The sequence below is a fragment of the Lissotriton vulgaris genome, unplaced genomic scaffold, assembly GCF_964263255.1.
Source record: "Lissotriton vulgaris unplaced genomic scaffold, aLisVul1.2 SCAFFOLD_1464, whole genome shotgun sequence".
In the NCBI taxonomy this organism is placed as follows: domain Eukaryota; kingdom Metazoa; phylum Chordata; class Amphibia; order Caudata; family Salamandridae; genus Lissotriton; species Lissotriton vulgaris.
Window position 1 is genome coordinate 54965 of NW_028248507.1, and position 72089 is coordinate 127053.

At 44.9% G+C, this 72089-nt stretch overlaps 1 protein-coding gene, 1 long non-coding RNA gene and 1 pseudogene across 2 annotated transcripts; all 3 read left to right on the forward strand.

The window, feature by feature from the left end:
• Positions 1-15634: 15634 nt before the first annotated feature.
• LOC147664093 (uncharacterized) lies at positions 15635-31765 on the forward strand. The gene is made up of 4 exons (XR_015305191.1): positions 15635-15707; positions 16338-16391; positions 26544-26611; positions 31058-31765. It is a non-coding gene; the product is annotated as an uncharacterized LOC147664093 (long non-coding RNA).
• Positions 18041-19141, forward strand: LOC147664094 (uncharacterized). Its single transcript, XM_086949989.1, has one exon. It carries the CDS (start codon positions 18056-18058, stop codon positions 19139-19141), a length of 1086 nt encoding a protein of 361 aa, XP_086806115.1. The 5' UTR covers positions 18041-18055.
• A 317-nt stretch (positions 31766-32082) lies between the features above and the next one.
• Positions 32083-34551, forward strand: LOC147664095 (uncharacterized; annotated as a pseudogene).
• Positions 34552-72089: the final 37538 nt, after the last annotated feature.

The window sequence follows — 72089 nt, forward strand, 5'->3', positions numbered from 1 at the left end:
TTATTTTTGTCAGTGAATCTTTGTTGAGAGAGCAGGGTGGTTACTGGATAGAAAAAAACAAAGCCTGCAAAAGACCACTATCTTAATATTTTAGGAGACAGTTGTGCTCTGAAACCAGAAACTCAAAACCTAATTAGAACCTACAATTCAGTCTTGTTCAAGGATATAAAACCATATTAAATATAAGGAATAAGCCACAGGCACAGGAAAATTAGAAATAAGCTGTTCCTTCAATTGTCGCTTAGACACATGACCTATGCCTCATTATCACTGATCTGGTGTCTCCAACTCCATGGTATTTACCTCTGTTTACTTTGCTATCTAGGACGTTGTGGATTTGAAAAACTGCAAATAAATTATTTAAAAGAATAAATAAGCTGCCCAGCTTAATTGCAAAACTGACCCATATACCTATATATTAATTGAAATACAAATATATTAATTGAAATACAGATATATTATGATTTGAAATACAGACTGCCACTTCCAGTTGTCACCTTTCTGTAAATACTCTTAAGTCCCTTACATCAGTGTTTGGAAGATGCTCATCTGAAGTGAAGCTATAAATGCCTTTATACAGCAGCCAAGTGTGAGGCCCTGTAGTTGAACTGTCTGACCCTTAAAAACATTCCCGTCTGTGACATCTGAAATCCCAGGTCTTTACAGGCACCAATGCTTGTTTGTGTGAAATGTATTCACTTCTGGAGCCTGGAGGTGGCGGTTCTGTCAGCGGCCACCAGACGGCGCACTTCGCCTGCTGATAAAACCAACTGAGCTGTACTGTGGATGAAAGTGAGAAGGGTTTCCTCTTCTAGGTCAGCGGTGGCAGAGACAGCACCAGCAGCAAGTGCTGACATCACTTCCTCCCCGTGCTCTGTGTCCAGCCTGTTGCAGAGGAGGAAGGAGCCCTGTCTGTCCTCACAGACCCCCCCCCCCCAGACCCAGGAGGAGTAGAGAGCCCAGGAGGTGAGGCCTGTCCAGGGGTGCAGAGGAGGCGAGGCCTGTCCAGGGGTGCAGAGGAGGAGAGGCCTGTTCACGGGGTACAGAGGAGGAGAGGCCTGTCCAGGGTGCAGAGGAGGTGAGGCCTGTCCAGGGGTGCAGAGGAGGAGGGGCCTGTCCAGAGGGGCAGAGGACGAGAGGCCTGTCCAGGGGTGCAGAGGAGGCGAGGCCTGTCCAGGGGTGCAGAGGAGGAGAGGCCTGTCCACGGGGTACAGAGGAGGAGAGGCCTGTCCAGGGTGCAGAGGAGGTGAGGCCTGTCCAGGGGTGCAGAGGAGGTGAGGCCTGTACGGAGGGTGCAGAGGAGGAGAGGCCTGTCCAGGGGTGCAGAAGGCAGAAGAGGAGAGGCCTGTCCACGGGGTACAGAGGAGGAGAGGCCTGTCCAGGGTGCAGGGGAGGTGAGGCCTGTCCAGGGGGGCAGAGGAGGAGAGGCCTGTCCAGGGATTTAGAGGAGGAGAGGCCTTTCCAGGGGTGCAGAGGCGGAGAGGCCTGTCCAGGGGAGCAGAGGAGGTGAGGCCTGGGGTGCAGAGGAACCCTGGTCCCGGGCCGTCCTCTGCTCTCGGGTCTGCCGCCTCTAACCAGTGAGCCACACTACTTCACAGGGTGAGAGCCACTCCGCGCTCTCTATGGCCTGTATCAACCCGCTTTTCTTCAATCTGTCGAGTTCCGCTTGCACTGCCTCTCTGCATCGGAAAGAGATGTTTCGCACCTTGTGGATGACCGGTTTAGCTCCTTCCTTCAACCGTATCAGGTGCTTGTACTTAGCCAATTCTCTTATCTGTCCATTGAACACCTTCGGGTATTCTCTGTGCCAGGCCTCATCTTCGCGTCCTTCCTCTGTTTTCATCAGTAGCACCTTTTCTATTCCTCCTGGGTTAAGTTGGATTCCCAGCGCACCTTGATCCTTCCAGCTGAGCACAGATGGCCCCTTCTCTGCGATATACAGTTTGCAGTTGGCTTGACGCCCTTTGAATTTGAAAAGCAATGGGCAATAGCCCAGCATGGGTATTCTCTGGCCAATGTAAGTAACTGGTCTCACGTCCATGGGACGCAGTTCATCCTTTATTTTAGTCACAAACTTTTCTTCCCATACCTGCCTTTGAACAATGGTGATGGGGGCTCCTGAGTCTGCTAATATTTAAATCGGTACTCCTCCGATGTGCATGTTGAGTCTTGGTTTGTCTGACTCTTTACATCCCACGTCCAGGACTTGGGCATCAATGCAGAGGACTTCCTCGAGGTCCTCTTCCTCCACCTGTGTATTGTCTTCTTCCGTGTTTCCCTGGTCTATGTATCTGACGGCGGCGCTCTTGGGTTCCCGGCGGTACACCTTTTCATAATGGCCAAATACTCCGCAGAATGCACACTTCACCCTAAACGCCGGACACATCTTGTTGTTGCCCAGGTGCGATGTACTTCCACATCTGTAACAGCTTGGTCGTCCTCCCCTTCCTGTCTTTGGGGTTGCCCCCCTGTGTCTGTGGGCCCCTCTTGGTGTCTTGGCCCCTGGGTGGTTCCCTTTGTCTGGTCTTGTCACTCTTGTTGTGCGTCATGACTCTACAGACCGTTTGTGTTCCTCCTGTGTCTTTCCTGGCCACCTGGGCACATCGTTTGGACATCTCTGCCTTTTTCACTAAGTCCCATACCTCCTTCAGGGGAGCATCGCCGTTTACCCATAGTTTTTCCTGGATGTGTGTGCTCGACGTGTGCATTATGATCTGGTCCCTCACCAGCTCGTCGTGGAGGGTCCCGAATTTGCACGTCAGTGCCAACTTCTGTAGAGCCGCCACGTACTCATCGACCATCTCTCTGCTCTCTGGTTTCCTCTGGAAATAATTGTGTCTGTCTATGGCTACGCACACTACCGGTCTGTAGTGCGCATCCAAGTCCTCTATGGCATGTCTAAACACATCCGTGTCCGTTGCGTCCCTCGGACCTTTGACGATGGTGTCAAATACTCTCAAACCCTCTGGGCCCAGGTTGTGTAACAGTTTCTTCCTTCTCCTCGGGCTCGAGTAAGCCGCTTCACCTTCGTCTTCTAATGCCTCTAATTAATTTAGGAAGTACCGTTTCTAATCTTCCCAGGGCATCGTGGGTTCTCCTCTTCTTGGGAGGAATGGCACCATGTGGGGGAGGGAAGTAGACAGTGTAGCCTCCTTCTGTCGCCCCTCGGGCCTGCCTGTGCGGGAACTGTGCGGTTGGGCGGGCTGTCTGACGCTTGTCTTTCGTCTCCGTCTTCCTCACTGTTCTCCCTGCTGTCTGCACCTCCTGTTGCCCCCTCAGTTGTTGGGTTCGCTCGCGGTCTGCCCCTGTCCACTTCGCTTGACCCCTCACCTCGTCTCTGCTGTTCCGCCAGCTTGCTGTGGCCAGAGGGTGAGTGCGTGTCTGGCTGTGCTTCCTCTACGCCTCTGCGTGGTACTGGGCTCGCCGCGTTGATCTCGCGTAGCGCGTTGCGCACTCTCTTCCCGCGCTTTCCCTTATGGGCCGCCCACTGGTCGCTCTGTGCCCTTGTGCCTTGGCACGGCGCCTCCTTGTACCTCCCCTGCGTCGCTGAGCGTAGCAGGTACTTTCAATTCAGTCGGTCGTTGCGCTGTCATTCGCCCTCTGCCGCGCTCCGGGATTGGTGCCTGATGCTCCGTGCATGTGCATTTTTTTTGTTATGCCCAGAACTGGCTCGTGTCCCGCCTCGTCGCCATTGTGGGAACCCTTCTCGTAAAGGAAGCTCGGAGCCAGGCGTGTATTCGAGATGTACTTTATTTCCCGGAGCGCCGGGTTTGCGTGACTCTCATTGAGCCGGTCGGCGCCTCACAAGATGGCCGCCTTCCGGTTCCTGTTCAGGTGTTCCGGTTCCGGCGCTAGTTGGGAACAACTAGACCGTTACCACACCCAGGGCTGTTTTTACGCTCTTTTGAACTGAAGCAAAACACTAACAACACCCTCTGGGCGAGCTTCAGAAAGGTGTCTTAGAGCAGCTGGTAACCTCTGTCTCTCCTACCGGAACTCTTTCTCCGTATTCCACCTCTTATGCAGCGTCCTCCTGAAGCCGTCTCCAACATCCTTCATTTTTTGTGGTCGTCCTCTTCCTCCTACTCTCTCATTTTTGCACGTCCGGTTTTAAAGTGTGGAGGTGAAGAAGCAGGAGCCTTTCTATAGTGTTTGCGTGTGTTTGTTTACTTGGGTTTTTGCTGTCTTCGCTGCTAATTCTGTTCCTACAGGAAGCGTTGTGTCGTGAGAAGCCGTCTGGATCATGGATTTGTTAGCGTTTGTTTGAGGCTACCTCAGTCCTCATATCGTGACATTCTGCTGTGTACAGCTCCGCATTTCATCCTGCTAAGATCTCTAAAATGAATACCCTTTCATTCTTCCGAGACAGATTAAACAAATACCGCAGTGTGTGCATGAATGCCATTTACGGGTCGCAAAATGGTCGCATCTGTGACCCCTGATGTGTCTTTTGCGACCCCTGGCACTGTCCTTGCGACCCTTAGCATCTGCGGTTCATGTGGCCAAAATGAGAAAGAATGCCTGGGTATTCCTTTAGAAATATGGCCTTGCTGTGCAATTCAGTCACACCCTTCAATAATACATTGTATTTGCTGCAATAGTGTTAGAACAATAAAGAATGTAAAGCAAATGGGTTTAGTATTTTAAAACAAACAAAATCGGAAGTGTTTCTACTACTCCTTAATTCAAGGAAATGCAGCTGTGCCACGTACACTCAAAAACGCAAACAAATATTCAAGCTGCAGGGTAACAAAGCACCAGTAAAAATTCAAAGGACTACAGTGCAGTGGAGCATTTGCATATTGTCAGAGTAGGGATCCACATTAAAATACCACACTGAAGAATAAAGAATATCAAAGTTGCCAACATTGTATGCATTTATGCTCGGTAAAAATGTATGTAGAAACCCCAGTACAAACCAGCAATGGTCTTCCAAAACAGGTGCGCATTAGAGGGTTTTTTGATTACACGTTGTTGGTAACAGAGCGGAGTACATGAAGATCGGCTGATTTGACAAGGATTACACAATACTCATAAGTAAAGAGACCGACCACGCTTATAACACTGAGGTTTCCATATTCTATGTAGGGCAATGTATTCTTAGGGCAAGATCTTAGCGCTACCTTGCTCAAAAGGATGTCATTTCATACATTTATGTGTTTCCCTAGTCTTCCTTACTTGGTTTTCCGCACGAGAAAGTGTCACTCATGGTTCTTGAAATGTCACTCATAATTACTCTGAAGTTATGAAAATGTCACACAAGGCAATCTGAAACCTTGGCAGCTATGCGCACTCAGTAATCAATGGTGTATTGATGACAAGCGTACTGTGATATAAGAGCCTATGTGAAAGAGTAGAATATTTTCGAGTAATGAAATGCCCCTCCCCTGTTCTTCAGACCAGTAATACCCACTCATTTTTATGAAACCCATAGTCTGCTGCATTCCACTCAGTCGGGTTTCCGATCCAATCTTAGTACCGAGACAGCACTCCTGGAGGTCAATGAGGCCATAAAAGATGTGTTGGATGCAGGAGGAAGGGCTATGTTGGTTATATTGGACCTGTCGGCGGCCTTCGACACCGTCCCTCATGAGGCTCTTCTCGGCAGACTTTACGAGATCGGTCTGAGAGGGACGGTGTTGAGCTGGTTTCAATCTTATCTAGCAGGTCGCCGACAGGTGGTCTGGGCCCCCCCTTACTCAGCCGCAGTGCCGCCTCTGGAGGTCGGAGTCCCTCAGGGCTCGGTCCTGAGCCCGACTCTTTTTAATATCTTTATGACCCCTCTGGCGGTACTGGCTGAGTCTTTTGGTGCTCAGATCATATCCTACGCCGATGACACCCAGCTCCTTTTCACCTGTCATAAGGGAGCAGAGTTTGACGGTGAGAGCATTCGGAGCTGCCTCGGGCTGTGTTCGAATGGTTTCAACGAAATAGCCTTAAATGCAACCCTGACAAGTCAGAAGTGCTTTTTTCTGGATGTCACGCGGACCCGAACTGGCATGATTGGTGGCCTATCAACATGTGTCCTCCTGCATCCTCCTCGTTAGTTGCTAAGAATCTGGGGGTCAAAATTGACAATAGCCTTTCGTTTAAGTCCCAGATTCTGGGTCTGACTGGTACTTGCTATGGTTTGCTCAAAATGCTACGCAAGTTTCTTCCCTTGCTTCCAATAGTGCATAGGAAAACAACTGTCCAGTCTCTGATCTGTTCTAGGCTGGACTATTCCGATGTTCTCTATTTGGGCCTCCCTGACTATTTACTTCAAAAACTTCAGGTGGACCAAAAATCAGCGGCATGGGCGAATTTTTGCCTTCCCCGCCGAGCAAGTGCTTCGGCCCTGCTAAACTCCTTACATTGGTTGCCTCTTCGCAAGCGGATTGTTTTTAAAACATTGACACTGGCACATAAGGCACTGAATGCTATGGGAGCAGAGTACATTCAGAAACGTCTTGTTTTTTACAAGCCTACTAGATCCCTTAGGTCCGCTTCCCTTGGCCTTGCCGCTGTCCCCATTGTCAGGAAGGCTAGGATTGGGGGACGCTCCTTCAAACACCTGGCTCCCCAGTTATGGAACAGCCTTCCTCTGTCACTTCGATGTACTTCTAGTCTGCTGGTTTTCAGAAAGGACTTGAAGACATGGCTGTATGGACAGTAACCTGCCCCTTTTCCCTCTTCCTTTCTGCCATTCTTTTCTGTAGTCTGTTGTGGGTTGGAAAAAAGCGCCGGGACACTCCATGGAGTAGCCGAGCGCTATATAAGTCACCCATAACATTAACATTAACACAATGTAAACCGTGTGAGAAATTTCTTGTTCATGCTCGGTTGCCCTATCTTAGGAATTAATTGTTTCAAAGATATATTGCTTTATTTTTGTCAGTGAATCTTTGTTGAGAGAGGATGGTGGTTACTGGATACAAAAAAACCAAAGCCTGCAAGAGACCGCTATCCTAATATTTTAGGAGACCGTTGTGCTCTTAAACCAGAAAGTCAAAACCTAATTAGAACCTACAATTCAGTCTCTTTCAAGGATATAAAACAGTATTAAATATAAGGAATAAGCCACAGGCACAGGAAATAAGCTGTTCCTTCAATTGTCGCTTAGACACATGACCTATGCCTCATGGTCACTGATCTGGTGTCTTAAACTCCATGGTATTAACCTCTGTTTACTTTGCTAACTAGCACGTTGTGGATTTGAAAAACTGCAAATAATTTTTTTAAAAGAATAAATGAGCTGCCCAGCTTAATTGCAAAACTGACCCATATACCTATATATTAATTGAAATACAGATATATTATGATTTGAAATACAGACTGCCACTTCCAGTTGTCACCTTTCTGTAAATACTCTTAAGTCCGTTACATCAGTGTTTGGAAGATGCTCATCTGAAGTGAAGCTATAAATGCTTTTTTACAGCAGCCAAGTGTGAGGCCCTGTACTTGAACTGTCTGACCCTTAAAAACATTCCCGTCTGTGACATCTGAAATCCCAGGTCTTTACAGGCACCATTGCTTGTTTGTGTGAAATGTATTCACTCCTGGAGCCTGGAGGTGGCGGTTCTGTCAGCAGCCACCAGAGGGCGCACCTCGTCTGATGATGAAACCAACTGAGCTGTATATTGGATGAAAGTGAGAAGGGTTTCCTCTTCCGGGTCAGTGGTGGCAGAGACAGCACCAGCAGCAAGTGCTGACATCACTTCCTCCTTGTGCTCTGTGTCCAGCCTGTTGCAGAGGAGGAAGGAGCCCTGTCTGTCTGTGTTTGCAGTTACCTCCATCTTCAGACCCTCAAAGACCCCCCCCCCAGACCTCCCCCAAGACCCAGGAGGAAGAGAGAGCACAGGAGGCTTAGGCCTGTCCAGGGGTGCAGAGGAGGAGAGGCCTGTCCAGGGGTGCAGAGGAGGTGAGGCCTGTTCAGGGGTACAGAGGAGGAGAGGCCTGTCTAGGGGTGCAGAGGAGGTGAGGCCTGTCCAGGGGGTAAAGAGGAGGCGAGGCCTGTCCAGGGGTGCAGAGGAGGAGAGGCCTGTCCAGGGTGCAGAGGAGGTGAGGCCTGTCTGGAGGGTGCAGAGGAGGAGAGGCCTGTCCAGGGTGCAGAGGAGTTGAGGCCTGTCCAGGGGTGCAGAGAGGCCTGTCTGGAGGGTGCAGAGGAGGAGAGGCCTGTCCAGGGGTGCAGAGGAGGCGAGGCCTGTCCAGGGGTGCAGAGGAGGAGAGGCCTGTCCAGGTGTGCAGAGGCCTGTCCAGGGGGTAAAGAGGAGGTGAGGCCTGTCCAGAGGCCCAGAGGAGACGAGGCCTGTCCAGGGGTGAAGAGGAGGTGAGGCCTGCCCAAGAATGCAGAGGAGGAGTGACCTGTCCAGGGTGCATAGGAGGCAAGGCCCGTCCAGCGGTGCAGAGAAGGAGAGGCCTGTCCAGAGGTGCATAGGAGGTGAGGCCTGTCCAGGGGGGCAGAGGAGGAGAGGCCTGTCCAGGGGTGCAGAGGAGGGGATGCCTGTCCAGGGGTGCAACGGAGGGGAGGCCTGTCCAGGGGTGCAGAGGAGGAGAGGCCTTTCCAGGGGTGCAGAGGCAGAGAGGCCTGTCCAGGGGAGCAGAGGAGGTGAGGCCTGGGGTGCAGAGGAGGTGAGGCGTGTCAAGGGGTGCAGAGGAGGTGAGGCCTGTCCAGGGGTGCAGAGGAGGAGAGGCCTGTCTAGGGGTGCAGAGGAGGAGAGGCCTATCCAGGTGTGCAGAGGAGGAGAGGCCTGTCCATGGGTGCAGAGGAGGTGAGGCCTTTCTAGCCGTGCAGAGGAGGAGAGGCCTGTCCAGGGGTGCAGAGGTGGAGAGGCCTGTCCAGGGGAGCAGAGGAGGTGAGGCCTGGGGTGCAGAGGAGGTAAGGCCTGTCAGGGGGTGCAGAGGAGGTGAGGCCTGTCCAGGGTGCGGAGGAGACGAGGTCTGTCTAGGGGTCAGAGGAGGTGAGGCTTGTCCAGGGGTGCACAGGAGGTGAGGCCCGTGTCCAGGGGTACAGAGGGGGAGAGGCCTGTCCAGGGGTGCAGATGAGGTGAGGCCTGTCCATGGGTGCAGAGAAGTTGAGGCCTGTCTAGCGGTGCAGAGAAGGTGAGGCCTGTCTAGCGGTGCAGAGGAGGAGAGGCCTGTCCAGGGGTGCAGAGGAGGTGAGGCCTGTCAAGGGGTGCCGAGGAGGTGAGGCCTGTCCAGGGGTGCAGAGGAGGTGAGGCTTGTCCATGGGTGCAGAAGAGGTGAGGCCTGTCCAGGGGGTGCAGAGGAGGTGCGGCCTGTCATGGGGTGCAGAGGAGGTGAGGCCTGTCCAGAGGTTGCAGAGGAGCAGAGGCCTGTCCAGGGGAGCAGAGGAGGTGAGGCCTGGGGTGCAGAGGAGGTGAGGCCTGTCAGGGGGTGCAGAGGAGGTGAGGCCTGTCCAGGGTGCGGAGGAGACGAGGCCTGTCCAGGGGTCAGAGGAGGTGAGGCTTGTCCAGGGGTGCACAGGAGGTGAGGCCTGTCAGGGGGTGCAGAGGAGGTGAGGCCTGTCCAGGGTGCGGAGGAGACGAGGCCTGTCCAGGGGTCAGAGGAGGTGAGGCTTGTCCATGGGTGCAGAAGAGGTGAGGCCCGTCCAGGGGGTGCAGAGGAGGTGCGGCCTGTCAAGGGGTGCAGAGGAGTCGAGGCCTGTCCAGAGGGTGCAGAGGCCTGTCCAGGGGAGCAGAGGAGGTGAGGCCTGGGGTGCAGAGGTGGTGAGGCTTGTCAGGGGGTGCAGAAGAGGTGAGGCCTATCCAGAGGGTGCAGAGGAGCAGAGGCCTGTCCAGGGGAGCAGAGGAGGTGAGGCCTGGGGTGCAGTGGAGGTGAGGCCTGTCAGGGGGAGCAGAGGAGGTGAGGCCTGTCCACGGTGCGGAGGAGACGAGGCCTGTTCAGGGGTCAGAGGAGGTGAGGCTTGTCCATGGGTGCAGAAGAGGTGAGGCCTGTCCAGGGGGTGCAGAGGAGGTGCGGCCTGTCATGGGGTGTAGAGGAGGTGAGGCCTGTCCAGAGGGTGCAGAGGAGCAGAGGCCTGTCCAGGGGTGCAGAGGAGGTGAGACCTGTCCAGGGGTGCAGAGGAGGTGAGGCCTGTCCAGGGGTGCAGAGGAGGAGAGGCCTGTCAAGGGGTGCAGAGGAGGTAAGGCCTGTCCAGGGATGCAGAGGAGGAGAGGCCTGTCCAGAGGTGCAGAGGAGGTGAGGCCTGTCCAGGGGTGCAAGGAGGTGAGGCCTGTCCAGGGGCGCAGAAGAGGTGAGGACTGTCCAGAGGTGCAGAAGAGGTGAGGCCTTTCCAGACGTAGGGAGGAGGTGAGGCCTGTCCAGGGGTGCAGAGGAGGAGAGGCCAGTCCATAGGTGCAGAGGAGGTGAGGCCTGTCCAGGGGTGCAAGGAGGTGAGGCCTGTCCAGGGGTGCAGAAGAGGTGAGGCCTGTCCAGAGGTGCAGAAGAGGTGAGGCCTGTCCAGAGGTAGAGAGGAGGTGAGGCCTGTCCAGGGGTGCAGAGGAGGCAAGGCCTGTCCAGGGGTGCAGAGGAGGAGAGGCCTGTCCAGGGGTGAAGAGGAGGTGAGCCTGTCCAGGAATGCAGAGGAGGAGTGGCCTGTCCAGGGGTGCAGAGGAGGAGAGGCCTGTCCAGGGGTGCAGAGGCAGAGAGGCCTGTCCAGGGGAGCAGAGGGGGTGAGGCCTGGGGTGCAGAGGGGGTGAGGCCTGTCAAGGGGTGCAGAGGAGGTGTGGCCTGTCCAGGGGTGCAGAGGAGGTGAGGTCTGCCCAGGGGTCAGAGGAGGTGAGGCCTGTCTAGGGGTGCACAGGAGATGAGGCCTGTTTCCAGGGGTACAGAGGGGTTGAGGCCTGTCCAGGGGTGCAGATGAGGTGAGGCCAAACCCCCTTCCCCAAGCGCCTTGAGACCCTCTGGGTGAGTAGTGCGCTATATAAATCCCTGAACTTGAACTTGAACTTGTCCAGGAGTGCAGAGGAGGTGGGGCCTGTCCATGGGTGCAGAGGAGGTGAGGCCTGTCCAGGTGGGCAGAGGAGGTGAGGCATGTCCAGGGGTGCAGAGGAGGTGTGGCCTGTCTAAAGGGGCAGAGCAGGAGGGGCCTGTCCAGGGATGCAGAGGCGGTGAGGCCTGTCCAGAGGTGCAGAGGAGGTGAGGCCTGTCCAGGTGGGCAGAGAAGGTGAGGCATGTCCAGGGGTGCAGAGGAGGTGTGGCCTGTCTAGCGGTGCAGAGGAGGTGAGGCCTTTCAAGGGGTGCAGAGGAGGTGAGGCCTGTCCAGGGGTGCAGAGGAGGTGAGGCCTGTCCAGGGGTGCAGAAGAGGTGAGGCCTGTCAAGGGGGTGCATAGGAGGTGAGGCCTGTCCAGGGGTACAGAGGAGGTGAGGCCTGTCCAGGGGTGCAGAGGAGGAGAGGCCTGTCCAGGGGTGCAGAGGAGATGAGGCCTGTCCAGGGGTGCAGAGGAGGTGAGGCACGTCCAGGGGTGCAGAGGAGAGGAGGTGAGGCCTGTCCAGGGGTGCAGAGGAGGAGAGGCCTGTCAAGGGGTGCAGAGGAGGTGAGGCCTGTCCAGGGGTGCAGAGGAGGAGAGGCCTGTCCAAAGGTGCAGAGGAGGTAAGGCCTGTCCAGGGGTGCAAGGAGGTGAGGCCTGTCCAGGGGTGCAGAAGAGCTGAGGCCTGTCCAGAGGTGTAGAAAAGGTAAGGCCTGTCCAGAGGTGGAGAGGAGGTGAGGCCTGTCCAGGGTTGCAGAGGAGGTGAGGCCTGTCCAGGGGTGCAGAGGAGGTGAGGCCTGTCCAGGAATGCAGAGGAAGAGTGGCCTGTCCAGGGTGCATAGGAGGTGAGGCCCGTCCAGGGGTGCTGAGGAGGAGAGGTCTAACCAGGGGTGCAGAGGAGGTGAGGCCTGTCCAGGGGGGCAGAGGAGGAGAGGCCTGTCTAGGGGTACAGAGGAGGAGAGGCCTGTCCAGGGGTGCAGATGAGTTGATGCCTTTCTAGCCATGCAGAGGAGGAGAGACCTGTCCAGGGGTGCAGAGGCGGAAAGGCCTGTCCAGGGGAGCAGAGGAGGTGAGGCCTGGGGTGCAGGGGAGGTGAGGCCTGTCAAGGGGTGCAGAGGAGGTGAGGCCTGTCCAGGGGTGCAGAGGAGGTTAGGCCTACCCAGGTGTCAGAGGAGGTGAGGCCTGTCCAGGGGTACACAGGAGGTGTGGCCTGTCTAGCAGTGCAGAAGAGGAGAGGCCTGGTCAGGGGTGCAGAGGAGGTGAGGCCTGTCAAGGGGTGCAGAGGAGGTGAGGCCTGTCCAGGGATGCAGAGGAGTTGAGGCCTGTCCATGGGTACAGAGGAGGTGAGGCCTGTCCAGGTGGGCAGAGGAGGTGGGGCATGTCTAGTAGTGCAGAGGAGGAGAGGCCTGTCCAGGGGTGCAGAGGAGGTGGGGCCTGTCAAGGGGTGCAGAGGAGGTGAGGCCTGTCCACGGGTCAGAGGATGTGAGGCCTGTCCAGGGGTGCAGAGGAGGTGAGGCCTGTCTAGGGGTGCAGAGGGGGAGAGGCCTGTCCAGGGGTGCAGATGAGGTGAGGCCTGTCCTGTGTTTGGGTGGTTCATAGAAGGTGGGGCCTGTCCAGGAGGGATGCAGTGGAGATGAGACCTGTTCGTCCATGCGGGGTGGTCGAGAGCTGAGTTTAAGTTTGTTCATTGTTGTCCCAAGAGATTTGTGGAATGAGTGTAAGTTGCTTGTAAACTGGCCAATTGAAGAGCCACAGAGTGAAGCGCCTCAAAATATTTTATTATGTATTACAAGAGAATAATGCAGATTTACAGACAATATTGCAAAGTCGAAGACCGGTTGAAAGAGTACGCATCATTTAGCGTTGCATCCAGAGGTTAGTGCACATGTCCAGCAAAATGTGAGGGGCTGCAGACCAACATTCTGGATGAGACTTTGTTGTAACCAAAGTACTGTAGTGACAATTGTATTACTAAGCAGAAGAAGATCAAAATAATAATAATGAGTGCTCAGACATAATTTTTCGAGACGGGTGACGAAAGTGGTTCTCACGGATTGTATTCTCGTTTTGATTCTGGGTTTGTTGCTGGTATGAATTTGGATATGCACGGCGTTGGTGTACAGAGTAATGATGTTCAGTATGTGGAAGGAGGAAATGTTGTTCCTCTGGGTCAGGGCCGTACTGGGAACCCAAACCAGGCCTGACAATTTTGACGGACCAGCTCCCTGCCTCTTTTGTTGCTGCGGGGGGCGATATAGCAGCACCACAGCAAAACCAGCCCCGAGTGACCAATATGTTTCCCGGCACTGAAGAATCGGCCCCCACTTATAGCTTCCTGGGGAAAAACCGGAAGCCCATTAAGGCCAGTCCGGCCTTGCTTAGGGTATAGGGTTTACTAACAGTGGCAATTTAAATACCTCAAACACTAATAATGTGCAGAATAAGACATGATCTGTGCGATGTTTGCAGGAACCTGGGAAACTGGAACATGAATCAGATGGCACCGAAAGGGATGTCTCAGTCAATTGTCCCAGCCCAACTGGCCTTTGTTACGAGCATGCAGAAACAAAGGCAGATATATTGGAACATACCTTCAGTCCAGATAGTCCCACAGCCCAATTCAGAATAGAACACCAAATTCTCAACAAATTCAGGATTTCAACAAAATCCTTTAGTGATTAATAAGGATTTTCCACGACTTGCATCTACACAAGAGTTTCTACTGGACTGAATCAGACACAATGACGGTGCCTGAGACGGGAGAAGGATTGCGTGCTTGGTGCAGTCCTAGAGGTCACCCAGAGTGGCCCTTTTGTGGAAGAAGTAAATGGGAATCCAGCATCACTTTTAATCAATAAATGTGCCTCCCGTTCCAACCCACCCCTCTTGGGAAAGGAGTCCAGGTTGTAGGCATTTCTAATGAACAAGTAATAAGCTGACAGCAAATGTTCCCGTACAAATTGGGTCATACATGAATGGCCAGAAACTTAAACTGTGATTAAGATACAGTTATTATGTTAGGGAATCACCTTGTAAAATGACTTGTGGCTTTTTGGGGAAGAGTCACAATTAATTATTCATTTTGTAGGTGTGGTTTATTAAATTACATTTTGTTGTGCCATGCTTTCATGAACATTCATTGATTGCTGTAATTTTTACCACATCATGAACCATGTCAATAATGTGTTCTCTCTGTCTAAAAACTTAAGAACTTTTCCTTGATTTCCAAATAAGCAGGTTATATGTCAGTTTGCTATTTGATATTATAAAAAAATGTTTTCTTATTTCGTAGCACACATTTGTTGTGGTGGTCTGTCTATTGACTTTACAGATAGAGTTAGTTCTGATTCTGGCTTTTGATATACTTTGGAGGTTACCAAAATGTGATCCTCCTGCAAATATTATGATAATTATTTCTCTGACTGAGTAACCATGTTCAGTAATTATTTGAAACCTTTAATATAGCTTTGATGCTTGTTGTAGCTCCAAAGGCAAGGGCCTTTACCAAGGGAGCGGTGCTTTAATGGACAGTATTTCCTGCTATTGCTGACTATAAGGTCATTACACTGTATTCCCCATGAGGGCAGAATATGTCAATTAATAATGCAACAGTGTCCCAGGGACCGAGGGGTTGAAACACCTCCGGTACTCCGGAACGTTTGTTTCACAGATTTTGCTGTGAATGTTCAACAGTCAACAGCCGCATGCGGGACCACAGTGGTTAATTGTTGAACATTCACAGCAATAGCTGTGAAAGGAGGCTGAAGTCAGTCCCTGGCTCTCCCTGGGCTCGTCTAAACTTATTTTCATCATTCAGATGAGCCAAAACAGATGCAGGAGATGAGCAGGCCCCCCCCGCTTCCCTTTGAGACGCCATTGACACTGCGACCTACGGGAGGAGGAATGGGGGAGGCTCCTGTGTGCCCTGCTGCAGGCTCTTTACTTTGCTTTCTCCTGCCCACTCCATGTATTTCAGAGAGGCAGAGGCTGTGTATAAGGACATTGTAATGTTGAGAGCAGCGGGCCTAAATCAGGTTGTATAGGCTGCTGCTGCTCCGTTGTCTCCAATGGAGGTCTCAACATTTCAGTGTTCCAAGCTTTGTCTGGTGAAGGATTTATTCCAATGTTCTAGTACTTTGGTCGCTGTCCTATAGGGCTCAAAAGACACTGACCCTCCACGTCATCCCTTCAGATAATTTATCAATAAAAAGCGCCAACACATTGATGCCTTGTTGCTTACATTGCTCAGCATTCGAACTCTGCATCAACTTGAACTTGAACTGAGAGAGCATGGTTTCTATAAATCTAAGAGTGTGGTAGATTTATGAAGTGTGGGCAGAATTATGTACAAGGACATTAACATACCTTTGCTAACCAGATTTTTTTGATTTGCAAGTTTCATGATCTGTAAATGTAAAGATGGGGGTTATGAAGACGTGGACTGGGTTGTTAGGGTTTGTTCTTTGAGACTGTGGGTGCACTCTATATTCACAGAGACCTCTTCCAGCAAGGGATCATGGTTCTTGGTGAACCAAAAAAGTACTTATTCATTAACCATAGTTGCTTCACAATGGCCTCCAGAGAACAAGAAATTCTTTTGTTTTGTAAGTTCAGGACGGTTATTTGGAAGATGGGATGAAGTGTATTTGCTGTCTGACACAAAACTATTTCTTTCCTTCCTTTCAAGGTATTCTGGAATGACCAGGCAGTGCATTGTGCTGCCACCCTTGGAGGAACACAAAATAAAATAACTGCCAGGTAAGGATTCCGATAACTCTAAGTTTCCTTTTCCCCTGTTTCTTCTTTCTCTATTCCCTTTCTTGATCTCTGTTTTGTTTTTGTCTCTTCACTTCAATATTTGACTCCCTGTGTGCACTATTCTTGTTGTTATCAAACTTATGGTAATGACCATGTTGGGTTGTAGTGCAAAGTCAGTTCCGTTTAAGTCAGTTTTGCCCAGCAGTTCCTTAACTATTGGCACATTTGTCTCCTCCTCAACACCACGTTATACTATCCTCTCTTTGTCCGTTCTTTCGGCATATTTTCTCTCTGGATCTGTCTTCCATCTCTTTACGCACTCCCATCCTGCCCTTTTCTGTCTTGTCTATTACAAGCAAAAGACACAGTACAAATGTGTGGACACACATGCACACAGTGCTTGCTTTAGGGTGGTGCAACCGGTGGAGCCGCCCCTGGTGCGGCCCTTGGGGGCACAGTGTTTAGATGTAACTTATGGGTTCACAAGCATCTGCTGCACAGTTTCCTGTGCTGGAACATGTGGTCAAAGTGGAATATAGCTTTTTTTTCTCTTTCCTCTATTTTGTGTTTCTCTTTTCTTGACCCTTTTTAGTTTCCTTTACTGTTGTGCTGTTTTTTTCTCTTTTTCAGGTGTTGCATTGCCCGGGTCCTGTCGGAGGAGTGTAATGAGTTCTGAGCCACCAAGTAAGTCCATATCATCCGCACAATTTGAAATAGTGAATTCCACTGAGCTAAAGGGACACAGCGTCAGCCTACAGTGCCATTTAAAGAACTGAGTGCAACAAGGCCAATTTCTTTGGTCAATAAAATGTCCCTTCCTAGATCATTGGAAAAGGAATAGATGAATAATTTAAGTGAGTAGGGGAGTAAGTAACATCTAATAATTCATTAAAAGAATTACAAATATCTCACTATCATACCAGCCTGATTCACAGAGAGTGTAAATTGAAAGTGTTGGCTGCTTCTGAGAATCTGTGGCGCAATATATGTGCAACTTGAGTTTCTTTCTTAAATATGCACTATGCTTGCTCCCCCATCCTTGATTTCCAGTGATCCCAAGCTCCCGATCTGCATTGTTACACCACTATCAGAAATGCAGCTCAAACTGATTTCCTATCTTGTTTTTGTCAATACTTTCTTTGTGCAAAGTATAAGATCATAAATATTTTTCTTTGTGTTCATTTACAATCTCTGACTCCGTTTCTACAGGTGACTGAAGCATGAACAGAAAAAAGTTTTAAATTTAGTGAAACACAACGAAAAGGATTATTTCAAGTAAAGTTAAAACATTCTGGAGCTCTAGAGAAGAAACACTTTCTATGTACCAGGAATGGTGAGGAACTTGGAGCGGAAGAAACTGGTGAATGTGAAAGTTGTCAAAATCCCTAAAGGAAACTGACCATAAATGTTTACTGAGTGTCAGTAACTGAGATTGAGGAGAACATTGGGCACAATTGATGCCCATGCAGTGCGCATGGGAATACTCAGTGGTGTAAATTCTGTTTGATGGTTTATGAGAAAAGCTTTATAGGCCCAAACCCTCCACAACAGATCAGTATCCGTAGATGTGATGTGACAGAACTGTCAAGAAGACTAATATCCTTGGTTTACAAGCGCAAGCTTTTGTTTCCATCTTCTGTGATTCAGAGGAGAGAAAACATTGTTTAAAAGAAAGTCATTGTAAATGCCCTTTCTCAGATGTTGTTACAGCAAAGACGCTGGATTATCATTTCCAATATAGGAAGATTTTTCCCCACCAAATCTGTCTCTTGGGTTGATCCGAGTGGTTTCCAAGTTTCCCAGACCTTCAAAGTCAATCATGTACATGCCTTAGCCTTAGCCGGTAGGTGTAAAAAGCATGTACTGGCACAGAAAGCTTAAAAGGGGCCAATTTTGCGTGATTGATAATACATAAAACCACCCTGGCATGCCCTAATCATCAGTCATTACTTGTGTGAACAAATACACTTAACAGGCAAACACTACACCTCAAAGACCTCGTCAGTGCTTTTAAAACTCCTAAATCAAATGTGATAAACTGGAGTCACAAAATCACCAGGCATAACTTGGAGAAAATGAATCCACGAGGAGCATCTTAATAAACACAAGGGGCTCCTCAGTGAAAGTGTATAAGAGAAGTTAGATAGGTGTCTTTAAAGGTAGGAACATGATCTCCAGGTAAAAACTATAATTAGTTAAATACAAATGTTATGAAGATCATCTGCAGTGCATTTTATAAGTTAATGTTGAGTGTAACATAAACAAGTACAGACTCTGGAATCAGATTTAGTCTTAAGATGGCATGTATCCAGGAACAGACCCAAATTGGAGAAACAAACAACTAGAGTATGAGCAAAGAATGTGAAAGCAGCTTTAGTTTTCAATCCCCCCTCACTAAACACAAGAGAAATCACACTGGACAAAATCCCTACCAGTGCCCTGAATGCCAGAAAAGCTTCAGTCACAAATCTTCTCTCATGCAACATGTGAAAACCCACACTGGTCAAAAACCATTTCAGTGCTCCACGTGCCAAAAAAGCTTCAGTTATTGGCGTAGTCTGATTCGACATCAGGGAACTCATACTGGACAAAAAACCTATCAGTGCTCTGAATGCTTGAAAAGCTTCAGTCGGAAATCCAACCTTACTGTGCATGAAAGAACCCACACTGGGCATAAACCCTATCAGTGTTCTGAATGCCCAAAAAGGTTCCATCAGAAATTCAGTTTAACTGTACATGAGAGAGTCCATACTGGGCTCAAACTGTATCGGTGCTCTGAATGCCAGAAAAGCTTCAGTCGGAAAATAACTCTCACGAACCATGAGAGCACTCACACTGGGCAAAAACCTTATCAATGCATAGAATGCCATAAACAATTCGGTCTGAAATCCAGTTTAATGTATCATGAGAAAACCCACACTAGGCAAAAACCTTATCAGTGCTCTGAATGCTGGAAAAGTTTTATTCAGAAATCTGAGCTCTCTCGACATGAGAATACTCACACTGGACTAAAACCTTATCAGTGCTCTGAATGCTGGAAAAGCTTTATTCAGAAATCTGAGCTCTCTCGACATGAGAGAACTCACACTGGGCAGAAACCGTATCAGTGCTCTGAATGCCAGAAAAGCTTCAGTCAGAAATCCAACCTCACTGTACATGAAAGAACCCACACTGGGCAAAAACCTTATCAATGCAAAGAATGCCATAAACAATTTAGTCTGAAATCCATTTTAATTCATCACGAGAGAACCCACACTGGGGAAAAACCTTATCAGTGCTCTGAATGCTGGAAAAGCTTTATTCAGAAATCTGAGCTCACTCGACATGAGAAAACTCACACTGGGTATAAACTGTATCAGTGTTCAGAATGCCAGAAAAGCTTCAGTCAGAAAATAAATCTCACTAGACATGAGAGAACTCACACTGGGCACTAACCTTCTTAGCTCTCTGAATACTGCAAAAGTTTCAGCCAGAAATCTGGTCTCACTCAACCTGCAAGAACTTACCGAGAAAAACCTTGTAATTTTTCTAAATGCCAGGGAAGTGTCTGCTGGAGATTCAATTTGATTCAACATGAAAATCAACAGCGGGAAAGAAAATTGTCAGTGCCCTCAATGTGACAAAAACTTTAGTTGTAAATGTAACCTTTCTACATAAGAGATACAATGTGGGAGAATAAAATTTGCTCACTGTAAACCCTGGGGGGAAGTTTCAGAACCGCAAAACCTTCAGATGAAGCAGCCACAAAGAAATCAATCCATTGATTATCCTACAAACTCTACTGAGAAAAGCACACAGCGAGGCATGGAAATGCTTGTAATAACTTAATTCCTTAATAACTATTTGTGGCCTCATTCCGTTCAGTGTGTTTTGCTCCCTGAGTGTTTATAAGCTGTGGCTCGGACCCACAAAGTCCATTCGATCCTGAACTTTGAGGCCACGCTCCTAGGATCAAGAATCTAAGTAACCTCAAACTGTTTCCAGCCTTAATGAGCTTCAGCAGGAAGCTGCAGCAGGAGTCCCTTTGTCGTAGGTCTCTATGGGACCAACATCTGCTCATGTCTGTGCCACTTAGGGCCAATCATTGAGAAAAACTAAAGGTGATGGATGGACTGGTAGTTGATCTCAGTAACATCCCACCACATCATTCTCTAGTCTTTGTACCACTACAGACAGGGCCAACTCCATACAAACCATTCTTGGCCCCACCATAAATAGTCCTAATGACTTCTGTTCTGAGGGGACACGGCCTCGTATTACAAAGATCCACTTTATTGACCTCTTTCCATGTCCTTTTTGCTAGAAATGGAACCTGCTTCCTATCTGCTGAGGACAGTTTCACCAGCTTTACAATCACATCAGATACACCCAAGAGCCTAATCATAAACTACGATATGACTAAAATACAACAAAATGCTATTCACAAACTACGTGCGGTCATTCTACCTCTCCTATCTTTTTCTTTGTAGAGTTGTCTGCCTCGACTGCTTAGTTTCTGCACATGTATACTTTTGTGGAGCAAATGTGAGAGGGACAGAGGGGAGTGGATGTAAAATGTGTAATATTTATGAATAAAGGGGAGGGCTAAGGAAGGAGTAAGGAGGGATTTAGGGAATCAAAAGCACTCACCCACAAATGAGTAAACCCATTGCTATTTATAAACCACAGCTCTAAAGTCACTACAGGCCTAATGTACCTTAAACAGTTCTAAATGTACTCCAGCTCAGAGCCGGAGTAAGGGCAACAACACATACGGCCATCCACTGGAATTGCAATACACTCCCATAAATAATAATGGAGCTACGGACATGAATTAAAACCCCGCAGGAAATCATGGTAAATTAAATATTTTAAATTAGTTAAAAATCTAAATAAATTAAATTCAATGGCAAAAAATATCTAAAAAGAAAACAAAACTCATTATTTTATAATGTTTTAATAACATCTGTTTGATTGAAACACTAATATAACATTCATTTTTAGAAAAGTATAATTACATTTGTTATAATTAATGCTCCTCATCACATTTTTCACAAAATTATTAATACATAATATAAATGTTAATTTAGGTGGGACACCTTTAATTGAACTTTAAAAAGAATATAATCTTCTACATTTTCAACTTGGGTGGAGTTTTCCCTGTGTAAAAAATATAAAGAATGTTTCAATTGTTCATTACACTTGAAACAAATGTAATATTTTTAGGTTAAATACAAATGGAACTTGTATATACTTTAAATATAGAACAAAGTAAGAAATGCTACAGTAATATTTTGTATTTTAATTAGATATTTAATTCATTTTAAATGTAAAAAAAATTATTTAAAGATCTGTTTAAAAATCCAAACTAGGTAAGATCATCTTATTTTCCTATTATGTACTCAGAATTACTGAATTACCTTACTCACCTCTGTTCAGAGGGGACACATCCTTAAAAATGTATGTTTAGAATTAATTCTTTTTTTATAGTTGCAATATTTTTAAAATTAAAAGATTAAAATATGTTATCACAAACTAATGAATTTTAAAGTATATGTCATTTTACAGCATTCTTTTGAAGGTATATGTAGTTTTATAAGGCAAAACACATTATTTTATCTTTATTTTCTAACGGGTTCGATTTTTAGGTCTCGCCCTCCATTATTTTTTAAGGGACGGTGTTGCATTACCAGTGGTTGGCCATGTGTGGTGCTGCACTTTCTATTGCTCCACTTTGTATGTAGTAAGTTTCATTTGTAAATTTTACTCCACCTCTATTTAAGTGTGTGCAGACGTAGAAGTCCACACTTTTCAGTAACTTTATACTTGTAATGGTGAATAGCTAAAAGTAGCAAAGTTACTCTAAGAGCATCCTTGCATGTATAGATTACACACAGGTGTAAGATACATTTGTGAATAGCCTCGAGGCGTCCAACTCAACCTGAGAGTTTCATTTTTGTGGTAATGCTAAAGTGGACGCCGCACTTGGGCAGTTATTAAAGTGAATGGGATGATCCTGCGAAAACAACAGAGCACTCGTCTGATGTGTTTGTTTGGCTGAAGAGCAGCAACGAATATCTTGAAGTAATTTTCATGGACTTGCTACTTCACTCGGCCTCCTGATGGACTCTTGTAGCAGCTATTTGATACTGTAGTAGTAGGATAAGGTACTTTCTCCATTTTGTTAACCATGTTATCATGATTTGATTTGATATGTACCCTTCTCCTCCTCCTATTACCTGATGTTGTATTTACCGGCACATTGGTGCTGAAATCTCATCTGCTGTTAACTGGTTCTGAGGGGCTTGTATTCTTATACGATGAACAGTTATTACTCTTGCTGTACGGCTACAATGTAAGCAGCGAGAGCCCAAAATCTGAGATCCCTGCACCTTGAGCTGCCTTCATTGGTATTCTACCTTTACACGTGGATAACTGAAATATGGGTTTGAAGCGTTGATTGACCTTTGAACCTGTTGTGATGTAACTTGACGGTTACAAGTTTCATGTTTGAACCATCAGCGTGAGCTCCAGTACGCTGCTTGTTCGCACAACACAATCCGTACTTTCACTGGGATCATCAACCTTGAACCATCTCCATAACACGGAGCTCTGAAGACTTTCCAGCTGTTGTAACTGCCTGAAGTTTCACGCATTTTGATGGCCGTAAATTGTGGTTCAACTTGATGAACCAACTCTACTTTGTGTTCATTTTTAACTTCAAGCCACTTCTGTGCATCTCGTCAGCTTCGGGGACCGATTGAGTCCAAAACCTTGAATCAAATTCCAGTGATAATCATCACCAGAAACTGGACTTACTGGTGCCACCTTGAGCATGGCTAATGAGGACAAATACTATTGTGTATGTGGCTTCATCATTGAGTCAGTGGATCTGCTTTTTGTTCTTAATTGTCTTTTTTTGTGGTTTCGAAGACAGAACTTACTGTGCCCTTTATTTTCTTTGGGACAGCTGTTTTGCTAATCAATAATCCTTAAAACACTGACCTGGTTTTGATTTTACTCCAGAGTAATTATTAAATATTACTGTTTATCAAAACTTGTTTTGAATGTTGAATTTCTTTGTCTCTTTAGTTTTTACTACATTGTATTGAAATTTGTGACTTCCACTGTTTTGCTTTACTTTCGAGCATGGCCTTATTGCTCAACCCACATTACCAAAAGCGAGCTAAGGACACTTTAGTGAAAGACACATTTACCTTTTATGACCAAAGTATGGGAACAGGAAAGCCGGCTGATTCCAGGAAGCAGACCATTGAGCTGGAAAGGTTACTGTCTTAGGTGAAATCTGCACCGACTAGATGAAAAATGTAAAAACCATAAGGGGAGCTGTTTGCAGCTGTGTCCCCAGAATGTGAGAATGTCACCCTCTCTCAAACAGCTGATAGAACTAAAGATGCACCCTGCAGACATTCAGGTCTCAACAACTGAGACTGCCCACTCATATCATACAACAGTCACACTGTTACCTGAGTCACTTTACAGTGTACTGTGTACAAGCATTTTACAGAAATAAGTTGTGTTGTGCGTTGTGAACAGGGTGTCATCCCCCTCTGTATGTAAATGAGCTTCTGTGACCAGACACCAGAGGCTCCCATCTCTTCTAGTGCAGATGATAATGTGAGCACTGTAACGTAATCACAAACGAGGACTGTATCAAGAAATAATAGGCTTTCAAGTCACACAGCTGTGGTTATCTAGTTCGTTTTTGGTTTTCAATTTACGTTAAATTGCATCAATTTTCCAGTTACTTTTTTCTCAGTCCATCATTTTATATCACTCTTTGCGCTCCATCAATTAAACATACTACTAACATCATTCTCACACTCCTAATACTACTAACAGCATGCTACTCTTCTGATACTACTATCAGCACTCTCACACTACTGTAATACTACTGAAAGCACACCACTGTAGTATTAAGAGTGTGAGAGTGGTGTTAGTAGTATTAGAAGAGTGCTGTCTGTAGTATCAGAAGAGTGCTTTGCTGTCAGTAGTATTAAGAGTGTGAGAGTGATGTTAGAAGTATTAGAATGAGGAGTTCTGTCAGTAGTATTAGAAGAGTGGTGTGCTTTCAGTAGTATTACAGTAGTGTGAGAGTGCTGATAGTAGTATCAGAAGAGTAGCATTTAGTTAGTAGTATTACGAGTGTGAGGGTGATGTTAGTAGTATTAGAAGAGTGCTGTCAGAAGTGTTAGAAGAGTGGTGTGATTTCAGTAGTATTAAGAGGTGTGAGAGTCTTGTTAGTAGTATTGGAAGAGTGCTGTCTGTAGTAGCAAAATAGTGGTTTGCTGTCAGTAGTATTAAGAGTGTGAGAATGATGTTAGTAGTATTAGAAGAGTGCTGTCTATAGTATCAGAAGAGTGGTGTGCTGTCAGTAGTATTAAGAGTGTGAGAATGATGTTAGTAGTATTAGAAGAGTGCTGTCAGTAGTGTTAGAAGAGTGGTGTGCTTTCAGTAGTATTACAGGAGTGTGAGCGTGCTGGTAGTAGTTTCAGAAGAGTGGCATGCTGTTGGTATTAGGAGTGTGAGAGTGATGTTAGTAGTATTAGAAGAGTGCTGCCTGTAGTATCAGAAGAGTGCTTTGCTGTCAGTAGTATTAAGAGTGTGAGAGTGGTGTTAGTAGTATTAGAAGAGTGCTGTCTGTAGTATCAGAAGAGTGCTTTGCTGTCAGTAGTATTAAGAGTGTGAGGGTGATGTTAGTGGTATTAGAAGAGTGCTGTCAGTAGTGTTAGAAGAGTGTTGTGCTTTCAGTAGTATTACAGGAGTGTGAGAGTGCTGGTAGTGGGTATCAGAAGAGTGGCATGCTGTTAGTATTAGGAGTGTGAGAGTGATGTTAGTAGTATTAGAAGAGTGCTGTCTGTAGTATCAGAAGAGTGCTTTGCTGTCAGTAGTATTAAGAGTGTGAGGTGATGTTAGTAGTATAAGAAGAGTGCTGTCAGTAGTGTTAGAACAGTGCTGTGCTTTCAGTACTATTACAGGAGTGTGAGAGTGCCGGTAGTAGTTTCAGAAGAGTGGCATGCTGTCAGTAGTATTAAGAGTGTGAGAGTGATGTTAGTAGTATTAGAAGAGTGCTGCCTGTAGTACCAGAAGAGTGGTTTGCTGTCAGTAGTATTAAGAGTGTGAGGTGATGTTAGTAGTATAAGAAGAGTGCTGTCAGTAGTGTTAGAACAGTGCTGTGCTTTCAGTAGTATTACAGGAGTGTGAGAGTGCTGGTAGTAGTTTCAGAAGAGTGGCATGCTGTCAGTAGTATTAAGAGTGTGAGAGTGATGTTAGTAGTATTAGAAGAGTGCTGCCTGTAGTATCAGAAGAGTGGTTTGCCTTCAGTAGTATTAAGAGTGTGAGAGTGATCTTAGTAGTGTAGAAGAGTGTTGTTAGTAGTGTTAGAAGAGTGGTGTGCTTTCAGTAGTATTACAGGATTGTGAGAATGCTGGTAGTAGTATTAGAAGAGTGCTGTTTGTAGTATCAGAATAGTGGTTTGCTGTCAGCAGTATTAAGAGTGCAAGAGTGATGTTATTAGTATTAGAATGAGGAGTGCTGTCAGTAGTATTAGAAGAGTGGTGTGCTTTCAGTAGAATTACCCGAGTGTAAGAGTGCTGGTAGTAGTATCAGAAGAGTCGCATGCTGTTAGTAGTATTACAGGAGTAGAAGAAGTAAATGGGAATCCGGGATATTTTTTGATCAATAAATGTGCTACCCGTTCCACAGTCAGACTGATGGGAGCGCCCAACCAACCCCTCCTGGGAAAGGATTCCAAGTTGTAGGCATTTCTAATAAACAACTAATAAGCTGCCAGCAAATGTTCCCGTACAAATTAGGTCAATGATGAATGGCCAGAAACTTAAACTTAAGATCCAGTTATTATGTTAGGGAATAACCTTGCAAAATTACTTGTGGCTTTTAGAGGAAGAGTCACAATTCATTATTCATTTTGTAGGTGTGGTTTATGAAATTACATTTTGTTGCGCCATGTTTTCATGAATATTCATTGTTTGCTGTCATTTTTACCTCATCATGAAACATGTAAATAATGTGTTCTCTCTGTCTAAAAAAAAGTATAAAATTACTGTTTTGGGATACTTGCTGCAATTGTCTTATTTTACCCTTTTCCTAAAGGCAGACTACATGTCAGTCCTCTTACTGATTTTGTACTTAAGAACTTTTCCTTGATTTTTAACTAAGCAGATTCTATGTCAGTTTGCTATTTGATATTATAGAAAAACGTTTTCTTATTTCTAAGCACACATTTGTTGTGGTGCTCTGTCATTGACTTTACATCAAGAGTTATTTCTGATTCTGGCTTTTGATATACTTTAGAGGTTACCATTATGTGATTCTCCTGCAAATATTATGAAAATTATTTCTGTGACTGAGTAACCATGTTTATACCTTCAGTAATTATTTGAAACCTTTAATATAGCTTTGAAGCTTGTTGTAGCTCTAAAGGCAAGGGCCTTTACCAAGGGAGCAGTCCTTCAATGGGCAGTATTACCTGCTACGGCTGACTATAAGGTCTTGACACTGTTTGCCCCATGAGGGCAGAATGTGTTAATTAATAAAACAACGGTGTCCCAGAGACCGAGGGGGTTGAAACACCTCCAGTGCTCTGAAGCCTTTGTTTCAAAGCTGTTGCTGTGAATGTTAACAGTTAACAGCCGCATGCAGGACCATGGCGGTAAATTGTTGAACATTCACAGCAATAGCTGTTAAAGGAGGCTGAAGTCAGACTCTGGTTCTCCCTGTGCTCGGTTGTTTTGTAAATCCAGGACGGTTATTTGTAAAATGTGATGAAGTGTGATTGTCGTCTGATGCAAAATAATTTCTTTACTTCCTTTCAAGGTATTCTGGGATGACAGGAAGTGCAGCGTGGCTGCCACCCTTTCGGAAACAAAGAAAATAATTGTCAGGTAAGGATTCCTATAACTCTATTACTCTCTCCGTGCACTATTCTTGTTGTTATCAAACTTCTGATAATCACCTGATGGAGCCACATTCCTCCTGGAACATGTTGGGTGGTGCAGTGCAGGCCCAGTTCCCTTTAGGTCAGTTTTGCCTAGCAGTTCCTTAACTATTATCAAATTTGTCTCCTCCTCTACACCACGTGATGATGGTTCACCCTGATTAGAGGTGCCACGCTGTTGCGCAGCTACTGAGTTTAGCAAGTGACTGTGATTTAAAAATGTTATTGAATCATTGTGTGCGTTCTAATGGGGCAATATTTTAAAACTATTTTAGGCACTCTTCTGCTTTTTTTCTTCATCTCAGGGGGGTGGGGGGCTTGTGAGGGTCTTTTGCTCCTTTGCCGGTCCACCACGGCTCGCTAATTGTGTGGAAGGAAGTGAGTGTTTCACTGTTGCTTCTCTACTCCACTTCCTGTCCCAGATCGATGGGCAGTGCTCTAGTTGTTTCTGACTGGCCCAGCTATTTAATCTGAATGCCAGGCCGGACGCGCTGCAAACGCACGCAGCAGGCGCGCCAAAGACACGCCTGTCTGTGCCCGTCCGTGCCAAGTTTACGCCTTGTGCCAGGGACGCTGGCCTTTTTATTGTAGATCCTGATAAACCCCTTGTTTACGCAAGAAGACAGCTCTTGGAGCTTCAATGACAGAAGGATGTGCACTGCAGGTCGATGAACTGTGAGCATTGGGCTATATGAGTGTAAGACAGTCATTCCATTTGCGGTAGCTAAAAAACCCAAGGTGACGTGTCAGCCCTACCCTTACCCATGAAACAGCCCTTTTCAGGGAATCACCTGAGCGCCTGATCTCTGATTAAACATAGGGCAGAATTTAATGATTTTGTCTCCTTCCGTAGGCCTGATTGGGTATTTATTACTGAAACCTGGGCTAGAGATTGCTCAGGGCCTGACCTGGTGGAGGCCATCCCCTCAGGGTATGCTCTGTCAGGAAGGATAGGGGGGTTTGGGAGTACTTTATAAAGACACCTTCTCGTGCTTCACAGAGGCCTTCACCACTCCCTCAGATCCCTATCAGGCCCTATGTTTCTCCTTTAAGATCCTACCCACTGACAGTTTTGTGGGAGTGGTCACCTTCCGGCCTCCCGGGCCCAGAGGAATGTTTAATCAGGACTTCAGCAATCGGATTGTGCCTTATTTGGCTAGATGCAATGTCACTCTTTGGGTGATTTTAACTTCCATTTGGAGAAAACTCTGCTCTGAAATGCAGGTTTTCCTGGAAGCTATGGACTCCTCAGCTGGGGAGGAGCCCCTCTCATACGGCGGGACACATTCTGGACGGGATCTTCTCTAACAATCCGAGGATAGAGGTGAATGATCCTATCCCACTCCCTTGGTCTCATCATTATGCCATTCCATGTTTTCGGCGAATTGCAGAATCCCACCCAGATCCTAATTTTAAAAACAGGGTGGAGATGAGGAGAAACCGTAGCCGCATAAATAAGGAGGTTCTTCTAATTAAGCTTAGCAATTATTGCTGTCTCACCCACCTGGATGTTAACTCAATCTTTGATGATTTTTCCAACTGGCTCTTGGCGGCTCTGGACTCTTTTGCCTCTCTTAAGGAGCTTTATGTGGCCAGAAAAACGCCCTTCGGCACCCTGGTTCACCGAAAGATTGAGAAACCTTAGGCAGGTATGCCGACAGCAGGAAAAAAATATGGGGCTGTGAGCTTCTCCCAGCCAAAAGGGACCTGCATAAACTCAAATTGAAGGAATACAGGCTAGCTATTAATGAGGAAAAAGTAGCTATTCCAAGATGCCGGAATCCATCAAATCCCAGGGGGAACTCTTCACTGTGATTAATTCCCTCCTAGCCCCCTCGGCTTCTGCCAACACCGAGGTCTCCCAGGAACTATGTGATAAAAAGGCATGCTTTTGTATGACAAAATCAAGGACATATATTCCTCCCTGGAGATATCGAATGTCGGAGGGTCAAAGGCCGATAGTCCTTCAGATTCTCTGGTAGCTCCTCCAAAGGATTGATGATTGAGCGCCTATCACCCCATACTTCAAGAAGACATGGAGCGGATGTTAAGGGGAATTAGATCTGGCACCCCCACGGAGGCCTGTCCCCTGAAGATCCTGAAACTACGAATGGAGGCTATTGTTCCTACTTTGACCGTAGTTCTTAATGCCGTTATTACTTCTGGTACAAAAGGGGGTGGTGCTGGACGGAGCATCTGAACCAATCAAACACTCACACTCAGTCAACAGATCTGGGTTTGATCCATCACCGTTCTTTAGCCCACTCTGCCACCCCAGTTCAGACATGGCCATATGCAAATCTGTCTGACCCTGTGCCTCATGGGAACAGTCCAGCCCGAAGTTATTACTTCTGGCCAGTATCCCACTGCCTGCAAAACAGCCATGGTTAAACCTCTCTTAATAAAGCCCTCTCTAGATCCGGCGGAACTAAAGAGCTACCGGCCTATTTCTCTGTTGCCTGTCCCCGCTAAAATCTTGGAGAAACACCTGAACCTCCATCTTAGCACCTGTCTGGAGGATCATCAGTTGCTCGATGGCTCGCAACATGGGTTCAGAAGTGAGCACAGTACAGAGACGGCGTTAACCGTTGTTTTTAATAACATTCGACAACAGGTCGACACAAGTCACACCACCTTACTGACCCTTCTGGACCTAACGGCAGCCTTCTATACTATCTCTCCCCTTAGATTGGCTGGGAGGCTCCGGGAAATAGGGATTGAGTGTTCCGCCCTTATTTTGCTAACAACTTTCCTCACGGAACAGGCTCAAAGAGTTACAATGGGTGAATTCCTTTCTGCTCCGAAACGGCTGTTCTGCGGAGTTCCCCAGGGATCCTCATTGAGTCCAACCCTTTTAACCTTTATGTAGCCCCGCTTGCCAGGGTTGTAAGATCTTTTGGCCTAGAAGTGTTATCCTATGCTGATGACACTCAAATCATGATTAGCATCACTGAGAGTGTTGAAGCTTCAGCAGCAAATTTTAAAAGCTGCATGCAGGCGGTAGCTGCATGGATGGTAGAGAACTATCTAAGACTCAATGGGGATAAAACTGAGATTTTACTTTTCGGAGACAATCAGGAGATTTGGTCCAGGGCCTGGTGGCCAGATGCGCTTGGATCTTGCCCTGGCCCTGGCCTCAGTGCCAAAAATCAAGACATCAGAGTTGATACCTCCCTCTCCTTGGGCCCCCAAATAAATAGAACAGTCTCCTACACCGACTCCAACTTGTGCAGAATGCTGCTGGCAGGCTGGTGATGGGCCTTCCTAAATTCTACTCTGTTGCAGCTACCATCAAGAGCCTTCATTGGCTTCCTTTGTGTCGGAGAATTGAGTTTAAAGTCCTGTGTTTGGTGCACAAGGTCTTTTACAATATGTGATCAGAAGACATTAAAAAACTGTTTTGGTGATATGTCCCTGGTAAGCAGTTAAGATCTTCCAGCAAGAATTTGGTGACTGTGCCTAGATTCAGGAAATCTAGATGGGGGGAGGTCCTTTTCGCTGGCTGTTGAACTCTCTTCCTCTTTCAATTTCGATTCTGCAAACTTATTCCTCATTCCGTAACGCCTTGAATACCTGGCTCTTTACCAATAAGAATCTGTAATCCCTGTATCTATGGACACCCCTGATCATGATCCCTATCCGGAGCGCCTTGATGCCCCTGGGCTAAGTTCGCTCCCTCTGTTTGTTCTTTCGGCATCTTTCATCTCTGGATCTGACTTTCATCTCTTTGCGTCCTCCCATCCTACCCTTTTCTGACTTGTCTACTACAAGCAAAAGACACAGTACTTGTGGGCTTGCTTTAGGGTGGTGCGACCAGTGGAGCTGCTCCTGGTGCTGACCCTGGGGGCACTTTGTTTAGAAGTAACTTATGTGTGTACAAGCATCTGCCGCAGAGTTTCCTGTGCCGGACCCTTGTGGTGAAAGTGGAAGATAGCCTTTTTTCTCTTTCCTCTTTCCTCTGTTTTGTGTTTTTCTTTTCTTGACCCTTTTTGGTTTCCTTTACTGTTGTGCTGTTCAATAAAATGTCCCTTCCTAGATCACTGGAAAAAGGATTTGATTAACAATCTAGGTTGGCAGGGGAGTAAATAACATCTAATAATTCATTAAAAGTATTACAAATATCTCACTATGACGCCAGCCGTTGCCACAGAAGTTGCAATTTGATAGTGTTGTCTGCTTCTGAGAATCTGTGTTTCTTTCTTAAATATTCACTTCTTTTGCTCTCACATCCTTGATTTCCAGTGATCCCAAGGTCTCTGTTTCACCACTATCAGAAATGCAACTCAAACTGATTTCCTATCTTGTTTTTGTTAATACTTTCTTTGTGCAAAGTATAAGGTCACAAATATTTTTTCTTTGTGTTCATTTACAATTTTTGACCCCATTTCTACAGGTGACAGAAGCATGAAGACAAAAAAGAAGGTTTAAATTTAGTGAAATACAACGAAAAGGAATACTTCAAGGAAAGTAAAGACATTCTCGAGCTCTAGAGAAGAAACACATTCTATGTGCCAGGAATGGTGAGAACGTTGGAGCAGAAGAAACTGGTGAATGTGAAAGTTGTGAAATCCCTAAAGTAAAATGATCATAAATGTTTACCAAGTGTCAGTAACTGAGATTGAGGAGAACATTGGCCACAATTGATCCCCACCCAGTGCACTTGAGAAAACTCAGTGCTGTGAATTCTGTTTGATGGCTTATGAGAAATGCTTTGGAGACCTAAACCCTCCCCAACAGATCAGTATCCGTAGATGTGATGTGATGTGACAGAACCGTCAAAAAGACTAATATCCTCGGTTTACAAGCGCAAGCTTTTGTCTCTGTCTCCTGGAGACGAGAGGAGAAAAAAGATTGTTTAAAAGGAAGTCAATGTAAATACGCTTTCTCAGATGTTGTTACAGCAAAGATGCTGGATTATCATTTCCAATATACAAAGCTTTCCCCCACCAACTCTTGGGTTGATCCGAGTGGTTTCAGAGTGTCCTGTACCTCCAAAGTGGATCATGTACCTGTCTTAGCCACTTAGCAAAAAAGCATATACTGACAGAAAGTATAAAAGGGGCCAGTGTTACGCTGTTGATAATTCATAAACCACCCTGGCATGCCCGAATCATTACTTGTATGAACAAACATACCTAACAGGCAAACACTAAACCCCAAGGACCTTATTAGTGCTTTTAAAACTCCTAAATCAAATGTGATAAACTAGAATCACTAAATGAGACTAATTAAACTAGAGAGAATTTACCCGGACATAACTTGGAGAAAATGAATCCATGAGAGGCCTCTTAATCAATACAAGGGGCTCCTCAGTGAAAGTTAATAAGACAAGTTAGATTGGTGCCTTTAGAGGTAGGAAGTTAATGTTGAGTTGTAACATAAACAAGTACACGATCCGAAATCAGATTCAGTCTTAAGATGGCATGTATCCAGGAACAAACCCAACTCGGAGAAACAAACAACTCGAATAAGAGCAATGAATGTGAGAACAGCTTTAGTTATCAATCCAGCCTCACTAAACATGAGACAACTAGCTCTGGACGAAAACCCTATCAGTGTCCTGAATGGCAGAAAGGCTTCACTCGCAAATATAACCTTACGGTACATGAAAGAACCCACACTGAGCATAACCCCTATCAGTGTCCAGAATGCCAGAAAAGCTTCAGTCCTAAATCTAGTGTTGTTATGCACGTAAGAACCCACACTGGACAAAAACGATATCAGTGCTCCTCATGCCAAAAAAGCTTCAGTTTTAGTGGAAGTCTGATTAAACATCAGAGAACCCACACTGGACAAAAACCTTATCAGTGCTCTGAATGCTGTAAAAGCTTCAGTAGCAAACACAATCTCACTTTACATGAAAGAACCCACACTGGACAAAAACCTTATCAGTGTTCTGAATGCTGTAAAAGCTTCAGTAGCAAATCCATTCTAACTGTACATGAAAGAACCCACACTGGGCAAAAACCGTATCAGTGCTCTGAATGCTGTAAAAGCTTCAGTCAGAAAAGCAGCCTTACTGTACATGAAAGAACCCACACTGGGCTTAAACCGTATCAGTGCTCTGAATGCTGTAAAAGCTTCAATCAAAAAAGCCACCTTACTAAACATGAAAGGACCCACACTGGGCATAAACCGTACCAGTGTTCTGAAGCCAAAAAGGTTTCTATTACAAATTCGGTTTAACTCAACATCAGAGAATCCATACTGGGCTCAAACCGTATCAGTGCTCTGAATGCCAAAAACGTTTCTATCAGAAATCGGGTTTAAATGTACATCAGAGAATCCATACTAGGTTAAAACCGTATCAGGGTTCTGAATGTTAGAAAAGCTTCAGTCATAAAATAACTCTCACTCACCCTGAGAGAACTCATACTTGGGAAAAACCTTATCAGTGCTCTCAATGCCGGAAAGGATTCAGTCAGAAATCCAACCTTACTAAGCATGAAAGAACCCACACTGGGCTCAAACCGTGTCAGTGCTCTAAATGCCAAAAAAACTTCAGATTGAAAGAAAGTCTCACTAGACATGAGAGAACCCACACTGGACAAAAACTATATCGGTGCTCTGAATGCCGGAAAGGATTCAGTTGGAAATCCAACCTTACTGTGCATGAAGGAACCCACACGGGGCTCAAACCGTATCAGTGCTCTGAATGCCAAAAAAGCTTCAGATTGAAAGAAAGTCTCACTAGACATGAAAGAACTCACACTGGACAAAAACCTTATCAGTGCTCTGAATGCTCGAAAAGCTTCAGTCGGAAATCCAGCCTTACTGTACATGAAATAACCCACACTGGGCATAAACCGTATCAGTGTTCTGAATGCCAGAAAAGCTTCAGTCATAAAGCAACTCTCACTACACATGAGAGAACTCACAGTGGGGAAAAACTTTCTTAGCTCTCTGAATGCTGGAAAAGTTTCAGCCGGAAATCTGGTCTCACTCAACCTGCGAGAACTTACCTGGAAAACCTTGTCATTGTTCTAAATGCCTGGGAAGTGTCTGCTGGAGATTCAGGTTGATTCAACAATAGAGAGCCCACAATGTGAAAGAAAATGATCTGTGCTCTCAATGTGACAAAAACTTCAGTTGTAAATGTAACCTTACCACATAGGAGAGACAATGTGGTAGAATAAAAGGTGCTCACTGTAAACCCTGAGGAGGAGCTTTCAGCATTGCAAAACATTTACATGAAGCAGCCACAAAGACTCCACTCCATTGATTGTCCAAAAAACTGTCTACTCAGAAAAGAACACAGTGTGGGATGGAAATGCTTGAATTAACCTCATTCCTTTGTTACTATTTGTGGCCTCATTCCGTTCAGTGTGTTTTGTTCCCTGAGTGTTTATAAGCAATGACTGACCCACAAAGTCCATTGGACCCTGAACTTTGAGGCCACGCCCCCAAGGGTCTGGAATGCATGTAACCTCAAACTGTTTCCAGCCTTAATGAGCCTCACCAGGGGGCTGCAGCAGGAGTCCCTTTGTCGTAGGTCTCTAAGGGACCAACGTCTGCTCATGCCTGTGCCACGTAGGGGTGATCATTGAGAAAAACTAAAGGTGATGGATGGACTGGTAGTTAATCTCGGCACCATCCCACCACATCATTCTCTAGTCTTTGTGTAACTACAGACAAGGTCAGCCATATGCAAACCATTCTTGGCCCCATCCTAAATAGACTTCTGTTCCAAAAGGACACAGCCTCGTATTACAAAGATCCACACGAGTTGGCTCTTTCCATCTTCTTTTTTTTTCAAATGGAACCTGCTATCCCCTTAACCATGCCTCAGGCCTGCCACGTTCCATGCTTTGGCTCTTATAATCAACCTTGAACCATCTCCATAACTTGGAAGCGCCGAAGAATTTGCAGCTGTTGTAACTGCTTGAAGTTTCCCCCATTTTGATGGCAGTGGATTCAGGTTCAACTTGCTAGCCCAACTCTACTCTGTGGAAATTTTGCACTTCGAGCCACTTCTGTGCAGCTCGTCACCGTCTGAGACTGATTCAGCCAAAAACCTTGCTTCAAATTCCAGTGTTAACTATCACCAGAGACTAAACGTATCTTTGTCCTCTCGAGCATAGCTACCAAAGTCAGCTACAATTTTGTAGGTGACTTCCTGATTGATTCAGTGGATCTGCTTTTTTAAATTCATTTACCTTATTATTTGGTTTTGACAGTGGTTTTGCTAATTAGTAATCCTTAAATCACAGCCCATTTCTGAATAATTATTAAATATTCTTTTTGATCTAAACTTGGTTTGAATCTTAAAAATCCTTGTCTATTTTTAATAAACTATTGAAATTTGTGACTTCCACTGTTTTTCTTTACCTTTGAGCGTGCCATGGGCCATACTGCTCAAGCCACGTTACCAAAAGCGTGCTAAGAACACTTGGTAGAAGACACATTTACCTTTGCTGACCAAAGTTTGGTAAAATCAAAGCAGGCTGACTCCAGAAAGCACACTAAGGTTACTCTCTTAGGTGGCATCTGGACCAACTGTAGATGCAAAAAGTAAAGATTATGAGTTAAGCTGTTGGTATTTGTGCCCCAAGAATTTGAGACTGCCACCCTCTCAGACTCAAACAGTTGAAAGAGCTAAAGATGCACCCGTCACAGATTCATAGCTCAGCAACTAAGACTGCTCGCTGCTGCCATACAACACTCACACTGTTACCTATATCACAATCCCTGTGCAATGTACAAACCTTTACATAAACAAGTTGTGTTGTGCGTTGTGAACAGGCTTTCACCCCCCTTTGTATGTAAATGGGTTTCTGTGATCAGACACTCCAGGCTCCCATTTCTTCTAGTGCAGGTGAAAATGTGAGAACTGTAACGAGATCACAAACAAGGGCTGTATTGAGAAATAATCATCTTCCAAGTCACACAGTAGTTTGTAGTTCTTCAGTCTTTTAAATGTACATCCACCCAGCATGTTCCAAGGTAGAGTAAAGTTTGCGAAGCCCGACTCTCTTGTTGTCCGCTCCCCAGATTAAGTCCATAAGAACAGAAACAGAGTCCAATTTCCTGAAAAAGCCCCGGGGCAGGTAAACTAGATGGGCCGAGAAACAGTATAAATGTAATAACAGCATTTTTGCACCTTCGACTCTACCCATGGGTTGATAGTGGCAGGGAGCCCCAAAACGACAGGGAGATGCAAACATTGAACATCATCTAAATTGCCCTGTATAAGGTCTTCATCAGTGTGGTAAGTTCACCGCCTAATACCTGAAGATGTCAAGGTGCCAACCCAGTGCTAATTGGGGCAGCACTTCCTGTTCTAAGTTGTGAGTTTGCGCATGGGATATAAGCTAGATTTGGTCCAATTTAGCCTCAGTCCAGAATCCCTACCAAAATCATCTAGAACCTCCATCACCTGCAGTAGATACGCATACACGTACCTGAGGTACACAAATGCATCATCTGCATACAGTGAAATGACCTCCCAATTTGGCCCACTTGGTGTACCGACTGCTGGGTGCTGTGAAAGAAACAAGCCAGCGAACAGGTCCATGACTAGGGCGAAAGTAATCGACAGCAGGCATCTTTGCCACATGCTTCAAAAGAAACTGGGATCTCTGCCTGTCCGGATGCGGGCCAGCGTTTCATCCAGTGCAGTATTTCTGCACCTAGTTTCATGCACATCAGCACTTTCGTTAAATAAAACTACCCCAGGTGTCGAAGGCCTTCTCTATATCTAGTGAGAGTGCTGTTTATGGAGGCAAATTCTTGAAGATTCTTTTCCATCAGCTGCAGAGGCGTCATAGGTTTAGACACATTTTTCTCCCGGGTACGAAACCATTCTGGTCTTAGTGCCAATGTAGAGAGGCAGGGGAGCAACCTGTTTGCAAGGACATTCCTGCGAATCTAGTGGTCGGTGTACAGTGGCCAGTAGGAGCGTAGCTCCAGGGGGTCCCTGTTGAGCTTAGGCAGGACCAATATCATAGCCTCCCATAGGGATCCCGGCAATGTGCCCTCCTGCCGGGCCTGTTGGTACGTTTGGAGTAGGTTTGGAGTGAGGTTTGCGCTGTAGGTGAAGTAAAAGTCTACCGGGAACCCGTGCATCCCAGGAGTTTTGTTGCACGCGATCAAGTCAATCATGAAGCCAATTTCCTCAGTGGTCAGGGTTTCATCTGGTGTATGTCCCTGAAGGGGGTTAAGTCTGAGGATTGACAGTCTATTCAAATACTCATCTAATTGGGGCACTTGCACTCCCAACACAGCCTGGTATACAGACGTCTGGTACTACAGGAAAGCCTGGTTTATATCTGCTTGTACATTTCAAAAACTCAGTTATACATAAGGATAAACAGACAAAACAGACCAAAAAATATATGTTCACCAAGTAATTTAATGTACTAGTTTTTCTGGTGAATACTCAAGTAATATTCAAGAGACAGGTAATATTCAAGAATTACCGGTTCAGTAAAGGCTGCTCCAAAAGGGGGAAGGTGCTCATAGGATGAGGAGTGCTCAGTGTTAAGAAGGAAAGAAATCAGTGACATAGGAGAAAATAAGAGATGCGTATTATTTTCAAAAACACTATGATCGGTTGTCATTCATCGTCAGAAGCAGCCTAGCTCCACATGTATCTGTACACAATTTAAGTCATATGTAAAATTGCAGAATAAAATTCAAAAATTGCATGATAGAGGACACAAAAGGGTAAGTCTAGACCTATCCAAGAGCGTTGACATTTCGTTCCGACTTAGGGCACAAGGGAATTTCCCAAGCTCGGCCGTGCGGATCTTCGTCAGGACTGGGGTGGTGTGGGGCAACCTGGATGAAGGTGGATAAGTCACCTAATCGGAATAAAAGCTTGGGTCAGGTCCGTTGCTGTATGTAAAGGTGCGCATCAAGAAGCAGTGCGCGTGGTTGAAAAAGGTAAGGCTTACCCTCTGCATGTGGTGAGAAGCCAAGGGATGAGTTCATCGAGCCATGTCGTATTCACTAGTAAATTCCATTTGAAGTAACCATCAAGAAGATTAATTAACTAAGGAGGAAAAATGGGGAGAAAATGCCTTGACCGGCATCGAGGATAGCGTATACGTCGGTTACAGTGCTGATCAGACATACCTCAGTGTTATTCAGGAATGAAGCCTGGGCATAGTTGCAAAGGTAGGGGCACCGCCGTGGTCCGTGTATTAATCACGGTTCAAGGCGATAAGCGGTCTGTGAAGTAAATTTGCGAAAGCTTAGTCATGCTGGCACGGAAAGGCAGCGGGCTGTAAAGCATTACAATTAGCCGCGAGTTGCGTGGTTAATTACCTGAAGACAGGGGTCCTCACACTTCGGTGTCTCAGCAACAAACGAATTGCAAGTGCGGCCCCGCTCGGAGAGTAATTAAATATTGGAGGCCGCAGGAAAAGGTTACTGAGGACATGCGCTGTGGGCCAGAGTTGAAAGACTCACAAGGCAATGTGCCGATTACCGGTGAAGGAGAGGAAAGCTCCCGTCACATGTGACAGATGCCTGAGTTATGATAGTGCATTAACGCTGGCATAATAAACCTAAGACATCATTATTTCTGAGAAGTATATACATTGTGGTGAAACGCATAAAAAACATTGAAAGCTTATTAGTCCCGAAATACATGTGCTATATACAATGCGAAAGCGGGAAGAATTCAACATGTTTGAACATTCAGTATATGAGGGAAAAACATGTTTGGAGAGTACAAGAAAATACTTATAAAATGCGAGCATGAGTACTCAAATGGATGCACTATTAAAAGCACGATGTAAAGTTAACAGTTTCACATTGTATATAGCACATGCATTTCGTGACTAATTATGGATATGATTTTTCAGGAGAAAAGTAATTGACACACAGATACAAGTACATGGAAGGTACATAGATGCACAATGGAAGAAAGTACATGTAGACCAAAGATGATTTTTTACAATTTTTTATTAACAACATAATTATTCTACATGTTTATACAATGCAATACACAAAGATAGGTACAAATCTATAGAGAAATAAATGCTTATATACAGAGGGATATGCTGTAAATTTCTATTTGCGTATAGTGCTTCGGTGGGGAAGAGCAAATTCTTGAGTAGTTTTCTCAAGATAAGGTGGTTGTCAGTGGATCTTATGTTGGGGGGTAAAGAGTTCCATAGTTTGGCTGCTTGAACAGAGAAGGATGTGCCACCCATGTTTTTTTCTGATATCTTGGGATTTTGAGGCACGATGCCCCTTTAGAGCAGATGTTCCTTTGTTGAATGTGTTTGGTGATTTTATTCCAGATGAAGAGCGGTCCCATTCCATATAGTGCTTTGTGGGTGATACAAAGTAGCTTGAGCGTGGATCTTCTGGCAACCGGTAACCAATGCAGGGCTTTCAAGACAGGAGAGATGTGGTCTCCCGGTTTGATATGCAAGAGTAGTCTGGCAGACGAGTTCTGTATCTGTTGTAGTCTTTTGATGGTTGTTAAAGGTGATCCGTGGTAGAGTCTATTGGCGTAATCGAGTTTGGACAAAACAAGGGAGATGGTAGTTTGGACCTTGTGTGGAAATCCCAAATGAGGGAAAATTCGTTGCAGTGTTTTTATAGTGACAAAGCTTCATTTTGCTAGTTTGTCCACTTGGGTATTCATTGATAGCTTGAAGTCCATGGTCATTCCGAGGTTTCTACCTTCCTTCGATACTTTAGGCTGCGATGCCAGTTCATCTGGCCAGGAGGAAAGAGTGTCATAATGTTTCAAATCGTCACATGTGAGTATTTTCATTTTTGGAAGCATTTATTTTGAGATGCTCCAACCCATCCACTGATCCACAGCTTGTCCTTCCAAGTAGTATCAAAGTGCATTTAATAGCTAAAGCTGTCCTTCCAAGTATTATCGAAGTCCATTTAATAGCAAAGGCTGTCCTTCCAATTAATATCGAAGTGCATTTAATAGCTAAGGCTTCTTTCTCCACTGTAGCATCGTTCTTTTCTTGGGGAAATAGCATGCAGCCATATATAGGACGGGGTTTTTCCTCTCCTCATTCATCTTTTTGGGACAGTGCCGTACCTAAGGAATCTAGCCCCTCTGTTTCTCCCACTCTGTCTGTTTCTACTGTGGCACTCATTCTCTCTCTGTCGGTTCTCTACAAGTTTAGCCGGACACCTCACTGCTTTGCACCAGTCTCTGTTCTTTTTCACACGAGCCTCTTTCCTAATTCCACTGCTCATTTTCCTTATGTGCAACTCTTCCGAGCAGTGCTTTAAATGAGCCAGTGCTCACAGATACTGAGTACCTGCACTTCTTTAGTTTGAGCGGGAGAGAGTACTTGCTCTTCTCAGTGGGGGCTTTTAATGAGAGAGTACAGGCTTCCCAAGATCACACGTAAACTCCTGGGCAAAGAATACCGCTACGTCTACAATACCATTTCAACACTGCTTCTGAGTGCTTTTTTGATGGCATTACAGAACCTTCTTTTATTTCCATTGCAAAGAAGCTGCAAGGCTGCAGCAGAACCACTACAAGCAAAGTTCATCCCTCACGCCTCTTTTCTCCCACATCCCTTCCTCTGTCACTTTCAATGGCAAACTGTTTCCCTAGTTTTCCACACCAACTCTTGAAATCTCTGATTTTTTCCATCTCTTTATGTCCCTCTTTTCTTCTTCTATATTTCTCTTCTTCTGTGCCCTGTGCTGCCACTTTTGTATGGTGAAACAAAACTATAATACTGGACCCTCGACTAAATCCTAACGTCATTCTGCGTAAATCACTTTATGCTCCTGGGCCTCTGTTAGCAATGAAATGCTAAAATGTATGTAAAATAAAATACAACACCCTCTCTAGGGAAGAAGAACATAAAAGTAACTCATTTGACAATATGACGCTATCCATGTCGTCTCTGTCACTCTTTCATGTTGGCTGTTGTTTCAATTCCGCTCCTTATGTCCAGCTTGTTTCTATCTCCGAGCACACCTACCTGTCCTCTAGCAGTCTCACAACTATCGAAGAGATAAAGCAAATAGCAGTCATGCTGTGTGCTCCTGTGCAGTCGTTGCATGCATCCACGGTGACAGCCAGAAGTCAGTATTTAGCAGCAGCACTAAGGGACCACTCTCTGGCTTTGGCCCGCAGCACCTTTCCAGAGGTAAATGCCGTTTTATGATCTCGCCGAGGCAGCGCTTGCGCTGTATCTGCAGGACATGCTGTATTCAGGATATGGGCTTTAAAAACGCTGCCCATTTTCAAAGACTGTCCCCCTGTTACATGTATTGTCACTCAGAGCTTGTGAGCACTATTTCTTTCTTTAAGTTGGAGCATGAGACACCAGTGCTCCTGGTTTATAGAGCTCTGTTGTAAACAGAGCTGTAAATCTTGCTCTTATCTTGCCACATTTGCTGTGCATTCAAAGTCGGAGGTCTGTTTTGGCTGCAGCTGCCTCCTCCCCCTTCTTGCTTTTGAAATGCACGGCCTGATGTCACGGTCCCTGCCTTCCTATGGCTGCTGCCGCCTCTGTCTCAGAGCTCAACAAGCATTTGCAATGGAATAAATCTCACATGTGCATGAGTTTGAGCTATTGGCCTTGTAAATGACAATGCCTTTTATTTATGTTTTGAAAACCTGCCAGTGGTGCGTACTTATAGTTGTTGCTTACAAGAAACAAGGCTGGCACTAACTGTGCCTCTTTTACTGCCAACTGTGCTTCTCCTAAGCAATGACTATAAGTATAAAGTGCAAGTTTACACACCACTTACAGAATTTCAAAACATACAAATAAAAGGCATCGTCATTTACAATGCCAATAGCTCAAACTCTCACGAATGCGAGACCTATTGCATTGCAAATGCTTGTTTAGGAAAGTAAGCAATCTAGTTTGGCGGAGAAGACCATGGCATAACATGAAACAGGGAACCCCTCTAAAAATACTTAAGGCCAGGAAAAAGAGGGGAAAAAATGAGCAAAACACTAGAAAGTTCCCTCATAGCCTATATACTTTATACATTTGAACATTGTTCATATCCTTTTCTTAAACCTTCAAAACACAACAATGACACATATATTTTCCTGATTATACTTTTTCTTATTTATTTATTTTATCATCACTTTTTATCTCTTTCTTTCAACTTATTATATTCTTTTTTTCATTTTTTATAAATATAACATGTAAAAATGTAGTACATGGTTTATCTCAATTCCACATGATACATCAATTTGTCAATATTTCATTGCTACTATTTTAATACAACATTTGTTTTTCATTACAAAAACAGAATTGATTTCAAAAAGAGAAACATATATACCCCTGGTTATAGAATACCATAAATACTATCACACTACAATCACTCAGATTCATACAGTTTCACTTTCACACCAGTCATATACTGCCATAACGAGAACCACAGAATGTTCAACAGGATTCCACGCAGGGTTGACGCGCGTTTCGGTGGATTTGGTATATTACAACCACCTTCCTCAGGACCTGTGCAGATACTCACTCTTCACTTTCAAACACCAGGGGATCTGAAAACACATAGAAGAAAACACTATTGTGTTTGTACAAAAAACAGCACGAATATAGGGCATTTTATATCTATCAAACTGATGTGGTTGGAACCAGTATGGACATACATCTATCACAATAGGTGGGATACACCAATCTCATACTAATTTATCATTATATGCACCAAGACGTCAAAAAACAAAATACTTTTTTTTCAAAAGACTATCCCCGTGTCTAGAAACATAGTAACAATCATGCAAGTAAGAATAGCCATCACCAAGAATTTTAAAGAGAAAACCCATGTGAAAGAAAAACTCTTTATAAAGAATCAAAGAATGAAAAAGATAAGAAAAGAGAAATAAATGTTTTTATACTGTATGTATACCAGTTTACTTACAAAGCACTATAGTTTATATAAAATCCATATTAAAACTCCAATTTCAGATCAAATACTGTCGTCCGGCCATATCATCCAAAAGTAGTCACTCTGTTATCCTATAAATAGAGGAGCATTCTATATAAGGACCATACTGAGAACACCTCGAAGGAAACTATTACCTAATATCTAGTTCCTTTAATTATATTGGTAGGTATCTTCTTGGGCCATTCAGGGCAGATAGGTGAACAAACACGAAATTCTGTGAGAAAGACAGCGTCCAATAATTAGATATGATCCATTGGACCGGCAGTTATAATGTAATCCGAGTAGTAATGACACATACTAACTTTCATATAATCTCTCATATGTTTTCAAAAACGATTTTTCTTCCGCCATTAAGTGCAGTCTTCAGAGTATCTGGCACCGATATATAGGTTGCCTGTTATGCCTAAAAAAACACATAGACTCACATTGTGATGCGTGTGACTTACACTGTCTTCAGTGTTCTTGATAAGCGTCCCAGCCTATGCCAAACTTCTTACTTGCAAAAGTATATTAACCCTGTCAGTTCGTATAAATTAGGCCAACATACATCATAAGTGGCCACTGAGCATACTAAAGATTCTTTACTATTGCCAAACGAGTTACGAGTTATGACAATGACTATTGTTTTTTACCTAGGTACACAAGAGAATCCGATATTCCGCGCTGGGACAGTTACCCTCCCAGGTTTTTTTTAAAAACACCCATGCAGGTCCCGTATTAAAGTAGCGACCAATATGCCACTAGGCATCATTCGGTTCTCACCTTGGTTCCCGGAAAGCATAGTTCCTGCATCCACACTGCCCGATGAGTCCCACGAAACAAAAAAATTGTGGGCTCCAAACTTTTTAAATCCTGGCGTGGCGCGAAAAAGTCTTGTATCCTGACAAATCAGGTGATCCCCAGTAACAGTGGTAGATAGTAAACATTAACGAAGGGTTACCTTAACCATTGTTATAGCAGGCGCCATCTTGAAACTCCCAAGAGACCGTATATCAGGAGAGGCAGTGTATATACCTCACAACAATAAATGAAGTTTTAATTACAAAAAAGAAAAGAATATCAATTGGTTTTAACTTAGACAATGTTGAGTACCTGTATAGATCAAAACCGTAATATCCAGTCATTGGATTCGTACATGTACATCAATCTCGCGATACCACATGGCGAAAATTTTAATTCAATCATGGACCTAAATGAAGGATTGCATACTTGTTTGGTCACGAGGACGCCATCTCAAAACACCTCATTGATAGTATTTCAAATCCAATTGTGCCCTTTACCATCAGGGAAAGGGGATTGCAATAATACAAAAATGATTTGATTTAACACTAAAACCAATTCACATATATTCAAGTCAACGCCACCAAACGATGTAAGTACGGTGGCCCATATATGTAAGATCACATGATCAAGAAATGATGACGGTTCCTAATGTCTAATAGCCATAGACAAAGGCTACCAAGTCTCCTCATTATAAGGAACGCAGTCCTGGAACTCAACAATAATCATATGTTGAATCAAAATACTGCACCCAATTGAGAACAAAGAAAGATAATTTCACAAAGAGGGTTGATACATATTGAGGTAATAAAAATACAATCAAAAAAGGTTGCATGTATACAAAAAGGTAATTGTGTTTCTAGAGTGTGTGATCCTAACATCACACTAGAACATACAGATATCTAATATAAGAACCACATTTCAATGTGGATTAGAGGCGCTCTAATTTACTTGACCAATAATCGTCAAAGACGCTAAAAAAATGGCTAACATCCAATAATGAAGAGGTTAGAAAAGTGCTTTACACAATTAAAATACTGCGTGTGTGCGAAGGATCAAAATTTGGTACATCATCATGGTGTTATCAGGTTTTGGTCACATACCAGGCTATATCCTCATTCAGCCCTTTGCGTATGTGTAAATGTATTGCGATTTATATAGCGCACGTATCACCCGAAGGCATCAAGGCGCTTGCCTTGGGAACCCGTCCTGGTATTCCCCTGTGAGATAACCCAAGCAGGGTATCCACAAGGTGAAAGCCAGGCATCCCGCTGCGAGGGGCCGTAGTGGAGATTAAGCAAGCTATTGCCCAGAGTCGCAGAGTGTGAACCCATGAGTCAAGTAGGCACCGGAACGAGAATTATCGAGTCCGTGGAATTTTAGAGCCCAAGACCCGCTGAGGCGGGGAATTGAACCCTGGTCCAGGACCGATCTCAGCTTCCGGGTCTGCCGCCTCTAACCCCTGAGCCACACTTCTCCACGTATGCAATCCAAATGGAAGATCTAAAAGGTCTCACGTTTCTTGCGAGTTGTTTCAGCAAGTTGACTCATTCTGGTTTAGATTTTCTCTAATATACACCACTTAAGATCAGATTCATGATGGTGGGTATCTAAAAAGTGTTGTACCAATGGAGCGGGGATTTTTTTCGTACTTATAGCAGACTTGTGTTCGCTAAAACGAAGTTGAAACTCACGGCCTGTCTCCCTTATATATGCCAGCCCACAAAGGCAAAGGAGTACATATACAATGTTGCTACTCTTACAATTAGTGAGAAACCTCAACTTCACATTGATGTTATTGTAGCAGAAGGAATCTGTCACCAGAGCCGCATCACAAGCATGGCATGAGCCACATCTATGGTTTCCAAGTATCACCGGAAGACCGGTAATAGTCATTGGATTTTCAGATAGCTTGGGTTTATTTCTCGTGTGAACCAACAGATCCCTGAGGTTCTGGTTTCTCCGATAGGCTATCAGTGGATGAGGAAGCTGAGTATCTTTGTCATCTGTGTTTAAAATTCTCCAATTTCTGTTAATCACATTTTTCATTTTGAATTTCAGAGCAAAGTGATTAATCACACAGGTGACTTTACAATGTGGTTTCCGTTTTGTTCCTTTCAGTAGTGCCTCTCTATCATAGTATTTGGCTCTTTTGTAAGCCTGACGTACAAGACGATGAGGATACCCTCGATTTACAAGCCTTTTCTTAAGTGCATCACCATGCACATGGAAGTCAACCATATTCGTACAATTCCGTCAAATACGGAGAAATTCCCCAAAGGGGATAGAATCTTTTTGACAATTGAGATGAAAACTCCCAAATTGCAATATGGTGTTTTTTGCTGTCTGTTTTCTATAAAGACTGACCTGTAGGCTGCAACTCCCACCATCAATCATGATGTCCAGAAATTCTACCTTACTAGAACTATAGTTTGCAGTGAATTTAATATTCTTGTCGCTTGCATTTAACCACAGCATGTATTCTTGCAATTGCATCTCATCACCCTTCCATACAAAAAAAATATCATCAATGAAACGGCTCCATATAAAAATATTCTCAAAAAATGGAGCCGCCTCATTAAAAACATTCCTAAGTTCCCACTCTCCCATGTATGTGTTCGCCACACTGGGGGCACAGGAAACCCCCATGCTCGTGCCCTTAATTTGTTTATAGAGGGACCCATTGAAATCAAAAAAGTTGTTCAAGAGGACAACTTCCAGGCATTGCAATATAAAACCGCCCAGACTATTGCTAGGATACCTGTGTAGGAGTGATGCCGCTGCCCGTAACGCTTGACATTGAGGAATGTTGGTGTACAACGCCTCAATGTCAAGCGTTACTAAGATGTCTGTTTCCGGATTAAATGGCATTCCCTCTATTTTGATAATTATGTCTCCAGTATCTCGGATAAATGAGGCATACTTCTGAGTCAGTGGGCATAAAAATGAATCCACATATTTTGATAGTGGCTCTGTACTAGAACCTATTGTTGAAATAATCGGTCGCATGGGGGAATGTCTTTCATCTTTATGCGATTTAGGGAGACCATACAGTGCCGGTGTTATGGGACATGTTTTGTTCAGGAAGGTATACTCATCATCGCAGATATAACCTTCCCTCAGGGATTTTTGTGTCATGTCACGGATCAATACATTCAATCTTGTAAGCTCTTTAGGCTGTGCTGGTCTGTAATGTTAAGCTCTTGATAACATCTCTAGCATCTTCTTGTCATATTCCATATTAAAAATAGTTATACCCCCACCCTTATCACAGGGTTTAATCACTATGTCTGAATCGGTTTCAATTTTTTTCAAGGCTATGTTCTCAGTTTTCGAAAATTAAACCGCGGTTTATTAGAGCCTTTCAAAAGACGAGCAATATCCTTTAATACATTTTGCTCAAAAATATGAACTTCGGGTCCTACCATGTCCAGTGTAGGGGTAAAGGTGGAAGGAGGTTTACAATTTGATAAGTTGTCACTTTCTTGTTCCACTGGTCTATCCATGAAAAATTTCCTCAATCTGACCTTTCTAAAGAAGGCAAATAAGTCTTCATGGAGCTTGAATTTATTGAGTGGGGTGCATGGAACAAATGATAAACCACAACTCAATAAGGAAGACTCTTCTACACTAAAAGTTGTAGACGATAAATTGTAGATTGGTAGTGTATCCTCACATCTTTCAGTGTCTGTAGTAGTTACATTATCTACCACCAGTATTGCTTGTTTCGAGTTTTGACATACAACTGTTGAGGTTGTGGGCTCATCTGATGATGTCCCCCTCTGTCTTGTTGCCAGCGAACATTCCTTCCTCTGTACTGGCCCCTTGGTAAAAAACCCCGGCCATGAGAGAACATTTTTTGTATTAAAATAGTCCCAATGAAATATTGACAAATTGATGTACCATGTGGAATTGAGATAAACCATTTACTGCATTTTTACATGTTATATTTATTAAAAAAAATGTAACAAAGAATATAATAAGTTGAAAGTAAGACATAAAAAATAAATGATAAAATAAGTAAATAAGAAAAAGTATAATCAGGAAAGTATATGTGTCATTGTTGTGTTTTGAAGGTTTAAGAAAAGGATATGAACAATGTTCTAATGTATAAAGTATATAGGCTATGAGGGAACTTTCTAGTGTTGAAGACCATGGCATAGACATGTAAGGGCTTTCTGATAAAGGATGGAATATAATTGTGGGTTCTGGACAGCTCACGTGGCATCCTGAGTCTGTCGGAGCCAGCGTCAATGCAGTTATTACTTCTGTTCAACCTTATGCTGAGAGCTCTGATTTCAAATGATTATCTACTACTCAAATCCTGAAATGTTACTAGAGAGAATGAGGACAGTAGGCAAGGCGTAAGAATATTAAACTTCGTATCTCATGTTCTTCCTATCTCTAGATTGCCACATTTCTTCATTTTCCCATAAGGCAAACAGAAACTCAAAAATTGATACGTTTATAATTAGGAAGCGAAAAGCTGGTGAAGATGGTGTTTGCCAAGAACAAAATGTAGCAGCTATTGAGCAAAGTACCTAAGAATTAATTGAGCGGTCTGTCTCAGTACGTAAGAAATGTGCAGGGAAAATCTCAAATCCTCGTTTATATAATAAAGCTTATATGTAACTGGGGTTCACATTTTCTGGTAATGAAAATCCTCCTTGTCCCAGGTGTTTAGTTTGTGAGGAAATACTTGCAAATTAAAGTATAGTACCAAATAAATTAAAATGGCATTTTACCACAAAACACAGCAATTTGTCAGAAAAACCATTAGAATAATTTGAGCTTTCTAAATCTATAAAGAAGCAGTCTGCATCATTCACAAAGAGAATGAAGACATCAGAGAAAGCTCTAGAGGCAAGTCACTTGGTTGCTCAAATAATTGCCAGAAACAAGGAACCACACACTGTTGCGGAAACCACCAAAAAGCAATCTTGCTGTGCTATTGTTCGAACAATGTTTGGGCCAGAATTTGTGATAGAAGTTAATAAAATCCCTTTGGCAGATTACACAATTGGAAGACGTATTCAAGATATGTCTGCTAACGTAAAGCTGCAAATGAAGGATATTTTCCAAGACAATAATATGGTCTTTACATTGCAAATGGATGAATCAACAGATGTCAGTAGGTTAGCTCAATTACTTGGTTTCATACGTTTCATTCATAGTGACAGAATTATAGAGCAATACCTGTGTTGCCTAGAACTTCCATTGAGAACTAGAGGTGAAGATATATTTAAAACTTTGGATTGCTTCATGAAGGAAAATAATTTGCGCTGGTTAAATTGTGTCGGGATATGCACAGATGGTGCACCCTCAAAGGTTGGCTCAACAAAAGGTTTTATAGCTTTAGCAAAGAAAGAAAATGAAAATATCATATTTACTCATTGCTTTTTACATCGCGAGGCACTAGTCGCAGAAAAGTTATGGACAAAGTCATTCAAATGGTCAATTACATTAAAATCAGACCTCTTGAATCACGAATATTTATTCATATTTGTGAACAAATGGGGGCAAGATTTAAAAAGCTCCTACTGCACACAGACGTTTGTTGGCTCTCAAGAGGTTGCGTGCTTTGTCGTGTATACGAATTGCGGGAAATGATACTTAAAAATTTTTAGGAAAATCAGCAAGACGAATTCTGCGATCTAATTCTAAACAAACTTTGGTGCACAAAATTGGCATATCTTGCTGACATATTTGAAAATTTGAATACAATTAACACCAGTATGCAAGGAATAGGAGAAAATATTTTAACCGCAGTAGATACATTTTGTGCTTTGAGAGACAAAATACATATTTGGGAAAGGAAAGTGAAAGAAGGCAGTTTTTAAATGTTTTCCAAAACTGATGAGTGCCTTCTGAGAAATGAGATCAGCCTGCTGATTGTTGACCATTTAACATGGCTCGAAGAGAAAGTTTATCATTACTTCCCAAATGTTGAAATCCAAGACTATGATTGGATCAGAAATCCATTTCTTTGAACTGCATCTGGGATCTTTTCACTAACTGAAGAAGAATTAGCTGAAATAAAAAATTATCGAAGTATTTTCATGATGCATGCAGAGAGTGATTTAGACAGCTTTTGGATTTGTGTTACAAAAATGCCTCCAAACATAGGTAAAAAAGTGTTAAATATTCTCTTGCAGTTTTCTACTACATACATTTGTGAAGTATCCTTTTCAACGATGACAAACTTAAAGACACTGAAACGTGGATGCTTGAAAATGCTTGATGTTGAAATGCGAGTGTCTTTATCAAATATTCAACTAAATATTGACCAGCTGTGTACATCCTATCAGCCTCATATATCTCCATAAAATAGTAAGACAAGTGCTGTTGTTTTTATTAAATTTTTGTGCTATGAGAGACAAAAGAGCAATTTGGAAAAGCAAAGTGAAAGAAGGACAATTTGAAATGTTTTCCAAAACTGCTGAGCGACCGCTGAAATGTGATATCAGCCCCCTGATTGCTGACCACTTAACATTGCTCAGAGAGAACCTTCATCATTACTTCTGAGGTTCCGTGACAATTGTAAGTGGTGTTTTTGACTCGCACGAATATGGTCGAGTCTAGCATCTATGAACCACAAATGACGAGTTTAGTGGGTGTACGCGTTTTCGCTGTGCTAGCCTAAACCGTTCGTTTGTTTCGTGGGTTTCTTCATCTGAACCCACGGGTTCCATTTTAGATGCGGCATCCATTTTGTTTCTTGCCCTCAAGTAGCCAGCGAACGGACGCTGTCCGCTTCGCGACCCTGGGATTCCCAAGCTCTTGCGGAAGACACGTGTTCCTTTAAAGGTGTCTTTATGATGAGGGGGATGATACTGTAAGGCAGATGGCCCCGCTCGAGGCTCATCTTGCCGTGCAGGACTATTGTCTCAGTTGTGCATCTCATTAGGCACGTCCTTTGATTCCTGCAACTCGTGTTTCCTGATACCACCCCTTTTTATACCCTTTTCGATCTGTTACTGTTCTCGTCTTCCTCTGCACCTGTTTCTGTTTCTTCCCTGATTTGTTTACTGCTGAAAGGAATGTATTAATGGTGGGAAAACGTACTTTTACAGTTGGGAACTGCCAAATGCTACTGTAATTATGTTCCGGGCTCTGAATACATGAAAGCGACCCCTTACGATCTTTACGATGGGAACCAGGTTGTAATTCTTTGTGTACCATGTTATCCTATGCTCAGAAACTGTATAAAAGGAGCGATCCACAGATACAATTTGAATCAGGCTCCGCGAACCTACATGTTATGTACTTCACGTGACTTCTGTGTTCCCTGCAGTAAATAAACCTCGAATCTTTGACGCCGAAGGAAGTGTCCCGTGTCTCTGTTATTTGTACGCCGGAACAGGTAACCCACGAAGGTTTCAGGTGTTATCCCTGGCACCGCTGGGTCTTAAATTAACCCAGTTCTTCAGTTGGCGCCCAACGTGGGGCTGCATCAGTGGTACCGGTCCAAAGCCCGACGATCGTGAGAAATCTCCGAGGGAAGGTGCACACCGCTTCATCGATCCTGTTGTCGAAATAAGTGGCCCGACGACTTTTCCCGCGAAGATTCCCGCCTCCTGACGGCTGCGACGGACTGCTGCCCTGACTGTAGACCTGTTTTGGCGCCTGGCGTAGACCTTGGTACAGCGAGACGATAGACGGGCCTTCCTGGTGACGCCATCGATCTTTGAGTTAAGTATTTGTGGGTCGCTCCCAGAGTCCTTTGTTGTGGGTGCTTAGTTGTTGCATGGTTCCATTGCATTTGTAGTTCTTGGTATTTTGTTCTTCGTTGTACTATTTGACGTCTGCAGTCGCCAAAAACCGAGGGTTTTTGCTCATTGCAGGGATATAGTGTAATCCCGTAACCCTTGACGTTTGTGAAACTCGGTTAGTGTGCACGATGCCTGGCCGTAGTACTTTGTTCAGTTGCTTCAGAAGTTGTGGTGCGGATTCCCGACTGGAGGACTCGTGTCCGATACCTCCGGTTGGAACTCCAACTTATGAGTTGTACAGTAGACATGGGTTGGGTCCAATTACATTCAATGAGTGTTGGGTTCGTTATACTAAAAAAGACGGTGCCCTCAGTTGGCCACCTCATGGTAGTTTTGAGACCCCGATTTTGGATAATCTTGAAGCTAAATTGTTCCAAAGAAAAGCAAGGCCGGCCATGTTTGATTCCTTTCGGTTGTGGCGTAAAGAAGCCGAGCAGAGAGAAATCAAGCAGATTAAACGTAATAAGAGAGAAGGTGTCGTTACGACGGTAAGAAACGCAGAGCAGTTCCAGCGAGATAAGGAGGAAAAGGAAAAGGAAGTTTTCGATAGATTGCAGCGTATGACTATAGATAAGTGTTACCCCGCTTTACCGACAGGTGCAGATAAGAAGAAGGAATCAGTAGAGGACCCCTTGTTGTCCTATCTCTTGAAGTCACCACCTCCGTACGCACAGGGTACCGTAGCTCCAGTGGTTCCCCCTGTCCCTGTTCCTCCACCTGCTCCCGTTCCTGTTCCACAACCTGTCCCCGTACTTCAACCCGTTCCTGCTCCTCTACCTGCTTCTGTCCCTACTGCTCCTCCGCTTGTACTTCCCCATACTCCTGTTTCCGCTGCTCCTACTGTTCTGGTTACTCCTGCTGTCTCTTCTGTACCTGACGCTTCTCTTGTTACCCCGTTGAGTTACTCTTCTTCTCCATCTGTTCGACGTCGTACCCCCTCTGTTGCAGCTAACTTCTTTAATTCTCTTGGACCTATTCTTGAGTCCGCTGGTTCGGATGGTCCTCAAAGACGGAGTCAGCTTCCCGGTAGTAGGGAACGTGACTCGTTGTATAACATGGCGATGGGTTGGATGAAATACCCCCTTAGAAATCCTCCGCGTGTGGTGCTTGATACGTTTTGTCAATTCAACGTACCGACACAAAGGTTCGTGTTTGAGGAAATGTGCAAGCTTTTACGTGACCTAATATCGGCTGATGCATCTGACGATGTATTGACTGCTTTGACAAATCTTCAGCTTCAGTTTGCGAGCGGAATGTTGGTGGGTACCAATGTTTGACGTGCTTTTGAGCAGTTGTTGTCTTTTCGTCCTTCTATAATGCCTCGGGCATTGTTTTTAGAAGACATTGAGGGACCACTAGCAGCGCCTGGTCAGTATCCCATGCGCGAAGTTCCACCAGTGTGGATGCCGGGTGATGCTACTCAAATTCCGCCGATCCTGCCACATTTCCAGAGAGTGTGGATACACCTCCCATGGAAACGATCGGAAGTTTTGCAGGTGAAGCAATCTTTGCCTGACCCTCGAAAGAATCCTACAGGGTACTATAAAGAATTGTCACAGCAAGTGGATGCTACGATAATGAATCTTGCTGACATTGATATGTTGTTTGGTAACTTAGTTCCGCAACCGGTTTGGGCGAAAATTCGTCAGGAAAATCATGTAGCAGAATTAGGTGGTGATTGGGCTGCTCTTATAGCGGCAGATACACGGCAAGTTGGTGGGGCTAAGCCTGAACAGTTAATTACGGCTTTTCCCCAGAGAATAATTACTCTTATGAAAACGCTTATGCCAGCTATGAAGGTAAATTGGGACAAATTGTCTGCCTGCAAACAAAAGAAGGACGAAAGTGTCTCCGATTTCTTTACGAGATTTGAGGAGGCATTTATCGATCACAGTGGTCAGGATATGGGCACTGAGGGAGGTCAGAGATTGTTTGTGGACAAATTTGTGTCGAACTTGTTGCCGGACTTAAGCAACAAGTTAAGGAATTCAGAAAGTGCGTGGGCTGTTTCCACTTCTGCTCAGATATTGGCTACGGCCCAATATTATGAGAATAGAGAGAAAGAAGAAAATGATCGAGCAGATAAAAAAAACAAAAGAACTCAAAACTAAAGTGTTGTTGCAACAGGCGTATCCTCCACGTTCGAATCAGAATGATTCGCAACAGCGGAATCGATCGCAGTCTCAGTCGAATAGGTCGCAATCACGAAATGATTCCTCTTCGCAGAGATCCATGTTGGGGTACAATCAGTGTGCCTATTGTAGGGGAGAGGGTCATTTGAAATTCGATTGTCCAGTTTTGCGTGATCGCAATAGTGGAAATTCATCTAGAGGAGGTCGTGTTGGTCCTCAACAGGCCTCGCGTGGTAGAGGTCGTGGTGTTCAAAATGATCGTCCCAACAATTCTTCTGATTCTAATAATTGTTTTGATCAGCGTGGATCGTCGCAAGGCAGATCCGCTCAGTACAATGTGGATGATTATTACGTCGATCAGGATGCTGACGACGGTAATTACTAGGACAGCCATAGACAAGGAGAGGGAGTAGTATCAGTTCCGGTTGATCAGAGAGGGCCTTACATCGCAGTTGCCACCTCGGGCGTAGTTGAGCCTTTTCTGTTGGACACTGGTGCAGCGAAAAGTTCCATCATGCATTCGAAACTCCCTGGCGCACCTTTGTCTGGCTTAACAAATGTTTCCGTTGGATTCTCAGGCGCCCCCGTTAGCAATCCGGTTTCTCGTCCGTTGCCCCTTACAATTGGGCCACGTGAGCTGAAAGCTCCCTTGATTTTGACTACTGGTTGTGGTGAAAATCTTTTGGGCTTGGATTTGCTAAAACGACTATATGCGACTTTGTATTGTTCTCCTGTGGGAGTGAAGCTTACTTTGGGTGAGAGAGTCATCTCACCTATGTACTTGTCTCTCGATAAGCTTCCACCAGAATTGAGTTCTCTTCCTGCATCTTTGTGGGCAACAGGTCCCAATGATGTGGGTCTACTTGATATCTCTCCTTATGTTGTTCACTTGAAATCCAATGTGCGATTACCACGTATTCCCCAGTATCGTATCTCCCTTGATGGTGAGCGAGCACTGTTAGCAATCATCCATGACTTGATTGATAAAGACGTTATCGAGGAGACTCGGGGAAACGTGTGTAATAGCCCTGTGCTGCCCATTTTGAAACGCACTGATCCATCTAAGCCTCCTGTTTATCGTTTTGTTATCGATTTACGGGAGGTGAATAAAATTGTGATTCCTCAGTTCCCTGTGGTGCCTGACGTCACGGCTCTACTGACTCTGATTCCAGCATCTGCGTCTTGGTTCTCAGTGATCGATCTGAAGAATGCTTTCTTTAGCATTCCGATTGCTGAAGAGAGTAGGGACCTTTTCGGTTTCTCTCTTGGTGGCCGCAGCTTTAGGTTTAGACACGCTCCTCAGGGCTACTGTGAGAGTCCATCGATATATAGTCAAGCCTTGAAAGGCCAACTTGATGCGTTTGTGTTGCCGGCTGGTGCGGCCTTGATCCAATCTGTCGACGACTTATTGGTGGCTGCGGACTCTCAGGACATTTGCAAAACTGCTACAGTATTGTTGTTGCAGCATCTCTGTGACTTACATCACAAGGTGTCACCTTCTAAACTGCAATATTGTTGTCAAGAAGTAACCTATCTAGGTCCCTTATTGTCAAAGGAGGGAAGAAGGTTGACCCCAGAGAGAATTGCAGCGATTGCTCGAATGACTGTGCCAACAACTCAGAGAGATGTGCGTGCCTTTTTAGGTATCACGTCATACTGCAGGCAATGGATTCCAAATTTTTCATTGCTAGCGAAACCATTGGTGGCTCTTACGTGTAAGGATGTTCCAACTCCTTTACCATGGACGGAAGAATGTCAGAAAAGTTTTTCTGAACTGCGTGATGCGTTGTGTTCGGCCCCTGTGTTAGGTACTCCTGACTACAGTAAGCCGTTTACACTATACGTTCACGAGAGGGAAGGGTGTGCGTTGAGTGTTTTGACGCAACAATTCGGCGGTAAGCAGCGTCCATGTGCATATTTTTCCTCGACCTTGGACCCAGTAGCTAGAGCATTGCCGAGTTGTTTGAGAGCAACAGCGGCAGCTGCGGCGTCCATCCGACAATCTGCAGGATTGGTCATGGATAATATGCTCACGGTGATGGTTCCACATGCAGTTGACACTCTCTTGAATCGTACGAAAACTCAACACCTGACGAGTGCAAGATTGTCTGGTTATGAGTTGACACTCTTGATAATTTACCGTATACTTTTTTCCATATAATTACAGACAGGTAAAAGAATAGCTCAATCAAATGAGAGGCAGAGTCCGTGATGTCTGAGTCATACGGGCTTTAATCAGGATCGCTCGAGCCATGGAAATCAATTCCATCAATACAAGGGTTCGGGGGTATGCAATGATGGCAGAAGGATGTCAACGATTTATTAGCAGTACATGACATATATAGTAAAATGACACAATGGCAATGGATACAGTAGGCGTGACAAGTGAAATGTATGTGATAAGAACACATGTGCATAGCAAAAAGGCGTGTACAAGGGCGTGCACAGAGGCGTGTACTGGAAACGTCATAGAAAAGTGTCATATGTGGGTGGGTGCGTAGAGAATTCTGCAAAGTCAGCAGGAAGTGCGGATGCGCGCGCAACTAGCATGACGTGACATAGACATGTAACTGGGGAGAACTTTGACACTAGTAAAGGAGACAGAAGTCTGGGATGTCAGTACGACCTGAACCTATAACATATCTGGTATCTTATGTTTGGAGGATGTTTTATCTGGAGTAAAAGGTCTCTCGGGCAGAGGCTATTCTATACTGAATGCTAGTGCGTGCATATGTGTCTACGTGTCTACGTGCGGGGCCATGGGCCTACTATGGCAACGGGAACTGTAAATTACTTGCACGGAGACAGGAAGACTTGCTCTTTGCTCTGCAGCCGGGGATATGTTTACCTAAATCACTAGACGGGAATGTGTTTTCGAGGAGGCTGAACAGATAACTTGAAGGCAAAACACTGTTTGGCAGGCAGGCCAGCCCGAGCCAGGCACCGCTTGGCAGGAAGTAAGGCAGAGGTCAGGGAAGCATCTCCATGCTGCAGCTTTCAGAGGCAGAGACAGAAGTGGCTCGAAGGCAGAAATCAGGGCCTAGCTCGGCAGAGCCAGGAAAAACATGAATGTGCACCATGTAAAGACGGTGGCACGGCATACTTAGGAACTGAATTACCGATCCATTCATGGTGGATCTGATAGAAGACATGTTAACGTTGGACGCAAATGTATTTGCGTCTTCAGATTCGGTTGTGGAGGGAAATTACATGTACTTTAAACTCGTACATGGAGCCGTTGGGGTGCACGTTAGGGGACATACTCGACCATAAAAATTTCAATTACCTCATTCCCTCCTTGTCCCCTACGGACCCTTCAGGATATATCTATTTTCATGAGACCATCAATCTGTTCATATAACATCATCTGTTCATCTTTCTTTATTCGGGAATGGGAACGTGAACTTGGATGAGGAACACAAGCTGTGGCGCACAAGCCGCAAATCGCTGGCCCACATTGTAGACATAGACAACAACTGAATACTATGGCCAATATTATTCCTAGGAATGACAGTAGCTTCCATCCCCAGGCTGTTATTACACTCCAGAGCCAACCGGACCAAGTCCAGGAGCCAGGGTTCTGATGTATCAGATGGGCAATTTCGTGAAGTCTGGTAATGGCCTTATAGACTGATGGCGCGTTATTAGGAATAAACACGCAACAACTGGATCCGATGACTCTACAAGCTCCGCCCCTATCGGCCAGGATGACGTCAAAGACAAGGCGGTTCTGAAGAACAACAAGTCTCATAGCAGACTGCTCCTCTGTTAAGTTGCCTAAAGCAGAAGTAGTCTCATTCACTACTGCTTCGAGTATTCTGGTTAATTTGCGTATCAGTTTACTGTTGGAGACAGTGCCTAGATAGGGAAAGAATCCTTTATTGAAATCTGTATATTGTTCCCATGTAGTTTCAGTCTGATCGACTATTGGGAGACCTCTCTTGTGCCTAACGAGATCGAGGTGGGAATTCCTGTGATAGTCAGAGGGGGCTAGGAAAACTGGCGGCAATAAGAATGCAATGAAACAAGTACCATCCCAATCTAGAGGTAAGCGGACATAAGCTGTCTGACCACAAATGAAATAGGAATGTCGGGAAGCTTTGAATGTAGACTTGCCTCTATCACTGAATTCGACCACAGTAGTACAATCACTGTGACCTAGATGTACTGAACCATTCTTTCTGACACATAATACACCTTTTGCTGGTAAAACTGATATGGATGGCAAGTCTGGACTAGTCTCGGACTGAACATTTAGGATCATGAGGTTAAGTGTAAAATTGCCTAATCCATATACTTCATTTTCTAGATCGGTCCCTGTCATTTGTGGAAGACCTTCTTCGTTTGGGAAACATGCTTTGTTCATGACTGTGTTCAGATTTCCCCATATCCAATTGCCTTGGGAAACTCGGGATTCAGTGTCTAAAGAGGATATTAAACTAAACCATGCACCACAGGAACCATTATGTGTAAACGGGTAAGGAAAAAGGGGCAGAGCTCCCTTGTAGTTCTGATAGGGAGGGAGTCGGCCACATATCCAACAATTAGTAGCATTGTTGATCTGGTGAGAATGGTGTAACATACGGATGAATGTATTGTTGCGCAGCGCAAGTCGATAGGACAATTCGTGTGGAGGCAGGGCACTGAACGTGTGCTCTGCAGTGTCATTAGAAAAATGTGCAATAGGAAAATACATATATAACATCCAACTCATAACAATAATCGTAAGACTCAGAAAAAACATAATAAGTAATGTGCATATGCATCTGCTTCGGAGACTTTTACAATATTTCTGTTTCTTGGTGTCCTGTCTATCTCTCTCTCTATTGGGGTCTAACTTATACATGTCAAGAAACTGTCTAACCGCTTCACCCAGGGGGGGATTTAAACAATTAAACTGTCTGACTTACTAGACCTCAATTTCATTCGATACTCCTGCTGAGGAGTTTTCTCTAACAGGGGGAGTTTGGTATCAGTCTCTGGAATGCGAGAGTCATGGGAATCAGTCTTTGGCGGAAGTCCATAAAATCGCTTAACGTGGCTGGAATGGACCCAGCCTCTCCTCCCTCTAGCTTCACTGCAGTCCTGGTTGTTAACAAAACGATCTTCGGCTCCTTCCAACGGGGTTCCAGAGGGCTTGACCGATCGAAATTCTGGACTACGACGACATCTCCTGGGACCAGCTCATGCGGTTTCACCTCGGTGTTGTCTGGGAAGGCTGCCGCAACCTGTGAACGACATGATAGTAGTGCAGACATCAAGGAAGCAAGGTAATCTGTCAGCATTGTACTGTCGACATCAGTTATTTTACGTGGCATAGGCGTCCCCCACATATTAGGAGGTCTTCCGAAGACCACCTCATACGGGGATAGCCCTGTCCTAGAATGGGCTACCATTCGCATATAAAAAAGGGCAACTGGTAAAGCTACTATCCAATCTACACCTTTCTCTTTACACACTTTGGCAAGACGAGTTTTCAGAGTCTGATTGTGTCTCTCCACGAGGCCTGCTGCCTCGGGATGTCGGACACAGTGAAACTTCCATTGATAACCTAATAGAAGTGAAACCTGCTTCATAAGTTCGGACGAGAATGGCTGACCGTTATCTGAATACACGACACGGGGCAAACCGTACCGTGGGAAGAACTCACGAACCAACTGCTTGGCAGTGGTCGGGGCAGTGTAATCTGGGACGGGATATGCTTCTGTCCATCTGGATAGGGCACATACAACTCCGAGGACATACTTGAATCCTCGGCATCTTTCCATCTGGATATAATCCATCTGGAGGACTTCAAAAGGATGATCGGGAGGATGAAATCCACCTTGTTCCACGGGAATGCCTTTGCCTGGATTGAACTGACAACAGATCATGCAGGTACGCACTTTCTGTTTTGCTGCTGCTCGTAAATGCTTGTTGAACCATAGATTCTGGATGCTGTCTAACATGGCTTTTTCTCCTAAATGTGCTGGACTGTGTGCTGTGTTGATGATAACCTGAACCATAGAGTCGGGGAGAAACCATGTGGTCTTTCCCTTCGTCATCCATCCCTGTTCTGTCTGGACCCCTCCTTGTTCAGTCCATTTCTTTATTTCATCTGGAGTAGCATGTGTCTGTATGTCAATGACATCTTGTGTAGGATCTCTGACTGTCATGCAATGTGTCAGTGAGGTTACGTCAGTCTTTGTCATATCAGTCGTTTGAGTATGAGTCAGTGCTGTATGTTTAGCCGCTCGATCTGCAAAATCGTTACCCTGGGAAATAGTGTCTGTGACTTTTGTATGTGCTTTACACTTCATGATAGCTATAGCTGTAGGCAAATGTATTGCTTCCAACAGAGCTTGAATGAGGGGGCCATGCTGGATCTTGGCTCCGTGAGAGGTCAAGAAACCTCTCTCTTGCCAAAGGACACCGAAATCGTGTACGACTCCGAATGCATAACGTGAGTCTGTGTATATGTTTACTTTACGGTTCTTGGCTCGTATACAGGCTTGGGTCAGAGCCATGAGCTCTGCTGCTTGGGCTGACAGGGTGTCAATGCGATGTGTTTGTATGACTTCAGTTTCAGTGGTCACTGCATATGCGGCCACTAACTCTCCTGTACTTGTTCTCATACATGAACCATCCACATAAAGTGTCAGGTCTGGATTGGGTAATGCAACATCTGTCAAGTCTTGTCTGGGCTTCGTAATTGTGTTAACGACATCCACGCAATCATGTGGAGTAGGATCTGTTGTGCTCGATGGTAAAAGTGTAGCAGGATTTAGTGTATTGCAGCGTCTGATTTCTATGTGTGGTTGGAATAATGTCAATTCATAACCTGTCAGTCGTGCTATAGTCAAGTGTTGGGTCTGTGTTCTGTTTAGGAGAACTTCCACTGAGTGTGGAACCTGAACTGTCAATTGATGTCCTAATACAATGGAGTCACTTTGTCTGATTGCTAGAGCTGTTGCTGCAACTGATTTTAAGCACGCAGGCAGGGCCTGGGCTACTGGATCTAATGTACTCGAAAAATAAGCACACGGTCTGTGTTTGTCTGCTTGAACCTGAGTGAGAACTGATAACGCTGTGCCATCACGTTCCGTGACAAAAAGTGTAAAAGGTTTGCTGTAACATGGTGTTGCTAAAACGGGTGCTTGACATAAGGCTTTCTTTAATTCATCAAAAGCTTGTGTATGTTCCTGAGTCCATGGGAGAACAGTCGAAGACGCTGCCTCCTGTGTTGTCAACTGTATAAGTGGTTTGGCTAGAAATGCATATTGTGGGATCCATTGTCTGCAATAAGAAGTGAGTCCAATAAAGGCTCGTACTTCTTTCTGTGTCTTGGGTTGCGGAAGATGTGCAATTAACTGAATACGATCAGGTGTCAACTGTCTACCCCACTTGGACAGCAAGTGCCCAAGGTACACCACTTGCTGGGCACAGAATTGTAGCTTCGAAGGAGACACCTTGTGTCCCTTGTCTGCCAGGAAATGCAAAACTGTCAGTGATGCTTGTTCACATTCTGGTTCACTACGGGCGGTGATCAATAGATCATCGACGTATTGGAGTAGGGCAGTGTTGGCAGGCATGTGAATACTGTCAAGTTGTCGTTTCAATGCTTGGCTGTAGATGCTGGGGCTTTCTGTGAATCCTTGAGGGGCGCGTGCAAATTTAAAGCTACGGCCATTTAAACAGAATCCGAAGAGGTATTGGCTCTCCGGATCGATGGGGACACTAAAGAAGGCGTTCTTGAGATCACAGAATCAATAGCTGTCAATAGTGACGAAATGTCTGGGACCACTGGATACTGTGGTACAATGCATTTATTTAACTCTCGTAAATCGATCACTAATCGATAAACTGGGGGTGCATTCGGATCAGTGCGTTTAAGAATCGGAATGATAGGGGAATTACAAACATTTGAGTCCGTTTCTACAACCACTCCTTGTGCAATAAGCTCGTCAATGATTTTCTGTAAAGCCACTACAGCATCAGGTGGTAACTTGTATTGTCGGATTCGTGGTAGTACAACTCCTGGCTTGAGTGTGACATGGTATGGTGTAATGTGCATACAACCTACATCAGTGGGGCCTTGTGCCCATAAATGTGCAGGAACATTCTGTAACCTAGGATCAAAATCTCTCAATACATAGTGTCCCTTAAAATCACGAAGGAACAGCCTTACTCCTTCCGGAGAACAACAAATCACAGCTCCTACAGCTTTCAGTGTCTTTATACCAAGCAAGTTTTCTGGACATGATTTCGTGAGCAATAAATCTGTAGTACGGGATAATGGACCAACTGCAAGGGGAACTGGTTTCGATACTTCATTAACAATAGGCTTTCCTGAAAATCCAAGGGAAACGTTCTGTGAGCCTGAGAGGGGTGCCCCTGGAACCTCGTCATGACTGATGGTAGTTCTGCTTGCCCCTGTGTCAATCAAAAATTTTCTATCCTTTCCTAATACCTGACTATGTACATAAGGACCCTCTTGATCTACAGGAACTTCAATAAGAGGCAAGCCACCCTCCCTCTCTAGGCTGTTTCATGTGTACTGCTGATAATCGGGGTAATCGGATTGTGCATACTGGTACATCTGCTGTGTAACATGTTGTGTTGCGGCAATGGGCTGGGGCTGTGGTACCGCTACGGTCTGTTGTGGAACTTGCATAGGCTGTACATTCTGCGGAATATGATGTTGGACCTGGTCCTATCTAGGGGGACGCGGTCTCTCTTTAGTTTTACCTGTAGCTATATTGCGTTTCAAGACTGCACAATCGTTTACATAGTGACCTGGCTGTTTACAATAGTTGCATGTCCCTTTAACAGGAGCTGCCGAATTATTGGACTGTGTCGTACCCCTTTTATGACCATCAGCTGGAACTGACTGAGCAACTAACACTTTCATTTTCGTGTCTTTCATACGTCTCTGTTCGTGATCATGTTCCTCCCTGATTCTGTTCTTGTGGTTCTGTAACATTTGTAACATTTGGGAAGGCTTATTTGCTTGCCATGTGCTCTCGACCTTCAATACACGGTTCTTAACCTGGGGTAAGGAATTTTCGACTAATTTGGTCACAAAAAGATGTGGGTATGACTCGCTACTTGTTTTCAGGCCACTATTAATAATAAAACATTTCTCAAATCTGGAATAAAAGTCACTAGTGTCTTCGTCGTGTTTCTGTTTGCAGGCTGAGATTGCATCCCAGTCCTCCTTTTTAGTTGTCAATAATCTTGGCAAAACCTGTACTAATAATCCTGGTAATGCTTTAGTTTTCTCCCCAAGACCTAAACCTGGGGTTCGAGTCGTTTCTTCGTTTTCTAATTCAGCCCAATTAATCTTTTTATCTCCCACCTCCCATTCTTTTTCTTTGAGTTTCTCGTAAATACCTGCAGGCAATAACACTTTTAATATTTTCATAATGTCGGGATATGTGTAATCTCCCATGAGTAACATGTCTTTTATTTCGCGGTGAAACCCTGCTGGATCTTTATCATGACTCGGCACTATTTTCTTCATTTCCAATAATTCCATCTTAGTTATGGGCGTGTATACAAACACGCGTTCAAGTGTATCATCTGGTTTCCGGATTGGATGCACTTCTCGTAAAGGGTTCTGTTTATCTAGGTGATATGGTTGTCTTACTGGGGTTGGAACGGAAACAAGATGTGGAGTCAGGAAAGTTCTGTGTTTGTGACGTTGTTCTAAAATGATGTCGATTAAATCGGTACCTAGACCTCTCCCTCTTCTCAGGAGTAAGTCCTGCAATAGATTATATAACGGACCTGGATCAGATTGTTGGTTTTCATACTGTACAATAAGATGTTGGGTCATGTATATACCAGCTAGTCGCTGTTCTTCTGGAGTAAGACTTAAAAACGTTTGCACTACTAAATCATCTTTATATATGCTGTCATCCCCGGCCCATTGGACTGCGGACCGGGCTAGTTCCTGATCACGTAAGGTAGTGAGTTCATGATAACCTACTCTTTCTTTCAGGATTTTATCAGTAACTTGGAAAATATGTTCAAGGGAACATCGCTCTGGTATCGGGGAAAGGTATCGGTTCTTGTTTCCTAAACGGATGGGTCTATCAAAGGGTCTATCAAGAGGATACTGTCTAGGGAGTTTTTCTCTACCTACGTACGCCATCAGGTCTTGAGTCTCTGCGGCATTCTCTGGTTCTTCCTCCTCAGAGGTATCTTTATCGTCTGACTCGAGAGGCCTTTCAGCCTCCCGTCGGGCATGTATTGCTACTATTTCTTTACGGATCTTTCTTGACATGGCATCTATACAGTTCTGTTTATCATGTTTACAATCTGCAATATTCTGACTCCATTTTGACAATCCCTCCATTTCTTCTTGCGGAAAGCCTGGCTGGTCTTGTTCCCTAATCAAACAATTAATCAAAAATCGTAATATTAAACCTTGCGTCTCAACTTTCTGATGTGCCATGGCTTCACGAATACAACCTGGCCTCTCTCCTGTTCTAATAAAATGATATATGTTGTCTAGATGTTCTGGCATTTCTGGTAATAACATCAAATAATCTGTAACACGGCGTAAACGTAATGAGGCTAACATCATGGGTCCTGTCTTGCCAGGCACTGTATCATATCTACAATCTGTAAGTAACTGTTTAAGTTTTTCGGCTGGGCTTGCTTTAGGTGTACGCTGCATTGCTAATTCTCTCATTGTCACTCGATGTAATTGTGACGGGGTGTGATAGGGACCTCCTGTAGCACCTCCTGAGGCGGAAGCGTGAGCATAACCTGACGTCAATGGATGCGGGAAAGGTATATTTATCGGGGACGACTGACTCTGAGTCGCATTTGTACCAAAAGGGTTATGAGGACCAAGAGTAGGGGGACCAGGAGGGGAAGTGACAACAGGTGCGGGAAAATGCTGACGTGAGGGGTCGCGGCTTGGGCTTGATCAGCAGGAATAGGTGGTGGCAGATTGTTATTAGCAGGTTGTACGGGTACATTGGTATATGCGGGAGCTACATCATCTAAATAGGAAGAAAGGAAAATGTCTGCTGCGGTCTTTTTATGACGTAATTTAGTCGGAACCAATGGAGGTGGTAGATCGTTCGGTATTTCCGGGGTCGCCTTGGGCAGGCCCTCGGCCAGAACTGGATACAGTCCTGTTATAAGGGCATTACTCTGTCTGTCGTGTTGTTCCATTCTGACTCGCTGTCCTTCTTCTAGTAGTTCTTTTTCTCTAGCCTTTTCGGAATCTTCTCTACTCTTCTCTACTTTTCTGAGTGCTTTCTCTGTCCGTCTATGTGATTCTTTACGCCATAATTCTATGGCATCTTTCTGTGATTGTCTGGCTTTCTTTTTCCATAATGCTTCTTCTACTCTCATGATGCACTCGGCATCCCATGTCCCTGTAACGGGCCATCTCTGTTTCTCTTCCAAGTCTTTTGTATAATCTACCCATAAGTCTAAGTACAGTATGGCATCTAAGCCATGCTTGTGGTACATAAAATGTCCAGGGGTGTCCCTAGGTGGGATGGGAACTGCTTCTTCAAGTATCCCTTTCCTAGTTCCTAATTGTCGTAGTTTTGAAAACAAAGGCATTGCTACCTCGACGCAAACACGATAAACACAGTAACTGCTAAACAGTACAGATACACTGCTAAAACAGTGCAGACCGGATCTGTGTACCCAAACCCGTCTTGACCGGATACAAATTAATGCACCCGTCTTGATGCGTCCCCAGCAACGGTACTCACCAGGAAGCACGGAACGGAAGGCCTCGGAAACTCGACTGGACTGGACCGCTACGACGTCACTGCTGCCGCACACTACGCATGCGCCTCGACGCTTCGGACAGGTGGGCCTCTCGACACCTCGGACACTGCTCTCTCGGCTGGGCTCTGGTCAAGATCCTCCGCACTCCTCACCGCCTCGTCTGGATGTCGACCGCAGTCTCCGTCACCTCCGTAGGCCTGAGGGAGATACAGGAAAACCTGCAGATGCGCATAGAAGTCCGTCACGGCTGTGGTAGGGGGCAAGGCCTGCGACGCATCGCCGGCGCGTGGGGTGGGGGAGGGGTCCCTATTCGGACGCCAAATTATGTGGTAAATATAATTTACCGTATACTTTTTTCCATATAATTACAGACAGGTAAAAGAATAGCTCAATCAAATGAGAGGCAGAGACCGTGATGTCTGAGTCATACGGGCTTTAATCAGGATGGCTCGAGCCATGGAAATCAATTCCATCAATACAAGGGTTCGGGGGTATGCAATGATGGCAGAAAGATGCCAACGATTTATTAGCAGTACATGACATATATAGTAAAATGACACAATGGCAATGGATACAGTAGGCGTGACAAGTGAAATGTATGTGATAAGAACACATGTGCGTAGCAAAAAGGCGTGTACAAGGGCGTGCACAGAGGCGTGTACTGGAAACGTCATAGAAAAGTGTCATATGTGGGTGGGTGCGTAGAGAATTCTGCAAAGTCAGCAGGAAGTGCGGATGCGCGCGCAACTAGCATGACGTGACATAGACGTGTAACTGGGGAGAACTTTGACACTAGTAAAGGAGACAGAAGTCTGGGATGTCAGTACGACCTGAACCTATAACATATCTGGTATCTTATGTTTGGAGGATGTTTTATCTGGAGTAAAAGGTCTCTCGGGCAGAGGCTATTCTATACTGAATGCTAGTGCGTGCATATGTGTCTACGTGTCTACGTGCGGGGCCATGGGCCTACTATGGCAACGGGAACTGTAAATTACTTGCACGGAGACAGGAAGACTTGCTCTTTGTTCTGCAGCCGGGGATATGTTTACCTAAATCACTAGACGGGAATGTGTTTTCGAGGAGGCTGAACAGATAACTTGAAGGCAAAACACTGTTTGGCAGGCAGGCCAGGCCGAGCCAGGCACCGCTTGGCAGGAAGTAAGGCAGAGGTCAGGGAAGCATCTCCATGCTGCAGCTTTCAGAGGCAGAGACAGAAGTGGCTCGAAGGCAGAAATCAGGGCCTAGCTCGGCAGAGCCAGGAAAAACATGAAAGTGCACCATGTAAAGACGGTGGCACGGCATACTTAGGAACTGAATTACCGATCCATTCATGGTGGATCTGATAGAAGACATGTTAACGTTGGACGCAAATGTATTTGCGTCTTCAGATTCGGTTGTGGAGGGAAATTACATGTACCTTAAACTCGTACATGGAGCCGTTGGGGTGCACGTTAGGGGACATACTCGACCATAAAAATTTCAATTACCTCATCCCCTGAACCCGGCGACTTTGTTGCCAATTAGTATGGAATCAGACGAAGTAGCACCTCATGACTGCTACTTACGAACCGAGGAGGAAACAAAAGGTCGTGTTGATTTGAAAAATACTCCATTGGAAAATCCCGATGGTACCCTGTATGTGGATGGTTCGTGTTTTAAGTTGCCGAATGGCGATGTGACGACTGCGTATGCTGTGGTAACTTTGAGTACGGTTGTGGAGACTGCAAGATTGAATCAGAACTCTGCACAGGCGGCAGAGCTGATTGCTTTGACAAGAGCGTGTGTTTTGTCGAAAGGGAAGCGGGTGAATGTGTTTACTGACAGTCAGTATGCTTTTGGTGTTGCGCACAGTTTTGGACGTTTGTGGAGAGAGAGAGGTTTCATGACGTCGCATGGTACGAAGATTCAGCATGGACAGCTTGTGAATGATCTTTTGGATGCACTTACATTGCCCGAGCAGGTGGCGATTATTAAATGTAGTGCACACCGTAAGGTGACGGATGATGGTCGTGGCAATGCGTTCGCTGATGAAGTTGCTAAGGAGACTGCCAGGAACCTTAGCACTAGAATGTATGTGACGAGTTCGGTTAGGTGGCCTACAGAGACTGGTATGTGTGAGGACACTATCGAGAGTGTGAAAGCGATTCAGAACGAGGCCACTGAATCTGAAAAGACGAAGTGGAAAGAGAGTACGGGAAAGTTGGATGCAAATGGCGGCTGGATTGATTTGTCGGAGAATAGGAGGTGGATGTTGCCGGATGCGTATGTGCTAGCTGTTGTGACGATGGCACACGGCTTGGCACATATTAGTGCGAAAGGTATTTGTAAGTTGTTGTCCCCTGTATGGAAGAATGATGGTATTACTAAGTGTGCTGAGAGATTGGTTAAGTATTGCATGATATGTATGATGTACAATCCTGGTAAGGGAACTCCTACACCTCCTGGCCATTTTGCTCCCCCTTCATGTCCCTTTGAAGTGATACAACTAGACTTCATCCATATGGAGCGATGCAATAACCTAAAATACGTTTTAGTAGTGGTTTGCGCATTCTCACGATGGATTGAAGCCTACCCTCTCAAAGACAACACTGCCCTGTCCACTGCAAAGATCCTACTAAAGGAATACTTTCCTCGGTATGGAATGCCACGGATTGTATGGTCTGATAATGGAAGTGAGTTTGTAGGGAGTGTGATGAAGAGTGTGTGTAAGGGCCTTGGAATTACACAAAAATTCCACAGCGCCAATCATCCCCAGTCAGCAGGCTTGGTTGAAGGTTATAATGGCACCCTTAAATTAAAGTTAGCAAAGATTCAGGCTACGACTGGTCTCTCGTGGCCTGACGCTTTACCCTTAGCTCTTCTGTCAACTAGGGCGACTGTACACTCCCGAGTAGGGCTCAGTCCCTATGAGATTGTGTTCGGCCGTCCTGCCAATGTTTGGGGGGTCCCTAGACCCAGTGTGTTCTCTGATCTTGAGTACCCTATGTTGATTGATTATCTTCATGATCTGACTATTAAACTGAGATTAATTCACCAACAGGTCTTTGAAGCACTGCCGACGCAGACGGAGGGTCCAGGCCACCAGCTCCAGCCCGGAGACTGGGTGGTGACGAGGAATTTCGCCAGGAAGCGCAACCTTGAGCCTCGTTTTACTGGACCCTACCAAGTGCTCCTTGCCACGAGGACTGCTGTTCGTTTGGAAGGACGCAAGAACTGGGTGCATGCCACCCATACCAAAAAGGTACCTATACCTTTACCAGCAGACTCGTGGGTGAGGAAGGGCATCGCCTCGTCTGAAAGCGAAACTGTGCCGACCTTCGTTCCTTTCAGCGATGCTCAGCCTGTCGGAGATACCTCAGTGCAGCAGAACGACATTGTTGAACATTTGTCACCACAAAACTCAGGATCTGAACAATTGATTGATCAACAGAACTCTGTCTCATCCTCGGATCAACTGTTTGACGAACAGACACGTCCTGGGAGAAGCCGATATTTTCTTCGATCCAGTACTAAAGACTAATAAATATTTTTGCTTACTCCCCTGACATCCACGTTACCCCATTGCCACCATTCAGTCTGAACACACTCGTATAATTGTAATTTTGTAAAATTTGAGCCTTTTTCCACATATGTGCTTTGCTTCCACAGCTAGGAGATTTTGTACATACTGTTAATTAAAGATACCTTACATCCGGGTGGGCCGTAGGGCCGCACGGGTACTTCCTTCTGGTTAGTAGGTCTTGACACTAGGTCGAAGACCGTCGGTTCCTAGGAACTCCTGGGGATTGACTATTGCTACACAGAACGAAGTGCGTCAAAAACGTTGCGGACGGTTTTAGAGGATGGCTTTCTCAAAGCTGTCGGATTTGGAAAAGGCTCAGGCTCAAAGATTTGAATTGCGTGGAGTTGCCTATACAAAATGCTTCATGTTTCAGGCGTTCCTTTTATTCCTAACTGTCTCTTTGTTATTGGTGGGTGGGGTGTATTACACGATACTATCATTGTTGCCTACTGCCTCACCTACCCCTTCTACTGAATCTAAACCTACCTCTACTGTTTCTCCTCATTCTTTCCACATCTTACCACAACACGAGCAGGCTAGACGTGCGGAATTCATGAACAATTCCTTTGTTCAGCTCCTCCATCAGCATCAGTTAGTTGTAAACACTACCAACTATTGGGTGTGTGGATTAATGCCACATACCACCGATAAGGGAATTCCGTATTTGGTTCTTCCTTACAGCTCCCAGGGTTCAGCTCGAGCATTCCAATCAATGTTTCGAAGCGCACTAGATTCTTACCCCAATCGAGAGCCACGTTCTCCCCACTTTGGTCCCGGTCCGTACCATAAGTCGTTGGCAATAGCTGACTTAGATAGGGATATCTATGATCCATCGCTTATCCCAGATGAAGAGGTGCGAGCCTATAGGGATCTGAGTGAGGTTGAGTATAGTGCGCTCGGGGCGATAGACAGCTTAGAAGTTCATCTCCAATATGGATCGTACCCCACCTTGGTAATTTCTGTCTGAAAGGCCGTGGCCGAAGCCCGAGAGCTCACCTTTGGGAGAGTGCTTGCTCTGAAACATACGTTTTACCAATGCTCTCCTCCCCTGTTCTCCTGACTGCCAAGGGTACGTACTTTGTCTGTTACGACCGTGCATATACATGGTTGCCCCTGGACTTCGTAGGCACCTGTTATATTGCAAACTTGTTGCCACCAACCTTCACAGTTGCAGCAGATTACCACAAGACTAGAGTTGTGAGGGGCGTGATTAGCAAAGAGGACACTGCCGGTCAAGAGGCAGGAGACTTTTTCAAGGGTTTCTTTCCGTTTTGGGGACCTATGGTCAATAGTAGGAACCTGAGACAGTTGACTCGAGTGGTGGAATCGACTGCTAATATCACTGCCTGTGCCCTTGGTAACATCACGATTTACAAAAAGGGGGGTGGTGATGAACAGAGTGTCTGAGTTAAACAGACCACTCTTACCCAGTCCAAAGATCAGGGCTTGATCCATCACCGTTATTTATCTCACTGCCCCATCCCAGCTCAGAACCTGGCTATATGCAAATCAGTCTGTCCCTGGCCCAGTGCATCATGGGAACAGGGCAGACTAAACTACCAAGCCAATTCTTCACCAGAAAGGAGACAAGCTACCGGGGTAACATCACAGCAGAGCTTCAGGCGGATAGGCTTATGACGTTACAGAACCGTATGGTTTTAGACGTTGTCTTAGCAGATCGAGGTGGAGTATGTAAGGTGATCCATTCGAGCTGTTGTATTTTCATTCCAGACAACGCTCCGACTGTCTATCAGGCCATCTCGAAGTTGCATAAGATCTCTGAGTCCATACACGTGGACGTAGGAGATTGGTCGCTACTAGGATGGTTTTGGGGCCTAATGTCGACTTGGGGTTGGAAGATTCTGATGATCATTGGGGTTGTTGTAGCATTTTTGTTCACGTGCTGTCTTTGTGTGCAGTGTGGTCCTGCCTTATGTGGCCTCTGTGCTACATGTGTATAAGACGGCCACCTGTTACCAAGGAAGCATTGATGGATAGAATTATGTTGCAGCAGCATCTAGATGGTCTGATGAATATCGAGATCGATTATGATTCCGACTAGTGCTTGCCTACATGAGGGCAAAAGGAGCGTCTGAGGTTCCGTGACAATTGTAAGTGGTGTTTTCGACTCGCACGAATATGGTCAAGTCTAGCATCTATGAACCACAAATGACGAGTTTAGTGGGTGTACGCGTTTTCGCTGTGCTAGCCTAAACCGTTCGTTTGTTTCGTGGGTTTCTTCATCTGAACCCACGGGTTCCATTTTAGATGCGGCATCCATTTTTTTTCTTGCCCTCAAGTAGCCAGCGAACGGACGCTGTCCGCTTCGCGACCCTGGGATTCCCAAGCTCTTGCGGAAGACACGTGTTCCTTTGAAGGTGTCTTTATGATGAGGGGGATGATACTGTAAGGCAGATGGCCCCGCTCGAGGCTCATCTTGCCGTGCCGGACTATTGTCTCAGTTGTGCATCTCATTAGGCATGTCCTTTGATTCCTGCAACTCGTGTTTCCTGATACCACCCCTTTTTATACCCTTTTCTATCTGTTACTGTTCTTGTCTTCCTCTGCACCTGTTTCTGTTTCTTCCCTGATTTGTTTACTGCAGAAAGGAATGTACTAATGGTGGGAAAACGTACTTTTACAGTTGGGAACTGCCAAATGCTAGTGTAATTATGTTCCGGGCTCTGAATACATGAAAGCGACCCCTTACGATCTTTACGATGGGAACCAGGTTGTAATTCTTTGTGTACCATGTTATCCTATGCTCAGAAACTGTATAAAAGGAGCGATCCACAGATACAATTTGAATCAGGCTCCGCGAACCTACATGTTATGTACTTCACGTGACTTCTGTGTTCCCTGCAGTAAATAAACCTCGAATCTTTGACGCCGAAGGAAGTGTCCCGTGTCTCTGTTATTTGTACGCCGGAACAGGTAACCCACGAAGGTTTCAGGTGTTATCCCTGGCACCGCTGGGTCTTAAATTAACCCAGTCCTTCACTTCCCAAATTTTGAAATCAAAGACTATGATTGCATCAGAAATCCATTTCTTTCAACTGCAACTGGGAACTTTTTCACTTTCTGAAGAAGAATTAGCTGAAATAAAACATGGCACTGAAATGTGGTAGCTTGAAAATGCTTAATGACGAAATGCGAGTGTCTTTATCTAATATTCCACCAAATATTGACTAGCCGTATTCATACTATTCACCTCATTCATATCAATAAAATAGTAAGTGCTGTTGTTTTTATTCAAAGTTTTTCAATCTTGCACATATTTAGATATTGTTACTCATAAAGGACAACATGTTTTGGAAAAGTATGTGTGTTATATTATAAATCATATATATATATTTTAAATCAATGAAAGGTTTTCGTGAGATATGTTGGGTCCCCATACATTTTGATATTTACAATTTATATGCCATATATGGTACATAAGTAGTATTACTTTTATTTGATTTCGTTAAAAATCATAAAAGCATGGAAAAAACACATATTACACAATAGTTATCTAAGATAAAAGTCTATAAAATGCAAACAAGTAAAAACATTATCCTATCA

Excerpts from the sequence above, each read along its gene's own strand:
- LOC147664094 (XM_086949989.1), top strand. The coding sequence starts at position 18,056 with ATGAGCAAAGAATGTGAAAGCAGCTTTAGTTTTCAATCCCCCCTCACT.